General features: G+C 40.3%; 1 protein-coding gene and 1 pseudogene across 2 annotated transcripts; both read left to right on the top strand.

Moving 5' to 3' along the window:
• Positions 1 to 11899: 11899 nt before the first annotated feature.
• LOC150038975 (acyl-CoA:lysophosphatidylglycerol acyltransferase 1-like) lies at positions 11900 to 70314 on the top strand. 2 transcript variants are annotated; one of them, XM_090328159.1, is made up of 9 exons: positions 11900 to 12100; positions 12621 to 12666; positions 12919 to 13183; positions 42444 to 42562; positions 49278 to 49373; positions 51437 to 51710; positions 56240 to 56366; positions 66247 to 66353; positions 69964 to 70314. In XM_090328159.1, the coding sequence occupies exons 1-9, from the start codon at positions 11970 to 11972 to the stop codon at positions 70113 to 70115; spliced, it is 1317 nt and encodes a 438-aa protein (XP_090184285.1). In that variant the 5' UTR covers positions 11900 to 11969; the 3' UTR covers positions 70116 to 70314. The 2 variants fall into 2 exon arrangements, with proteins under 2 accessions (XP_090184285.1, XP_090184284.1); XM_090328158.1 differs by lacking the exons at positions 11900 to 12100; positions 12621 to 12666 and having other exon boundaries at positions 12925 to 13183.
• On the top strand, positions 23195 to 24264 carry LOC150038976 (large ribosomal subunit protein eL43 pseudogene; annotated as a pseudogene).
• Positions 70315 to 72089: the final 1775 nt, after the last annotated feature.

The raw sequence follows: 72089 nt of genomic DNA, 5'->3' as shown, positions 1-72089 counted from the left end.
GTGGTGTTGGGGATTGAACTCAGGGCCTCATACTTGCCAAATAGTCACTGGATCACACGCCTAGTCCTTCCTTTTGTGTTTTGTGATTAGGACCTTGAGCTCTTTCCAGGGTAGATCTCAAACCACGATCCTTCTACAGGCACCTACCAGCCATATTTATTTTGTGATTACAGATGTGAACTACCATGCTTAACAGCTTTTAACTTTTTGACTGAATTGATTGTCTTCAAGGAATGGAAGCAGGATTTATTGCTATCTTAAAAGGTGGAAAAGCCATGTTTGGTGATACTTCTCATTCCAGCACTTGGGAAGTGAAAACTAAGAGAACACTGAATTTAAAGACAGGCTGAGCTTCATAGCAAGATCTTTTGTCAAAAGAAAGGAAACTTTCCTGGTCCTACTCCTGTCACATATTCAGTTGACTCCCAAAGCATCTAAATTTATGTAGTTCAAAAAAATCTTAAGACAAGCTAGGTGCGGTAGCTCACGCCTGTAATCCTAGCTACTCAGGAGGCTGAGATCTGAGGATCGAGGTTCAAAGCCATCTCCTGGCACCAAAGACCAAGAGACTTTTATCTCTAATTAATTACTAGAAAAGGGGAAGTTGGGCTGTAGCTCAAGGAGTAAGGAGGTAGCCTTGAGCTGAAGTGCTCAGGGACAGCACCCAGAGTTCAAGTCTCATGACCCCCACACATACAAACAAAACAAAACAAAACAACAACAACAAACAACCTTTGTGGTTTTAGAAGGCTGAGATCTGAGGATCGCAGTTCAAATCCAGCCCAGGCAATAAAGTCCATGAGACACTTATCTCCAGTTAACCACCAGAAAACCAGAAGTGGTGCTGTGGCTCAAGGGGTAGAACCTTAAGCTGAAGAGCTCAGGGACTGGGCCCAGGCCCAGAGTTCAAGTCCCATGACTGACAAAACAACAACAATAACAACAAAACAAAACAAAAAAACCAACAAAACACCTTTGTGTTGACCAGTCAAGTCCCATAGAGCTTGTGTCTTGCTACCCCTTCAGGACCTTTCTATCAGTCTCCACAAGAGCTCAGCACTCTAGAAGCGCTGGCTCTATCCTCATTTCAAGAACACATTATGATATTGTTCACCACAAAATCTGTGCCCTTCATTTACCCTTTGAACCATAAGAGGTTCCATTTCCACAATGCAAACCACAGTGGAATCTATAGGTAGCAGAATAATTTTCATGGAAAAAAAATAGACCTTCAGGAGTCAAGGATAAAACAGAGGAGCTAGAATAGAAAGTCAAAATTATGGGAAAAAAACCCATCCAGAACCTGCTAGAGAAGTCCAGGAATTAGCAGACTCAGCTAAGAAATCAAATGTATGTATAATTGGGATCAACGAGGGGAAAGAATTTAATAGTAAAGGTATTGAAAACCTATTCAGTAAAATAATAACTGAGAACTCCCCCAAGCTTAAGAGAGTAAATCTCACCTGCCTCGCAGAAGCATTTCACTTGAGTGAATATACTTTCTGCTCCCTTCTTTATAGGTATCTTGGGGTCATCACCCATTTCATAGCTTAATCCTATCTCACTATGGGAAGTCCCTTTAATGCAAGTGCTCAGAACATTCTGTTCCTTTCTTTCAGGACACTTAGTATTGTTTGTCATTACATAATTTTTTAAGTAGTTTTTATATCCAACTACCCTATCGGGCCACTCTATATGCTTCTCCTCCCCTCCCCTCGCCTCCCCCCTCTTCTTTCTTACTTCATGTCCAGGTTGCTTTATAAAGGTAGAGAAAAGAGTTGGGGTCCTGATAACCCCTTTGGGGGCACACCTTCATTGACTGGAAGATCTACTAGATACCATCTTCTAAATCTTCTAAATATTCCACTATCTTCCAGTAGTGCCACAGACTGGGGACCGCAAGCTTTCAACTCATAGACCTTTGGGAGATACTTCTCCAAACCACAACAGTACTTGAATTCCATATTTATTATTTTGAATTAGAGTTGCCTGTGCATGACAGGACACTCCAAAGTACAGTACAAGAATGGTGGCTAAGGCTGGGAGTTTGGCCTAGTGATAGAGTGCTTGCCTAGCATGCACGAAGACCCGGGTTCGATTCCTTGGTACCATATACTTAGAAAAAGCCAGAAGTGGTGCTGAGGCTCAAGTGGTAGAGCTCTAGCCTTGAGAAAAACCAAGGACAGGGCTCAGGCCCTGAGCTCAAGCCCAGGACTGGTAAAAAAAAAAAAAAAAAAAGAATGGTGGCTAAGAAAGTTGCATATCATTCATAATCTCTCTCATGTCAAAGATCAGAAGAAAGCAGTCTGGAGTTAGGTGGCTTGAGTATCAGGGGTTAGACATCTATTGTTGCTACTTTACTTGAGACTTTCACCTTCAGGTCTAAAATGCCTAATTGAGCTCTAATAACCTTTCCTAGTTTGTTAATAAGAAGGAAAGATGTAACAAAGAATGACTCCTATCCTTTAACTTCAGAGAGGTCACAGCTGCTACTTCCATTTATATCCCATTGGCAAGAACATTGTCACATGATCACATCTCACTGCAAAGGAAGCTGGGAAATGTAATCTATGTTTTTGTCAGCTATGGCTCAGCATTAAAAATAAATCTTGGTGAGACAAAGGACAAAGGGTGAACCAATGTAACAGCAATACTCGCAAGATAATGAACTCTAGAAATGAACTTCAGAAATGAACCCTACAGCTTGGGGCATGGTGGGGGAGGGAAAATGGGAGAAAAATGTGGGAGGGGTAACAATGTTCAATAAGAAATGTACTCACACTAAATCCACCAGCACAACAATGTTCATTGCAGCACTATTTACCATAGCAAAGATATGGAACCAACTCAGATGTCCCTCAGTTGATGAGTGGATCAACAAGATGTGGAATTCTATGCTGCTGTCAGAAAGAATGACATCGCCCCATTTGTTAGGAAATGGAAAGACTTAGAAAAGATCATATTAAGTGAAGTAAGCCAGACTCAAAGGAACTCAGGCTCAATGGTTTCCCTCATTTGTCATAATCAGTAGAAACCTTGGGCTCTCCTAGCAGAGATTTGCAATAGAGCAAAACCTTGATACAAAAGGCCATATAGTAGGACGCTAAATGAAAGGATCTCTAGGATATAGAAACATAAGCCATATAATGAATGATTGTTGTCCTTAATGTACTATGTTATCACTCATCTCTTTTGCTGTCCCTTAGTTATCTCATATTGTTACAGTATCTCACTCTGTTACCTGATATATTGGATATATTTGTATTTGGTTATTTGAAATTGGATAGGGAACGGGGGAAAACAAGATGAGGGGTGGAGGTGGGGGTGGGGGGAGGGAAATAGGGACCAAGACATGTGAAAAGGTATCAATGTATGGGAATTAATGCACCATCTATCTGGCAAATATCATGTTACCTTTCTATTAATTACAATAAAAAATATATGAAAAAAAGAAATGTACTCACTACCTTACATATGTAGCTGTAACCCCTCTGTACATCACCCTGACAATAAAATTAAATTTTAAAAATTCTCCATAAAAATAATAAATCTTAGAAGCTAAACACAAAGAATGAAAACTGGGAAAAATTATCCCTACCTGCTAAACTCATGCACAGAAAGTTCTACTGCTGGCTTTCTAAATGATTTATGATTTACTTTCCCACTGCACAGCTATAGCTGTTTTTTCTTTTTTAATCATTGGTTCACTTTAAACCTTTGCCAAAATGAGGCCTTTTACCTCTTTGTCTCTAAGACTAATCAAGCCCTTTTTCATTTTTACTTTTTTGTATTCTCTCTTCCCAGGAAGGTTCCTGTCAGCTTACATAAATCCTACATACATTTGTTAGCCAGCACCGCCTACACCTCCCCAAAGGCTCAGTCTCTTGCCCCCTTTTGGGACTCCAATTGTAAGTACCAAATGCCCAAATAGCATAAGGTCATTTCATAATATTCTGAAAGTATATATAGCTAGGCACTGGTAGCTCACACCTGTAATCCTAGCTACACAAGGAGCTGAGATCTAAGGATCAGGATTCAAAGCCATCTTGGATAGGAAAGTCCATGAAACTCTTATCTCCAGTTAATCACAGAAAAAGCTGTGGAGCTGTGACTCCAGTGGTAGAGTACTAGCCTTGAGCAAAAAGAGTTCAGGGACAGCATATAGGCCCCGAGTTCAAGCCCTAGGACCAGCAAATATATATTTGCTTTTTTTCCTCCAAAAAGATGGGAGAAGCAAAGTCTAAGTACGTAGCAAACATCTAACAGTTAATAATATGTAAAAATAGCTCTATTTGTCTACTACTTATCTAGATCTCTGATTTGTTTAGGAGATTTTGTCAGTCCAAGTTAGTTTACATGATGATACACTTCAGTCTTTCTCCTATGAAAGCATACTCATCTTACAAATACCAACAGACTGTATGTTAAAAGCCCTCATGAAAACAAGGCTTGTTCTTTTATTCATTTGTAATCCTGGTTTGTTTCTAATTTCTGAATTGATGTGTTAGTGTTTGCTGTGTTGTGCTTCTCAAAACTGATATGTACTGGCATCACTGAGGACATCTTAATAAAATTCAGGTGGTCTGGAGTTGTGCATAAAATTCTGCATTTCCCCCAAAATTCCAGGTGACACCATGGTAACATTAGATAACAAGGCTATGAAATCATTCGATTACCTGCTTCATTACAAGAAGATTCTTTCTAAAGCCAAAGATCTCTGGGGCCACCCCAGACTTGCTGAATCTGGGACCTCCTTCAGAGGTCAAGCTTTTTCAGAAATCCACATAAATACCAAGGTTGAGGTTCAAAAGAACTCCAGATGGTTCCTATGATAAGGCACATGGAAGAATTATTAAAATAGAATTAAGGAGCTTTCTGAAGAAAGTTATCAGTGCAGCCTAAGGTGGAGTAACTGTAACTACCAACACTTGATTCAAGAACTGAATGTATACAATAATTTCACTTGAAATCTTCTAAGCTTTGAAATCCCTTACTTGCAGATGCAACAGTTCAACATCACTCTTTTGCCCATACATTCATTCCTAGTACTTAAAGTAGGAGCTGTTCTACGATCCCACAGCTTCACCTGAAGGCTTCTCATCGAGGCTGTTTGGTTTCCAACAACTGATTTCAAAAAATTTAGATTTTAATTTCAGAAAATGCTTTGAAGCAAACTTTGAGAAAAAAATAATTGTAAAGTATGTTTCATGAAGTATTTCTTAAAGGCATTTCTAGAGTTAAGAATTTTTTTTCACATCCTTCTACTTACCAATAATTACCTACCTATTGGTGTGTGTATGTGTGTGTGTGTGTGGTGGGGGGAGTTGTTAGCATCCAATAAGATTGTGTATGTGCAAAGAAGCTTTGTAGTCTACAAAGTGCTGAAAAAATGCAAAGTGGCATTTCAGTAAACAGTTTAAGTACCCAATATGACTGATTTACTTCAAGCACATAGCTACAGTAAGAACAGAATAAAAACAACAAAAAAGCTTTGCTTACACCTATTATGATGTAAGCTGATGAGAACCACAGAAAGAGTCAAGCTACTACAGTGCAGAAAGCTTGGATAAGAGGAGGAAATATAACCCAGGTTAAGGACAGGTAATATGCTTTAAAGGAAACATTAAACACCACTATCAGCTTCTTGGCTTTCGATTGATCAGATTATCAGAGAGGAGATATAAGAAAGCAAAAGATAAGGGTACTTGGAGAACAGGGTGTATAGGAAAGTTGGACCTCTATAACCTGGCTAAGAGAGTGCTCTGGGGCCCAGAAATCAATTGACTATAGAGGGTCAACAACAATCTGCCAGTGCTGAGGAATTTCCTAGAACTGAGGTCCAAAGGACCTCAGCCACCTGAGTAGTAGGTTTATATTCCTGAGCCACCAGCCCTGGGCTAGAGGGATTCTCTGATGTCTCAGCTGAACCATGAGGGATGAATTTGATTAACTAGACACAGAAAGGAAAAGTATGAGCTTGTAAGTACAAAGTTAATACATTCTTTCCCTAGTGTGGCCAGGACAATGAGAGACAGAGCCAGGAGTCAGGGGAGAAGAAAGGAGAAAGCGACGAGAGAAGAAACCAGAGAAAGTAATATCCTCTAGAAACTTCCTTTCACTCAGTGAACTGTTTTTTCTGCCAGCGGCTTCGTAGAGAGCCACGGCAGCGTGTATCAGGAATGGAGCTGTGGAGCTAGAAAACTGGGACTGAGTAGTCTCACTTCATCAAGGCCAAAATTGCTTAATCACCCGATTTGTAAAATGTAATAACGGGATCCTAACAAAGTTGTTATGAAGATTAAAAGAGTGAATACACATAAAGTACTGAGAAAGTGCCCTGGAATGTTCAGTGGTCAGTGCCAATGATTCTTACTATTTTAGCCTAACAGAAAGAACTGTTATTCATCAGTTTTGTTTATTTGGGCAGTTCTTTGTCATGGCCTATGTCATGTAATAACATGTCTTTCTTTCAGTTCTTATGTTAGGAAAACAAAAATTTAAATCAGAACCTTTTTTATTCAGGGGCATACTTTGTGATTTTTATAGATTCTATAATTTTAGTCTTGAGAGGGAGCAATAGCTGGGTGCCAGTTTACACCGGATCCTAGCTACACAAGAGGCTGAGATCTGAGGATTGAGATTCAAAGTCAACTTGGGAGGAAAAGTCTGTAAATTTTTTTTTTTTTTTGGTGGGTCTTGGGAATTAAACTCAGCCTGGGCGCTGACCCTGAGCTCTTCACCTCAAGGCTACTGCCCTGCTCTTGAGCCAAGCTCCACTTCCCGTTTTTTAGAGGTTAACTGGGAGATAATACTCTCAGGTCCTTTTGTGCCCGGGCTGGCTTCGAACCTTGATCCTCAGATCTCAGCCTCCTGAATAGCTAGGATTACAAGCATGAGTTAAAAAAAAAAGCCAGAGATAGAGCTGTGCTCAAGCAGTAGAATGCCAGTTTGAGTAAAAAAGCTCAGAAAGCTGGGCACTGGTAGTTCACACCTATAATCCTAGAGACTCAGGAGGCTGAGATCTGAGGAGGGTGGTCTAAAGTCAGGCTGGGCGAAAAAGTCCTTGTGAGACTCTTATATTCAATTAACCACTCAAAAATAAGAAGTGGAGCTGTGGCTCAAAGTGGTAGAATGTTAACCTTGAGCACAAAAGCTCAGGATCAGTGAATGCCCAGACCTTGATTTTAAACCTTATAACCAGCACCAAAAAAAAGGGGGTGTGGTGGTGACAAAGGACATTGGGCATTATCTGAACAGGACAGAGGTATGAAAAAGACAGGCTTGTTTCCTTCACAGTATTGTGAAGGATCAATCCTGTCCATAAAGATTACTGATATCTTATCTAAAAGATTATAGATACCTTATCTAAAAGATTTTAAGGTAACAAGTCCATTATATATATAAAATAATTTCTGTTGGTGATAGAGAAGAAAATGATCTATCTATCTAACTATCAATGGATCTATCTGTTTTGCTTTGAGGATAAAGTTGACACAAATCAGAATGCCTGTTTATTTGGGGTTGCTTATGTGATGTGGTTGGGACCGGCAGGTTGGCTTTCCCCCTAGAGAAACAGTTCAATGGAATGTCAGTGCTTTCAGTGCCCAAACAAGCACAAGTAGGTAAAATACTATTGTAATTGCCACTAGGAAAAAGAGAGGGCCCAGGGAGGCTTCTTCTGCCCAAGGGAGCCCTTTCCTGATTCTAATCTAATCTGCTGTGTATGTGTGGACCAGATGGGTCCTTTCCAGGTATTGTGGTTAGATTGTTTACAAATGTTTGGTGACTCCAGGAAATGTGAGAAGTCCTAGTTTTCTTTCAAAGGATCATCAAAGATGTGGGCTTTGGAAACAAACAGTAAGACCTGTGGTCTATTCCTTTTTGTTTCCCCATTAGGGATGTTCAAGAAGGTTATAAAGTTTTGGACTTTAAGTTTATATTTTGAAAGGATGGCTTTAAGGTACTAGGATTGCAGACTAGAAGCATGTAGTCATTGAAAAAGGTCCTTGCTTTCTACAGGTCTGTTCACCTGACTATCCAAATCCCCGTTTCAGTCATTCACAGCATTCCCCATCCACCTGCAAGCAGTACAGTCGGAATAAAACACAGACAAATCTTAGCAGACTAAGTGATTAAGGGGTTATCATGGTAAGAGGGAAAAAAGAAACTTTTAAGTAAGAGGAAAGTGTTTTATGTAAGTTGAAAAAGGAAACACTCTGTAGCTAAAATAAACTTTAAAATACATGAACGGGACACAGTGCAAAAGCCTTGTGCTTTTAAGCAAGAGACTCTGAGATCAAACCTAGCATGTCTCATTTAGGCAACTGACTAATTAAACTGTCTACCTAGTACTGTGAGGTGTGCTTATGCTTTGCTAATAAATCATTCTTTACTGTTTAAAAACCAAGTATAAGAAATAAATAAGCATCATCTGAAATACTTCCTTGAAGAAATAGCCCACAAATAATTTCTCTTGCATTATATAATAGATGCTAAATTGTCTTAAGCTAAATCCACTGCTGTGGTTAGAAAGTTAAGAAAACCAACTCCTCTCTACATCTTTGGCATGAAACTAAGGCATATCTGCACCAGGAATATAATATGTTATATTATTTGCTGAGTTCTCAGAAAAATCTAACAGTGGACTGGGATTTATCAGCAGTGAGACCCTGGGTTCAGCTCCTAGCAAGTGCCTTTCATCCAAAAAGAACAAAAAGTCCAACAAGGTTGTGGCTAGTCAGTTGAACATGTGAAATGGTGATGATCAGAGCTTTCACGATGCCTGAACAGGGTGAATAAGGAGCAAGGGAAAAGTCAGGAATCTGCAGAGTAAAACTAGAAAGATAATTTTGTAGTTGAATTGTGCCACCTCAATTCCTACATTGGAGCCCTACCCCCTACCTGTTTGGAATGAGATATTTGGTCCTTTATACAAATCATTAAGTAAAAATGCAGTCTCAAACATGGTCCCTGATCCAATCGGATCGGTGTCCTTATGAGAGAAAAAGCTGGAGAGAGCAAGCAGACAAGTGCATACACAGTAAGATGACCCAGTAAGAAGACTGGCAATTCTAAGCCAGGGCAACATACCTTGCCCACACCTTAATCTTTGATTTTGGCCTCCAGAACTGTGAGGAAACTGGTTTCTGCTGTTCAAGTACCTAGTCTGGGGCATTTTGTTTAACAACCCTGGCAGATTAATACAAAGGAGACAGATATGATCAAATGATTTAAAAAATTATAAAAGGTTGTGATTATCTTAGTATACAAGTAGATTGAGGTTTTTTTGTTTGTTTTTCAAATTATGGCCAGGTGTAATGGCTCGCGCCTGTAATCCTAGCTATTCAGGAGACTGAGATCTGAGGATCAAGGTTCAAAGCCAGCCTGAGCACTAAAGTCTGTGAGACTTTTATCCTTAAGTAACCATTAGAAAATGGGAAGTGGTCCTGTTCCTCAAGGGGTAGGGCAGAAGTTTTGAGCTGAAGAGCTCGGGGACAATGCCCAAGCCCAGAGGTCAAGCCCCATAACAACAACAAAAAAGGGCAAATTATGTACACTTTCTACATCAGAATCACCTAGGATACCTTTTTAAAAAGCAAGTTCCCAAGCACGCTGGAGAGAATCTGGCTGTCTGTTGGGATAGATACCCAAGTGATGTGTTTTGTATTCTCAGGCCTGAGGAATATTGCTAAAGGTATTGCTTACTCTTTGGCTCTTTTCTGTGTTTGGATACTGGGTGTTAATTCAAATGTTTGGTGGATCTGGTGCTCTGGCAGATGCTTTGCCATGCAAGAACCAATAATGATTCCCTTAGCAGGTTATTTCTCTCCAGGTATCAGCAGGTGTTTATCCAGCATGTGAGAAAGCTGATGGGCTGGAACACATGGAGTCCTCAGGGGGATTTACTTTCATTTCTGGGAAGAAATATGTGCCTCACTTATCTTACTTAAGAATATAACGAACATAGTTTAAACAATAATCTTCTGCACAAATCTGATTTCTCTAATTTGGTTTATTTAAAGGTCCTAAAACCTCGGCACATACATAAAGTATGAGTATAAGAAATAGAATGGGCATACATAACAACTATGGTTATGAATCAGTCTGGTTTCTTTGGACAGTTCTTTGTCATGGCCTATGCCTTCCATTTTGGTGTGTGGGGTAATGATGCTGGATTGAACCCAGGACATTGCACATTCTAGGCAAGAGCTCCACCAATGATCTACATTCCTGTCCAATGCCTTCTTATGGCCTATGCAGTTAGAATAGTAAAATACAGTTATAAAAGGCTATTAGGAAATGGAAAGGAATCTAGCATGTGTCACAAAGGCTCTATGCTTTCATTTATTTCTTCACCACTAACAGAAAATATTCTTTCACATGCATAAGACAAAGTTTCTTCCCTTCACCTGTGGACCAAAGAGGAACTCAAGAGAGAGGGAGAGAAAAGGGAGAGAGAGAAGGGAGACAGGGAATAGTTTCTGTTTGGAGAATCTCGGTGATGAAATTTTTCTTTTGTTGTTTTGAGACAGGGTGTCACAACGCATCCAGGGCTGGCCTGGAACTCCTTAAGCAACCAGACTGGCCTTGAACTCTAATTTCTCCTGCTTCATTCTCTTGAGTACTGAGATTGTAGTGCTATGCCCTCAGTCTGGGCTTGAACATTTTCAGAGTAGACAGAAGAGAAGGCACTTATTCAAATATGACCGTTCCTAGTTGCAAGTAAAAACTGTGCTATTTACATATGTGATTAAGGGGCATAAGGTTTTATACATATCTTTTGTTGTTTTGTTTTTGGAAACACAAGTTTAGGCTTTTCTTTTTCTATTTTCCCATTGATAGTTAGCTTTTAAGCCATAACGCAGCTACACTAACTCTGGGGGTGACCCGGCCTGTCTGAATTCCCAGGACTACGGTTTTGTTTTTGTATTTTTCTCAGCACTTATTCAGTGTCGGGCAATCGACTTGGTGTTTCAGTCTCAACCACATTTCAGTTTCTCTGTGTACCCCACTGAGTTCCCACTGTATTCCTGCGGGCAGGGGTTGGGGGCGGCTGGGAAACTGGAATTGTCATTTATGTTCCAGGTGTTTTCCAGAACAAGCATTCTGGCATTTAGGAAGAACGGATTTAAAACTCTAGCCTTCGTACCCCGGGGAGGCGGGGGAGCTGTGCCCTGGGCACGACTGGCTTTCACTGGGAAGGGAAAAGGGACATTAGGTCTTCGGGAAGAAAGCGACCAAGTTTGGGGCGCGGAAGGGGTCCTAACAATGAAAGGCGGCCGCGTGAGCCGCCGAGGGCTCCGGGCTGGGGCGGTGGAACCCCTCGAGGGGCGAGAGGGGCACCCCCAGACCTTTCCGGCCCGCGCTCCGCCGGGCTCTGGGCGCCGCGAGGTCCCGGCCTAGCGGGCCCCGTGGCTCCGGGGGGCCCGACCCGCCAATCGGCGGGGACGGCCGCGCCTTCTGTAGGGGGCGCTCTGGGGGCGCAGTCCCGACTCCCGCCGCTTCCTCCCGCCGCCCCTCCCCGCCAGCGCCCGGGAACGAACGCAGCCCAGCCCGGGGGACCGAGCCTCGGAGCCGCCGGGGCCGGGCGGACCGCGGCCGCCGTCTCCTTCCGCCGGCCATGCATTCTTCCGGCTCCTCAGATTCCCGCGGCGCGGGCTGGGCCCCAGCCAGCCCGAGGTAACCCGGGGAGCGGCGGGGCGCAGGCCCCGGGGAGGGGGCGGGGAAGGGGTGTCGCCCGGCACGGGACGAGGGCGCGGTAGGCCCCGGGGAGGAGGCGGGAGTGCGGGGCAGCCGCCCTCCTCCTCCTCTCCCCCCTCCTCCGCCTCCTCGGGGCCCGCCCCGGTGACAGGTCCGGCCTCTCAGTCCTCGCCGTCCCTCTGTCCGCAGGCAGCCGCGAGGGGAGTAGGGCGCCCGCGCGCGCCCGCTCGCGCCGCGCGCCTCGGGCCGTCTCGGCCGCCGCCGCGTCCATGACCGCGACTCCTTGGCCGGGGACACCCGCCGCCGCCGCCGCTGCCGCCGTCGCCGCCGCCCCGCCCCGCGCCCCGAGCCGCCGGCCCCGGGTCCCGCTCGCCCCCGCGCCCGCTGAGGTGAGCCTGGAGCGCGGGCCGCGCCCGCCCGCCGCCGCCGACCCGGTCCTCAGCCTCATCCGCCCAAACCGCTGCGTCCCCCCCCCCCCGCACGGCCGGCGTCCCGCTCCCCGGCTGCCTCCGCATCCCTCGGTTCCCGGCTCCCCGGGCGGTCCCGCCGGGCGTCTTCCCCTCGCCCCGCGCCCCGGGGCTTCGACCCCCGCCCCCCCTGCTCCCTTCCCCCTCCTCCCGCTTTTCGCCCCCTCGGCCGGCTCTCCTCCTCCACCTTCCCCTGCTCCATCCTAGGCCCCTTTCCGGTTATAATTGAGGGAGAGAAAAAGATAAAGGGGAAAGGAAACAAAAATCGGCCCCGTCTCCCCGCTACCCACCCCGCTCCCGGCTGCCAGTGAGGCACTGGCGGATGCCGGAGAGCCTGGAAAAGCATGAAGCCATGTGCGGGAGCCGGGGCCAGGGTCCCCGGGCTCGTCACTCGGGGCTCGCCCGGGGCGTCTGGAGCCGGAGGCTCTGCGGCTTCCTCCGAAAAGCCCCGAGGGACCGCCGCGGTGAGACGCGGTGCGGCGGAGGCCGCCGGCGGGGCGTGGGGATGGAGTCCTCCCTCGTCCGAGCGACCGCCCGCGTCCCCGCCGACAGCTCCCTTGACCTTGCGCGGCCGCTCCCCCCCTCCCCGCTCTCTGCCCCTCTGGAATTGCCCGGACACTGGCACCCAAGAAGCCCCAGACCCTCGCGGGGGTTCCCCCGCGAGTGTGTGCGCGTGTGCGACTCTTCCTAGATGCGTGCCATCCATGTTCCTTTTTAAAATGAATTTTCTTTTCACCCCCACCCCCACCAGAAAGACAGGATGGACTCCCACGTGAGAATGGCCGTGACTCTGGACGAAGTTCCCTGGCTGGGCTGGATGTGGGTGAAAGCCCTGATGAGATTTGCCTTCATGGTCGCCAACAACCTGGTGGCTATCCCATCCTACATCTGCTATGTGATTATTCTGCAGCCCCTTCGGGTGCTGGACAGCAAGCGGTTCTGGCATATAGAGGGAATCATGTATAAATGGCTTTTAGGAATGGTGGCCTCCTGGGGATGGCATGCTGGATACACAGGTAAGAGCAGAAAGTGCTTTCGTGGAATGCATATGGGAAAAAAAGAACAAGACCGCGATGTTATGTTTAAAGTCCAGAGCCATGGCTGACGATACCTTATGCTTTGAGTTCAAGGTGCTTTTATGCGTTCAGTATTGAACAAGTAAATAGAAGACAGTGCCTGTGCTCTCTGGTTTCTCAATGAGGAAACATGATGTTCTCAGAAGTGTAATTTCATAATTAAGTATTGATAAGTTCCTCGAATTTTTTATGTGATTGACATTCATTTATTAAAACTGGTCTGTAAAAGCTCCCAGAAGGAGTGAGATATATAGCATTTATAGAGATATAAGATGGTCCATAAACGTTGGACTGCTAGTCCATAAACACTGGGAATTGAGAAAGGCATCTGGGCTCTGCTTGTGCTAACACATTGTAATAAGTGCTTTAAAAAAATCGAATGTAATATTGTACCGTGTTGACATTTTAAGCCAAACCAGAAAAAAAAAAGGATCTTTTCTGTTAGGCATGCTTCCTTTGTGCTCTAGCATCTATATTTTATCCCACTTGAGAGTATTAAATTATAAAAATTATCTGTGTTAAGACAACTTATTTCTTGAAATCTTTATGGAGATTTCTGTTTAAATTGCATTTTAGGGAGCAGGAGTAGAACTGTTCTGAAGTGGATTTTTTTTATAAAACTAAATGAGAAGTAGATTTGTCAACCTCTGTAAATCCTCTCTGAGAGCTTCTGCTTTCACCTTGGCAATACCATTCCCTTTATTGTATTTACTTGATATTTTTCTCTAACAATTAGGATAATGAAGAAAGGTGTGAGTTATGCAGCACCTGTCAGACCTGAAGGTTTTACCCACAGGAATGTATAACTGATAGGCAGATTGCTTAGTGACCATAGTCTGCAGTTCATAGCGTGGAAAAGTGAGGAGGGTCAGGCTTCATGCAGTTCTCCAATTTAAATCCTGCCTTCCTCTTTCTTGCCCAAGCTGCAATTGCTGATTTTGTCCATACCCAGGAGAAAAGGACTGACAGCACACAGCTTTTATTCTGGCAGGCTCTTGCTATGTCAGAATTTTCTCAGATGCTTCACATGAAGCTTTCTCCCCTTTCCCTCTCCTTTTCAGCTGTGTTGTGGACTCTGCAAGCACTGAAGCCTTTAGGATACATTGCTTTCTTATTGTCTTGAGATTCTAATGCTCTTGGAAATAGTAGGTGATTTCTAGACCTTTTTAGGACTTTATGGTACCAGTAGCAGTGATAGAAGAGGGAGTGGGGGGAAAAGGAAAGTTCTAGTCTATGCTGTGCTGCTGAATTCTTACCTGACTCATGCTGCTGTCTTAAGAGTGGCTTTGCTTGATATAGTTTGTCAGATATGCTATGCAAAATGTGATGGCCCTCTTCTTTATACAACTTTCTTAAATTTGCTTCTTCCATTTGAAGTCAGTCTTTTTATTTATTTATTTATTTTACCAGTGCTAGGCTTGAGCTCAGGGCCTGAGCACTGTCTTTGGACTTTCTCAAGGCTAGAGCTCTACCACTTGAGCCGCAGCACCACTTCTGGCTTTTTCTATGTATGTGGTACCCAGGAATTGAACCCTGGTTTTGGAGCATGCAAGGCAAGCACTCTACCACTAGGCCAAACTCCCAGCCCCTTGAAGTCAGTCTTTTTAGAAACTGATTCTAAGTGTTTATTCTTTTTACATGATGCATTTACTGGTGTTTAAGTTTATGTGTATGATATATCTATATATGAGTCAGTGTTTATATATATGATATATTTATGTATTATTGATAGAACAAATTAATTTGTAATTGACTTTGAGATTATGAAGAATGCAGTGCTGCTGGTTGAAGTTAGTTACCTTTTGCCCCAGCACAGCTGCAATGTCTTTTTAAGCGTATTTCCATGGGGTGTCTTTTCCTTTGCTAACCACAGAATGGCGACTTTACCCTGCCCCCCCCCCACTTGCTGGGGAAGTGCTCTTGGTATAATCTATATATTTGAGTCTCTCTGAAGCTTCTACAGTTCTTCAGGCTACTGTATTTTGACAATTAGATCAGTTTCTTATTCAAATATAGAGTACTTTAATGCATATATGATAAGTGGTTTTCTAATAAGCAGAATAGTTGATGCTAGAGAGTCTGGTCATCATCTAATCAAAAAGAGACCAAAAGAATGGAGGGATGAAATTTGTTGGAAAGTCATAACCAGGTGTAAAGAAGCCAGCCTACTCAAGAGTCGATAAACAAGTATACCCATAAGAAGTATGTCGGTGGTTACAAGCAGCCTTTCTTTGACCTATGTGCTTAATTTCTTCCTTTAGTTTGTGGAAGGTGGTGCATTTAATTTTTGTTCTTGTTGTTGCTAAGGCTTTTCTTTCCCTAACCCCAGTTTTCACAGATGGAAAATTAAACATTCCAAAGGAATTCTGCACAGCAGAATTAGTATGTCCATGTTTTAGAATAAAAATTTTATTGAGGAACCACTTATGAGAAGCCTTAAAATAGCAGTTAAGAAACTGAAAATTGAACATTTGTTTAGAATATCAAACTTTATATTGTGCCATTTCAAAATGTATAAGACTTAGCTGTGCTGATATAGACTTAGGGTGATTATCTAATCTCCATTGATTGCCCTGTATGATAGCTACTAATTGAATGCGATTATTTAAACTTAAATGAATTGAAATATAAAACTGAAATTCAGTGACACCAGCTACATTTAAAATGCTCAGAACTTGGAGGTGTACTGTTGGCCACTTAGTGGACAGTGCAGATACGGAACAATTGTATCATCACTTGTATCACCCCACTTGACGGAGCTAATAAGCAGTAATTAGGACTTTTCCCCTTAGGTCATTATATTTTATCTTTAAAAAGAACATTTGTCTCTAGTTCTAAACAGAGTTCTGGACCAGAGGTGCAACTTAGTGGTAAAGCATTTGTCTGGCATGCCTAGGTTTGGTCCCAGCATTGCAAATAACTCCTTTTGATATACAGGAAGATTTATTAAAGTTCTGCAGAATCGCTCCTTAATTTGAGACACACATTACAAAAACATTATGAGGAATGTAGAGGTCAGCAAGCCCAAGAAGTTAAATGAACTTTCTTGTATTTAGTTTGCATTCACAAGAGCTTGAGACTCAAAGATGAAAAAGGGATTTTCCTGGTCTTTCTGTCTTTGCTTAACTAATAATGAACTTCTGCATGTTTTATTTGGATCAGAGGTTAACCAGTACATCCCTCCCACCAGTTTAAGTGAAGGTTGGGGAATTTCAGAGATTTTGCACAAAATGTACTTATTTAAAATTGTTTGAGAATTTTTCATTTGTTTTAATAAACTCATTGTCCTTTAAGCACATTTGATTAAAATCTGTAAATAAAACAGTTTAAAGATTATCATTGTAAGTAGAAGCTGCAAGATGTCTGTATTGAATTGAATCTTTTGGGTCAGAGTCTGTCTGGTAGGGAATTGAGGGGTGCCTGGGGAATTGCTGTCAAGCTGGTTTTGCTTAGCAAATGCTCTTTCACTTAGATTGGGTATTTGCTTGGGGTGGCTTTAGGGTAAGCTGATGCAGATTAGTCTTAGCTTCCTCCCACTCCCCTGCTGTGGTGGCTGTATGTTTGTCTTCTTGTTTTATTTGATTTTGTGGATTATTTTAGTAGTGCTCTACTTTTTTTCTGTGGCATAGAAATTTGTTATGTACAAAAAAAATTACTGCTTAGGAATTATACTTTATCTTGAACTCCTAGAGAAAGTTTGAAAGGTGCACCTTTTAGAGAAGTTTTTTCTTTTTTCTTTTTTTTGCCAGTCCTGGGCTTGAGCTCAGGGCCTGAGCACTGTCCTTGGACTTTCTCAAGGCTAGAGGTCTACCACTTGAGCCTCAACACCACTTCCGGCTTTTTTCTATGTATGTGGTACCGAGGAATTGAACCCGGGTCTTCATGCATGCTAGGCAAGCACTTTAACCACTAGGCCAAACTCCCGGCCCTAGAGAAGTTTTTTCTGTCTTGGAGCCACAAAACTAGCTTAGTATGTCAAGATGGAGATATATATATATATATATATATTTTTTTTTTTTTTTAAGGGAAATTGAATAGAATTTAAAAAAACACCAGAAACATCTATATCTGAACTAAGTGATGTTTCAGGTAGTATTTTTTATTATGAGTGCACTGAAAGGCACTGTTGTAGTGGAGCTAATGAGACTCTGAGAGTCAGTGGTATTGATCTAGCTTTAACTGTAATATTTCTGCTCACCAGTGGGGATGAGAGGCCTACCTGCTCCATGTCTGCTGGATCTTTTTATGGTCCTAGAACATAATTTGTTGTCTGATGCTCAGAGTGTTCAGTAGGTGTCTCCTTTTTGTTGTTGTTGTCACTTGTTATATATTTTTATTTTGATTTATTTTTGCAATGTTAGGGGTTGAATTCAGAGTCACACACATGCCATGCAGTTACTACAGAACTGTATCTTTAGCTCAAGTGTCTTTCTTTTATTTTAATTTTTGAGACAGAATCTTGCTATGTAGTCCAGGCTGGCATTACATGTGCAATCCACATGCCTTAGTGCCTGAGTGCTAGTATTACATACATGTGCCATTAAGCCTAGCTCCAAACATCTCTTCCTTGCATAATCTCTTTCTTTCCTGATCCTACCTGAGAGTCCCTTGGCTACCTGCCTTCCTAAAAGGTCTAATATTAAGGTGGTTGCAGTCCATAAAATATAAACCTAATCCAGATACTATAAAGTGGATATTTGTTAATGTTACACAGCTTTTATTGAGCTTCTGTTATGTATAGGAACAGGTGTCCTGAAAGTGCTGTCAGACATCACAAAACCTAATCACCAACTTTAAGGAACTCAGTCGTAATGGTGGAGAGGCAATATGATGCTGTCATAGAGATGTAGTGTAGAGTTTAAAAGAAGGGGCATCATTACCAGATCACTACTGATCAAGCGTCTGTTCTACTACTGTAGTAGGTGGTAGGAAGGGAATAGGAAACATAAAGAGAGACTTCAGATTCCTGGGTTCCTCACTCCCATTAGGGCAGCATTTCTCTGTAGGCATCTTGTCTAATTCTGTTATCAGAATTAGAGTAGATTTTGTTGTTGGTAGTAGGGCTTGGAACTCAGGGCCTAGGCACTGTCCCTGAGCTCTCATTGCTCAAGGCTAGTGCTCTACCACTTCTAGCCACAGCTCCACTTCTGGTTTTCTGGTGGCTAATTAGAGAGAAGAATCTCATGGCTTTCCTGCCGGGCCGGCTTTGAACCATGATCCTCAGATTTCAGCCTCCTAAATAGCTAGGATTACTGGTGGGAGCCGTTGTTCCTTGGCTGAGAGTAGATTTTTTTTTTTTCCTCTAACAGATTTATTTATTGTATATAGAAAATTCTATAGACAAGGTGACTTAGACCAAATTTTTCCCCTCTTGCTTACCCAATCAAAGTAGATCAACTTGCTATTACATAAATACTCATTTTGGTTAGTTCTGTCATAGCCATTTCCTCCTGCTGAAAACCCCTTGTTCCTCACTTTCTTTGGACACAAAGAAACATGCTTCAAAATGTGATCCTTTCTTAGCCAGATGCCAATGGCTCATGCCTGTACTTATTCCTGACTACTCAGGAGGCCAAGATTTGAGGACTGTAGTCTGAAAACAACCAGGACGGGAAAGTCCATGAGATTTGTTATTTCCGATTAACTACTCCCAAGAAGCTAGAAGTGGAGCTGTGGATCAAGTGGTAGAGCCTTGAGCATGAAAAATTCTTACATCTTGAGAGTTTAGGGTAAAAGCAACTTATATAAATAGAAAAGTCCCAAATGTATATTAAGTGAATGATCTAACCACTGGAACTTCAATAGTTTTACAAGTTTTATAAGTTTTTATTAGCACTGACAGGTTGAATCCATATGATAGGTTTCTAGAAAACGGACATGAGATGTCAGGAGGCCATTTTGTGCACTGCCACTGTTATGCTGTCATGTTTCTGAATCATAATATTCCCATTATCTGACTCTAGACATACCACAGGAATATCAGTGGGGTCAGAGGTTAGCTTAGCTGCTTGCTGGGCAAGAACAGATATCACTCCGGCATGTTCATCCGACAGAGTACCCCGGCAGCCAAGATTAGGTCCTTGTGAATCTGTGCACAAGACTCCAAGAACGGACAGATTCTTCATTCCTATTATAATGAATCAAACCATGTTTTTTTCCTGGTGAGAGAAAAGTACCGAGGGCCCTAAAATGCAATACCAAAGATTTTTCGAGAGTAGATTTTTTTTTAAAGATTTGGGTAATGTGCCAGTTTGAAGTGTTATTTTTGTGGCAATAATATTAGTTTACATATACTGAAATTTAAGCTAAGTAGTATTCTAAGTGTCATTTCACTTTGCCACTTTTATTTTTATATTTAATGCTCACAACCATTATCATCTGGCTACCATTATTATCCCCTTTTCTTTTGTTATTGATGTTGAAAATGAAACAGGTTTTACAGTTACTTTCCCTTAAGCATTAACTGAATTGATGTTGCCACAAGTTTATTTTTATATTTAAAGAGCCAATATTGATCTTTCAATAATATTCCTAGGCTGTTCCTTAATTTTTACTAACTCTATTTGCCCCTTTGCTTTAGAAGTATGAAATTTCTTTCTGAAGCTAAAAGTCATATCTAAAAGCAACATCACATATATGGACTTCTGCAGGGGGCTATCAAAATAACACTTCAATGGAAATATTTGTGGTATACTGGAAGTTTCATAGTCCTACTTTGTGTTTTTAATCAACTATGTTAACTATGTTGTTCTATGTTGTTAATTATGTAGTTCCCTTTTGTTTGATATTTAAGAAGCTTATTTTATGTAATATTCTTAATTATCTATTGATAGTAACTCTTCATTGATCAAAGATTAAATTATTTTTTGTGCCAGTACTGAGGCTTGAACTCAGGACCTGGGTGCTATTCCTTGTCTTTTTTGCTCAAAGCTGGTGTTCTACCACTTGAGCCCTAGTTCCACTTCCAATCTTTTGCTGGTTAATTGGAGATAAGAGTCTCATGGGCTTTTCTGGTGGTTAATTAGAGAGAAGACAGGTCTTATGGATATGTCTGCTCAGGCTGGCTTTGAAGTGGGATTCTCAAATCTCAGCCTCCTGAGTAGCTAGGATAAAGTCAAGCTTAGAGATAATTTTTACATTTTTAGAACTTCTTATTAATTTATATTTGAAGGACTAAACAGATTATGAAATGCTTGGTTCATCCTTTCCTAAGTATCTTGCAGTATTACACAAATGTCTTCTGGCATTAAATGTTTTTGTGGAGATGTGGAAAGCCAGCTGGATATTTTCCCAACATTAGTCATTTGATCTTTATAGCCTATGTACCCAAAGGATTCTCTGCCTCTGTTATCTAGAGATTTTACTGGGATATGTTCGTGTTGGCTTTTTAGCTCAAATTTTTGTGGAATACTGTGTTCTTTTAAAGTATAGATTTAAGTTTGGTTTTATTTCGGAATAGTTTTGTTTACTTCATCTTATTTATTCATCTTACATGAACATCACTTAATGTCTCATTGTTTTGTTTTTCTCTTTTGGAGACTCTAGTTGTATGTATGTCCTTTGTATGTTTTTCTATGTCAGTTATTTTCTTTCCCTATAATTCTTTTAAATACTTTTTCATTTCTGTCTTTTATGTTCTTTCTGTGTCTTGTGAAATGTCTTCTCTTTGTTCTTCTTTCAGTTTCTTTGTTTCTATAATAGTTTATTTATTTATTTTATTTTTTTCTTCAGTCCTGGGCCTTGAACTCAGGGCCTGGGCACTGTCTTTGGGCTTTCTCAAGGCTAGAGTTCTACCGCTTGAGCCACAGCCCCATTTCTGGCTTTTTTCTATGCACGTGGTACCGAGGAATCAATCCCGGATCTTCGTGCATGCTAGGCAAGCACCTTACCATTAGGCCAAACTCCCGGTCCTTCTGTAATAGTTTTATATATTCTTCTAGATACTTGTTTAGTGCTGGTAGTTTTTGCTTCCCTTGTTCCTCTTACCTAGATATTCTTCTTTGAGTTTGTATATTTCTGCTTTATGGTCTTGCTCATAGGGATGGTGTGGCTTCGTTGTTTCTTTTACTTTTTTTTTTTTTTTTTTTGCCAGTCCTGGGCTTGAGCTCAAGGCCTGAGCACTGTCCTTGGTCTTTCTCAAGGCTAGAACTCTACCACTTGAGCCTCAGCATCACTTCTGGCTTTTTCTATATATATGGTACCAAGGAATCGAACCTGGGTCTTCATGCATGCTAGGCAAGCACTTTAACCACTAGGCCAAACTCCAAGCCCCTGTTTCTTTTACTTTTGTGCACAAATATTCAATCATTGGGCATGGTAGTGTATACCTAAATGAGTGACCTCAGAAAAAATTAACTAGATGGTAAAATTGGTCTTCATCCTGTAATAATCCACAGTACAGTAGATTGATAAAAGAAATATTTGTACAGGAAGGACTGAAGAATAAGAACTTATGCTGTACTTTCTGATAGTGATATAGACATAACTGTCTCTGGAAAGCAACAAGGAAATAGAAGAGAAAACACAGAGCTCTTCTTTCCTTCAACAAACCCAGGGAAACCTCCAAAGTACCTGAGAACAGGGCTGGAATCCAAGAAGGTTGGCAGAGGCCATACTGCAATGATGCAGAGATGGTGACATACCAGTGTTATGTGTTGAGCTGACAAGGCTCAGCTGCGGCAGATCTCTGCATCAGGTGCAGTGAACTTCCTTAAGGAAAGGGGTTTAGCTAGCATGCTCCAGTCACATCTGCAAAAGGCAACTAGATCTCACTTGAAGAGGAATAAGACTTGTGACAATAAAAACACATTCAGGCACCATGTGTGAAAAAGACTATCTATCTCAGCTGGGTGCCAGTGGTTCATGCCTGTAATCCTAATTAGCCTTGAGCTGAAGAGCTCAGGGACAGGGCCCAGGCCCAGAGTTCAAGCCCCAAGACCACCACCACCACCAAAAACAACAAAATACAGTAGTGTAAAATCTAGATCATTGGAAATTATTGTTTCATATTTTAAAACAGGAAGAACAAAGCAGACCTGTTTGATTTCTGCTTACATTAAACTATAGGTAACTAAAAAATAATATAAGAAAAAATTACATACAATGTTATACTTTTCCCCTGTGGTGTGGTAAAAGATTTGGTCAAATCTTGCTTCCAGAACACTTTGTCAAACTTTAAAACATTTGTTAAGCATTAAGAAATCATATAAATTTACTGGGTACGGTAGTGGGTGGTGCAAGACCGAACCTGGAGTCAGAGATTGGGGATAGTAAGTTTAGAGAAAAAAAGCTAGAGAGACTCCATCTCAATCAGTGGTGGGGCAGCTGTTATACCAGTGTTGGGAAGCTGGGCTCAGTGGCACACACCTGTCATTTCTAGCAACACAGGGAAGGACAAGTTAGGAAGGTTGTAGTCAAGGTCAGTCTGGGCATAAGGGAAATGGAACTGTGGCTCAAAGTGGTGTAGCATTAACTTTGAGCAAGGATAGTGCCCAGGCCCTGGGTTCAAGCCCTGATATCCACAAAACAGAAAAGAATCATCAATCTACAACATGTCCTTTGCATTGTATAATTAATATGCACTAGTAAAAATGAAAAATATACCAGGCACTGGTAGCTCATGCCTGTAACCATTGGTAGTCTAGAGGCTGAGATCTGAGGATCACAGTTGAAAGCCAGTCTGGACTGGAAAGTCTATGAGACTCTTACCTTATGGATACCAATTAACTACTAAAAGTGGGAAGTAGAACAGTGGCTCAGAGCAGTAGAGCTTTGAGCACAAAAACTCGGACAAGGTGGGAATTTGGCCTAGTGGTAGAGTGCTTGCCTAGCTTGTTCGATTCCTCAGTACCACATACATAGAAAAAAAGCCAGAAATGGTGCTATGGCTCAAGTGGTAGAGTTCTAGCTGTGAGAAAGCCCAAGGACTCAGGACTCAGGTCCTGAGTTTAAGGCCCAGGACTAGCAAAAACAAAAACAAACAAAACAAAACAAAAAACCTCAGGGACAGCAATCAGGCACTGAGTTCAAGCCCTTGGACCAACATTAAAAAAAAATAGAAGAAAAGAGGATCATTTTTTGTTATATATTGTGACAATAGTAAGGCTGGTTCATCACTCAGTAATCCTAATTTAAAACTATTTCCGTCTCTCTGGGCCTGGATCTGAGTTGTGGCAATATGGCCAAATGCACCAAGAAGGTTGGCATCAGCGGTAAATATGGCGCCCGCTATGGTGCCTTACTCTGGAAGATGGTTAAAAAAAAAAAGTTGATGGCCGGGAGTTTGGCCTAGTGGTTAAAGTGCTTTTCTAGCATACAGGAAGACCTGGGTTCGATTCCTTGGTACCACATACATAGAAAAAAAAGCCGGAAGTGGTGCTGAGGCTGAAGTGGTAGAGCTCTAGCCTTGAGAAAGTCCAAGAACAGTGCTCAGGCCCTGAGCTCAAGCCCAGGACTGGCAAAAGAAAAAAATCAATTAAAAAAAAAAAGTTGAAATCATCCAGCATGCTAAGTATACCTGCTCCTTCTGTGGTAAGACCAAGATGAAGGGGTGAGCTGTGGGCATCTGTCACTGTGGTTCCTGCATGAAAACAGTGGCTGGTGGAGCCTGGACCTAAAACACTGCCTCTGCTATCACAGTCAAGTCTGCTCTTAGAAGACTGAAGGAACTAAACGACCAGTAGAAGCTCTACCATCTGAGATATCCCTAGCCTACAATAAATGGATTAATTTATAAAAATAAATAAAACCATTTTGGTTTGAAACTCTTAGAAGAGTCTTTTTTAAATCAATACATGTAATTTGGGTAAATTATTTCTTCCTATTTTATACTGAGAAAACATTTCACAAGTGGTTGTTTTATAAATATTGTTTTCAAAAGTTAAGACATCAGTTATAGAAGTGTGGAGTTTATGATTGATCCCTTAAATGTTTATTGACTGTTTACTACCAGTTAGGAAAGGTTTGTTGTTGTTGTTATTTTGGTGGTTCTATGATTTGAATTTGGGATCTTTGGTTTGCTAGACTCTCCCACAGCCCTGCAAAGTTATTGATTTATAAAATCACGGGCTAGAGACCGTGATTTAGAATAGCATGGGAACAGTCTAAAAAATTACAGCTTTGGGTAGTTTTATAAAAGGGAAGATCTTCAGGACTTGCTGAGGGATTGAGCATGTGGGAGTGGGGATTTTTTTTTTTTTTTTGGTCAAGGGCCATTTAGATGTTTATAATATCTTTTGTGAGCCAGATAAAGTTATTAATACAGGCAGATAGATGATCATGAGCAGCTGATGAAGGGTACCTGTTTACAGCTGGACATTCTCTGCACTGCAAGTAACAGGGGTGCCCTTGAAGTTTCAAATAGGAGCTTCTGGGTAGATTGGGAAGCAACAAAAGGGAAGACTAACATTTAGCATAGGGTAGGTGAGAATTGTCCATTTGGAGTTATGAAATAGAAATGGATATACAGGCTGGGAGTTTGGCCTAGTGGTAGTGTGCTTGCCTAGCATGCACGAAGACCCAGGTTCGATTCCTCGGTACCACATACATAGAAAAAAGCCGGAAATGGTGTTGAGGCTCAAGGGATAGAGCTCTAGCCTTGAGAAAGTCCAAGGACAGTGCTCAGGCCCTGAGGTCAAGCCCAGGACTGGAAAAACAAAAAAACAAAAAACAAAAAAAAAAACCAAGAAATGGATATACATTTTGAAACTCAAAATGGGAGCTGAGCTAGAAAGAGAAGTGGGCATTTCAAGGCTTTTAAATCTGACCAGGTGGGTGAAATGACCTAAGGAAGACTTTAATTTTGGATATTGAGTGGCCCAAGTACTGCTAGCCCACGGTACAGACCTAAGAGGATCAGCTAGAGCGGCAGTGGAAGGAATTTTTGCTGTTAGAGTGCAGCAAGAAATCAACAGCCTTTCAAGACGAGTGCAGGGCAGCAGGGCGGGGTTGCAGAATACTCTTGAGAGCTTTGGGTTTATAAGATAAGAGCTAATATATCTTTTAATACTTTTGGCAAGAGCAGCCTCATTGAGGTGGCAGAACTAGAAAGTAGATTGACGTAGGTTGGAGATTAGGGATGAATGGAAGAGAAAATGGAGACAAGATGTTTGGCTTGAAGGAGTAGAGGGTGGGAGTTGCAGAAGGATACAGAGCTAGGGGAAGGCCCTTTAAAATTTTTTATTTTTGCCTGATGCCAGTGGCTCATACCTGTAATCCTAGCTATTCAGGAGGCTGTGATTTGAGGATGAGGGTTCAAAGCCAGTTCAAGCAGGAAAGTCTGTGAGCCCTTTATATCCAATTAAGCACAGAAAAAGTCAGACATGGTGCTATAGCTCATATAGTCCTAATTGAGCAAAAAGGAATTTAGGGATAGTGCCTAGGCCCAGAGTTCAAGGCCCAGGCCCAGCCCAAAATTTATATTATTATTATTATTATTATTATTATTATTATTATTATTATTATTTTGCCTGGTCCTGGGGCTTGAACTCAGGCCCTGAGCACTATTCTTGGGTTTTTCTCAATGCTAGAGTTCTACCACTTGAGCCACAGCACCACTTCCAGTTTTTTCTATGTATGTACGGAGGAATCAACCTGAGTCTTCATGCATGCTAGGCAAGCACTCTACTACTAGGCTAAACTCCCAGCCTCAGAATTTTCTTTCCTCTTTCTTTTTTGCCAGTCCTGGGTCTTGAATTCAGAGCCGTGTGTGTGTGTGTGTGTGTGTGTGTGTGTGTGTGTGTGTGTGTGTGTGTGTGTGTGTGTGTGTGTGTGTGTGTGTGTGTGTGTGTGTGTGTGTGTGTGTGTGTGTGTGTGTGTGTGTGTGTGTCTCGGTTGTGGGACTTGAATTCTGTGGCTAGGTGTTGTCCCTGAGCTCTTCAGCTCAAGGCTAGGGCTCTACCACTTGAGCCACAGTGCCACTTCTGGTTTTCTGGTGGAGATAGGAGTCTCACAGACTTTTTGTGCCCCAACTGGTTTTGAACTATGATCCTCAGATCTCAATCTCCAGAGTAGTTAGTATTACAGGTATGAGCCACCAGTGCCTGGCTCTGGGTTCTGTCTTTGGACACATTTTGCTCAAGGCTAGTGCTTTGCCACTTGAGCCACAGTGCCACTTCTGGACTTTTCTGTCTATGTGTACAGAGGAATCAAACCCAGGGCTTCATGCATGCTAGGCTAGCACTTTCACACTAGGTTATGCTTCCAAAACAGTGATTTTTAAAGAGGGAAAAATCTGTAACCTGCTGCAACAGGCATCATTTACTTACACAGCTAATATATTTAGAAAACTAGGCTTGTTGGGATTGAACAAGAAAATGTCTATCAGCATTCAATACATGGAAAGTACTTAAGTATTGGCTCTGGTGGTAGAGACAAGCAGAGAGGTTCAAAGCCTCCATAAACTATTCTAGGGGCAGGGAGTGTGGCCCAGTCATAGAGTGCTTGCCTAGCATGCATGAATATTGGATTTGATTCCTCAGTACCACATACACAAAAAGCCATAAGCCCAAGGACAGTGCTCAGGCCCTGAGTCTAAGCCCCAGGATTGGCAAAAAAACAAAACAAAACAGACCAAAACCCACAACTTGTCTATTTCCAAACAGTTTAGTAGTAAAACTGCTTTCCTGTAGTTCTTCGGCATCCCCTCTCCCCTTCCCTGTCTCCCCTCTCCTTTTGCCCTTTTCTTAACCCCCTTCTTTTTGTGCTAGTATTGACTGGGCTTGAATTCAGTGTCTGGGTGCTGTTCTTGACCTTTTTCACTCAAGGCCAGAGTTTTATTACTTGAGCCATAGCTCTACTTCTGGCTTTTTTTGCTATAGCTAGTTGTAGATAAAAGTCTCCTAGACTTTTTTGGCCTGCTAGCATCAAACTAGCATGTTCAAATCTTAGCCTCCTGGGTAGTTAAGATTACATGTGTGAGCCATTGGTGCTTGGCCTGAATTTTCTTATTTGCTTTTTTCCTTGCCTTAAAGTTTCTTGTTCCATTTCTTTTAAAGTTTGAATTTGCCTTTCTTAACCCCACAGTAATAACCCCTTTCCACTGTTCCAGTTGCCACCGTCTTCTTTCTTAACCTCTATGGTATCTCTTCAGTAACTGTGGTTTCTAACTACCAGGCTGGGATTTTCCTCAGTGCTTAGTTATTCCCCAAGACCAGAAATATGCATATACATATTAAGAACTATCTGTGGGTAATAAGTTCTTATTTGTGCAAATATTTTCCTAATATATATAACTTTTTGCTAGGAAATCTTCTAAAAGCATTGTAAACAGGTAGTTGATTTTTGTTACAGTTGCTTTTATGTTATTTTCACTCAGTGGTAGAACTACTGTGTAGAGGTCTGCCTTATTTCTTGGCCTTGTAAAGAATGCTCATACTTGAAAGATTATTCATCATTGCACTAAAAATACTCAACATTTTGCATTCTGCTTCATGTTCTTCACCATTTTACCTTTGCTGTACCAGTCTCTTTAAGCAAAAATTGCTTGGACAAAGGTTATGATTCTTCTACTTCACTTCAGAGATTAGCCCTTGGGTTATATCCTGTTCACTTCCTGTTTTGTAAGTCCCCTCCAGCTAAAAGTTTTACAGCTGAACATTTGCAGTCAATCTGATGAACAAACTGACTACACTCCAGTTGAATGTATTCCTAAGAGAAAATTTCATGCTTCTTATTGATAGCTCTGAATCACTTGTAATATTCAATGTACATATGTGAAAATAGAACGAGGTAACTTGGAATAGGTGGGATTGGGAGAGATGGAGGAGAAAGAATGCATGACAGTGGATTAAGATGCATTGTATTCATAAACTGATGAATTGAAACCACTTTGTACAATGATGTAAAGATAATTTAAAAATTAAAAATAAATAAGCAAACGGTCTTGAGAAGAGTTCACTTCAAGTTCACTATATGAGTAATGGTTAGGTAACTTGCTCAGTGAGCTTGAAAGAGCCTACAACAGACCTACCTGGTCTTTGAATGAAGCTCTTTGCTCTGTTGTTTTGTTTTTGTTTTTTTGCCAGTCCTGGGCTTGAGCTCAAGGCCTGAGCTCTGTCCTTGGACTTTCTCAAGGCTAGAGCTCTACCACTTGAGCCTCAGCACCATTTCTGGCTTTTTTTCTATGTATGTGGTACAGAGGAATTGAACCCAGGTCTTTGTGCATGCTAGGCAAGCACTCCTGGCCAAAGCTCTTTACTCTGAAGCCCAATCTGCCACAAGAACATAGCACATTTGACTTTTAGTTGTGTGGTTAGTACTCACATTAAATGGGGGAATCTTTGCTTTGGTTTCAGTTGTTAGCAAGTCCTCAATCATTGTCAGAGTTATGGTGCTTAGTTGAGAGTGTTACCTTACATGAGTATCATATCTGATCCTTAGCTTTATAAATAAGACTAATTCCTAGTCCTGGCTTATGTATCTTTGCAGGTATTGTAGACATTGAGACAATGAATGAATGCTTTTCCAAGTAAGAAAACTTCACTAATAGGTAGTTCAGTTCCTCATTCACTCATTTCCTTAAGACTTCCTTTTTTCTTTCTAGATTTCAAATTTAGGGAATGTAGCCAAGCCTCAAACCAGAAGCTACATTAACCCCAACTGTGAATTTCTTTGCTTAAGAAATTAGTGGGTATTTGGCTAATGCGAACACTCATATTCTGCTTTCTGCTTGTTAACTTTATGGGCTTCCTCAATTTTATCCCACATTTTTATTAAAAAAAAATACTTTTGGGCTGGGCGTTTGGCTTAGTGGTAGAGTGCTTGCCTAGCATGCACGAAGACCCGGGTTTGATTCCTCGGTACCACATACATAGAAAAAAAAAACCCGGAAGTGGTGCTGAGGCTCAAGTGGTAGAGCTCTATCCTTGAGAAAGTCCAAGGACAGTGTTCGGGCCCTGAGCTCAAGTACAAGACTGGCCAAAAAAAAACTACTTCCATAGGGCCAGGAGTTTGGCCTAGAGGATTAGTGCATGCCTAGCATGCACGAAGACCCAGGTTCGATTCCATTGTACCACATACATAGAAAAAGCCAGAAGTGGTGCTGAGGCTCAAGTGGTAGAGCTCTAGCCTTGAGAAAGTCCAAGGACAGTGCTCAGGCCCTCAGCTCAAGCCCAGGACTGGCACACACACAAAAAAATACTTCCATGTGGCAAGCTAATTTTATCCCTCATACTCAGAGCCTTCATTTCTTCCTTTATTGTATCAGTTTTGCTCATCTGTTGGTTTTCTGTTTTTAAAATAATGTCAAGCGTTCTGGTCTCTAATAAGCTCGCTTTCCAAACCTGCCTCTTCAGCCATATCTCTGGAAACTCTTCTGGCTGCACTGTAGAATATTCCCTCTTTGTTTAGATTCCTTTCCTTTCCCTTGCCTCAGGAACCTTCCTCCATGATTAATTTACTCTTTCTTTAACTTCCATAAAAATTCTTGGATATCAATTTATAATTATGGGTTGCTTAGTGATAGAGATACTTTGAGAACTTTATCATTAGACAATTTTGTCCTCTATAAACATCATAGAATGTATTTACATGAACTTAAATTACACATCCAGGTTATATAATATAGCCACTTGTGTGTATGCAGCTCTTCATTGCTTAAGACATCCTTATGGGACTCAGACTCTTAAAGAATTGAGGATACTCCAGTGCAAGGCATGAATGTGAGACTGGTCCTGGCTAGTAGCTGTCCTCCTTGTGTGGAACCTGTATTTCTTTTTAAATAAGTTGTCACTTGGCATGGTGACTTAAAACTTTTATATTCTATTATATGACTTTCAAAAGTAATCCTACAAGCCAAACTTAAATTTACAGATGAGCTTTATTTTCTGTTTATCCTCCAGGTCTCTGCCCAGGAGTAGTATCCATGGCTTTGGTATCTCTTCCCTTCATGTTTCAGCTCAAAAGAATTTCTGTTCCTTCCTCCTGTGGTGCATGTTATTTTATGTCTCCCCAGTTTGTCTTATACTTCCAATGAAGGAGCAATAAAGGACTCCTTAAGAACAGGGGTCATATTTTAAAAGCTAGCTTATGTTGTATATGGAAGGAAACGTCTTTAAAAACTAAAATCACACAAGTCAATGAGATGTTGGCATGATGCTGGGCACATGAGAACTGCAGGTGACAGGGTGCAGCAGATTCATGATTCCAGTCTCATGCCTACTGCAGGGCATACATCTGTTGAGTGAAAAGGCAGCCACAATTGCATATATGAATCAAAATAATTATGTGTCTTTTTCTTTCTGCCCACTCTTTTCCTCATCCACTTGATCTTTTATTTCTGTTTGCTAAGCTCTTAGAGTTGACTTTCGTACATTAATAACTTCATGGTAGAATTCCAGTATACTTTTATATCTCCCACAATGATGGAACCCAATGTCTCTGTGCAGAGAATAAACCTAGTTGAATGAATGAATGCAGAATCCAGTGCTTTGGGGATAGTGAGCAGGAGGCAGTGCAAATTAATTATACTTGCCATCTGTGCGAATTTTTTTTTAAATTACTCAATCAAGCAAGGAGCAGCCATGGAGTTATGTTGGTTGTATTTGTTGAAAATACCTGTAAAGATTTTGGATGGAAATATATTTAAATTCTTTTCTAGTTCTAAATTTCTTTAAGATCCAAGGCCTTATTGTTGCCTATTTGGAAATAACCATGATAGCATAAAAGGAATAGTTATATAATGTACTTATTTTCTGGCAATTGACTGTAATTATTTATCATTAGAAGAACTTAGCATTTTTTAATTGTTTTCTAGAGTGTCATTTTAAGAATCTAAAGTAGTTGCTGCTTAATTTCATTACCCAGTTTTCCCAACAGGATAAGATTACATGATCTTTGATTTACATTGTAATCCCTGGTCAATTTACAGGTAAATGAAGAGGAGCTTTTTTTTTTAAAGGGTTGAGAAAACCTATTAATATAGCTTATTACTGGTTGCTAATGATATTAATGATGTTTAATGATATTAAACATCCTTTCAGATTTCATAGTTGAATATATGAATATATATCTTTGTAATATTGATTCTTAGTCCATGAACATTATTTAGATTCTTGATTTCTTACTTTCGTGTTTGATAGTTTTTAATATATAGATTCTAGGTGCTTTAGATTTAGGGTTACATATTTTATTTTGGGAGGTTTGAAAAAGATTTCAGAGTCCTGTTGTTCATTTCTAGAATAAAGAAGTGATAGATATTTTGGTATTGATCTTGTAACCTGCCGCTTTGTAATTTTACTCATAAGGATCTCTTTTTATAGATAAACTGGATATTCTAAATAGGCGATCATGTCAACTATGAGAGGTTTTTGTTTTTTTGTGCAATCCTGGGGCTTGAACTCAGAGCCTGGGTACTATCCCTGAGCTTCTTTTGCTTAAGACTAGAGCTCTTCTACTTGAGCCAGAGCTTCATTTCTGGCCTTTTTTTTTTTCTTCGTGGTGTGAGGAGGTAGTAGTTTATTGGAGACAAGACTCAAGGACTTTCTTGCCCAGGCTGGCTTCCAATTGTGATCATCAGATCTCAGCCTCCTGTGTAGTTAGGATTATGGTCATGAGCCACTGGTGCCCAACTTGTGAAGATTAAAAATATATTTTTAAACTTCAAGTGGTTCTACAAAGAGCTACAGTTTAACAAGCCCATTTATGTGTTTCAGTGCTTCTTGATTAGTCACCCCTGCCATCACTCACCCCATCTTAACTGCCCTTTCCCTCCAGACTCATTTCACATTTCCCACTTCCTAAATCATATATTAAATATTGATTTTGTTGAATATTCTGCTTTTGTTTGTCCCATTCTCTTTTTCATTCATCCATTCCTCTTCTCCTGAGCTTCCCCCATTCAAACTTACTTGAGCTTTCTGATACTCATCTTGTTAAACTGTTTATTGTTTAAAAAGAAGATTAACTTTGTGGATTTCCATTCCTGCATAAGGAGACTGTGCATCACTCTCCGTTGAGTTTTATACCTCCCTTTACAGCCAGTTTCTTTTTATTACATCATTAATCTGGTTAGGATCTCTGGCACAATGTTAAGGAAAAATGGTGACCTGGCTGATCCTTGCTTTGATTTCAGCCTAAGAGAGAAACACCACTAAACTGTTCACACTCCCAAGATAGTAACCTCAGTCCATTTATGAGGGCAAAGTCCTTATGGCTTAATCACTTCTCATTAGGCCTCATTTCTCAGCTTTATTGCATTAGGGAAGGAGATTTCAATACATGAGCTTTGGAGGATACATTTGAAGAGTAGCACATGTTGTATGTAAGAGATTGAACCTAGATGTTTCTGTTATTCCTTGGATCTCTCTTTTTCTCTCTCTCCCTCTCCCTTTCTCTCTTCTGTAACTCCTATCCTTTGAATGGACTTTGTTTAGATCTTTTCTCTCCTTGTTTTCATCTTGACTTTTGACCTACTGTAAGTTATTCCCAACTTATCTCTCCATCTTCTATTGAGGCTTACTGCTGTTTTCTGTCATATTTCCAACAGGTTCCTTTTCATTTTAAAAGCACATTGTTCATATCTCTTAGATATTATCTCATCTTACACTTCAGTATAGGTTTTTTTTTTTTTGGTGTGATATGGAACCTAAAGTTGTTTTTTGTTTGTTTGTTTGTTTGTTTTGGCCAGTCGTGGGTCTTGAACTCAGGGCCTGAGCACTGTCCTTGGACTTTTCTCAAGGCTAGTGCTCTACCACTTGAGCCACAGCACCACCTCCAGCTTTCCTGGGTCTTTGTGCATGCTGGACAAGCATTCTACCACTAGGCCAAACTTCTGGCCAAACCTAAAGTTTTAATCATGCTAGGATCTGTACCACTGAGCCAGATCTCCAGTCCCATGATGTGAGTATTAATGTGGTTCAAGTTTTCATTTTCATGTGATATCACTGTTTCCCCCAGGTTTTTCATTTTTCTGTTTGCTTTGATCTCTTTCACATGAAGAGTCTTTTTTTTTTCCCCTTGAGCAATCTAGTAGTATATGATATAAGGAAGGTAAAGCCACTCTCTTGTGAATAGACCTATGAAATCATCCAACAAAACAAAAGTATTAGTCCAGGAGCAGGGTACCAGTGGCTCATGCTTGTGATCCTAGCTACTCAGAAGGCTGATATTTGAGAATGGGGTTCAAAGCCAGCCTAGTCAAGAAAGTTCTCAAGACACTTAGCTCCAATTAATCACCAGAAAAACTGGCTCAAGTGGTAGAGTGCAAGCTTTGAGCAAAATAACCCAGAGACAGCTCTCAAGCCCTGAGTTCAAACCCCCAAAATCACACACACACACACACACACACACACACACATACACACACACTTAGTCTAGGGCCATGATATCTACCTGTTATTTCAGATAGGCAGCTTTAGATAGGAGGATCATGGTATGATCAAGCAAAAATGTGAGACTCTATCCAGAAAAACAACTGAAAGCAAAAAGGACTAGAAGTGTGGCTCAAGTAATTAACATAAGATCCCGAGTTCAAGTATGGACTCTGCCCCAAACAACAGATTGGCATTAGAAAGGCATACATATTTTTCATTTTGTTTTAATATAGTTATGTGGGATTAGGGACTTCATAGGAAAAAACCTAAAATTTACAAAGAAATATTTAGATTTAAACTCTTACATACGATTTTATCAAACAGCAATAAATTATGAAGAAGCAACTAGACAATGAAAGAGTATATGGGGGGAAAATAAGGGTCATTTTGGTTAAGTTTATTTGTACATCTCCATGTTGTCATCTCCTTGTTGACAACTGACTTCCAGTAGTGAGAATGTTCTCTTCTTCATACCTGGAGGCCATCTTCTAATGGAGAATTTATACTTTGCTTCGAGGCAGATAAGGGGAATGCTGCCCTCTCTCACCTGCTATTGCTCAACTTCCTTCAAAAATACTTTAGAAGGGATCCCTTTCAACTACCTCCTCATCCTTTTAGGTTTTTTTTCTTTTAATTTTGTTTGTAGGAGTAAAAAACTAAAAAGTTCATTGATAGACATGCAAGTGGCTGAGGCTTGTTGACAGAGAGGATTTTTGTTTCCAGTAAGATTCCTGTTCATTATTTACTTCACTCAGGCTTATATTGACCTAATTCATCTTGAAGCTAGAAGTTTCAGAATACAAATGACAGGGGAAGAATTTTCTTTCTTGCCCCATTTGCCCCTAACCTTACCTAAGTTCATTGCACTCTGAGTATAACCTAGACAATGAAAAGCCATAATTGTTAAGCTTTTGGAGATTCATTCATGGATGTATTATCCATGTTGGCATATCTAACTTTACATGATACAAGAGGCATATGCTTTTCAGATACAGCAATTGTAAAAGTGACTTTACTATTATATAACCTCTAGGATAATACTAGGTTATATTTCATTCATATTTACAACATCAATGGATAGCATTAATGCTTTTAGTAATGTTTCATAAATGAGAAGACTAAAGCACAGACAGAATGGTAAAAATAGTTTATGACATAAGCAGGTAGGCACAATACTTTATTAACTGTTACTTGTGGGGGATAGTTCTGGGATTTGAGTTCAGGGCCTTGGATGTGCTAGGCAAGTGCTATATTACTTGATCTATGTCTCCAGCACTTCTTGCTTTTAGATTATTTTTCATATGGGGTCTCACATGTTGTCTGAAAGGCCTCACACCATGAGCCGCCTACATATGGCCTTCCATGTAGCTGGAATGAGTTTGGTCCTCTTTAGCCTTGAACTATGATCTTCCTGATCCTCCCAAGTAGCTGAGAGTACAGGAATGAGCCACTATGCTAAAAGATAACTTATTGTTTATAAATTAAATATATAATATTAATAATGATATTATATGATTAATACAATTTTTTTTTTATTGTGAGGCTTGAATTGAAGGCCTGGGTGCTCCCCCTGAGCCTCTTTGTGCTCAAGGCTAGTGCTCTACTCCTTGAGTCACAGCACAGCTTCTGGCCTTTTCTGTGTATATGGTACCAAGGAATCAAACCCAGGGTGGGCAAAAAAGTTCTTGTGAGACTATCTCCAGTTGAGACCTCAAAAACTGGAACTTGGCTAGGAGTTTGGCCTAGAGGTAGAGTGCTTGCCTAGTATACAAGAAGACCTAGGTTCGATTCCTCAGTACCATATACATAGAAAAAAGCCGAAAGTGGTGTTATGGCTCAAGTGGTAGAGCCCAAGGACTGGCAAAAAAAAAAAAAAAAAAAGTAGAACTGGGTTAAAAGCGTGCCCAGCCTGGCTTTGAACAGCGACCCTCAGATCTCAGCCTCCGTGAGTAGCCACTAGTGCCCAGCTAATCAATAGTTTTTTTAAAACATTTTTGATGAGTTACCATTTTTTTCTTTCTGAAACGTGAACTGTCGTGATCAATTGTAATCTATAACTGTTGATTATGTGGGAGGGTATATGAAAAAGAAAGAGAATTTAACAAGAAATTTTCATACTACATTACAACCAAAAGACTTTTCTTTCGGCTGTTATTCTGTTACCCTTCAGTCCCTTTGGAAATAGTAGACCTGACCCAATTCTCTTTTAGAATGAATTCCCAGAACAGTATGTTGTATTTTTGTTCTTCTAATCAAGTACAGTGTAAGAATTGGCTTGTAGCCATTGCTTCTATTTTTAAACATAACAATATTCCTATCAATTCATTAAGATATTAGCTTTACTATATTTACTGATCCTGAGAGGAACATAGCTACTTTATATATAAACTGTTCTTTCTTTACCATGGTTTTTATTTTTTGTTAGTCATTTAATTTCCCAACAGTGATCCTTGAACTATATATTCTAAAAGAAAAATTGCATCTACTAGAAATTTAATGTTGAATAATAATGCTATCTGTTTGTGAAGCTGAGATGGGAGGATTGAAGTTTGAGACCACCCAGGTCAAGAATTTGCAAGAACCCATCTCACCCAATGTAAAGTCGGAAGCCATAGTGTAGGCCTGTTATCCCAACTACATTGGAAATGTAAATAGGATGTATAAGCATGGCTGTTGGGAGCTGGGAGTGTGCTCTAGGTCTTGTGTTCAAACCTCAGTTTTCTTTCTCTCTCCTACCCCAAATACTTTGGTATTCAGTGTATTTATGTTGATGTGCAACCAGTCTCCTAAAGTTTTAATTTCTGAAGACTAAAACTTGTTGGCCTTCCATGTGTGTGGTTCTACACTATGGACTCAACCAACTGCAGATTGACCATACTTGAAAAAAAATTGCCCCTGAAAGAAACTTGCACAGGCTTTTTTCTTGTCATTAATTTGCTAGCTAGCTAGCGTTTACATTGTACTAGGTACCAGGCTAAGTAATCTAGAGATGATTTAAAGTATTCTGGAGAATACACATATAGGTAACTACCATGTCTCTTTACAAGGCCTGGAGCATCCACAGATTTGGGTATGTTCAGGGGCTCCTAGAACCAGATCACTGCAAATAAGGAAGGGTAGCTAGTCACTGCACACCACCATCCCCTCCCTCAGACCTTAGCAGCCATCGTTCTGTTTTCTGCTTTATTGATTTTGAACTAGTCTCCGTTTTTGTTGTTTTCATAAAGATGTAAATGCTCTGGCATATAGTGTTGCCAGTCTTACATACATGTCATTTTGCAGATGAATGAGTGTATCTGTAGGATGAATCCCTAGAAGGGAAATGGCTGGGTAAAATGGTTTGTGAACTACTTTTGAAATGTAGTGACAAATTGACTTTTAAAAAAGTACCAATTTGGGGGCCGAGAGTTTGGCCTAGTGGTTAAAGTGCTTGCCTAGCATGCATGAAGACCCGGGTTTGATTCCTCGGTACCACATACATAGAAAAAAAGCCGGAAGTGGTGCTGAGGCTCAAGTGGTAGAGCTCTAGCCTTGAGAAAGTCCAAGGACAGTGCTCAGGCCCTGAGCCCAAGCCCAGGACTGGCAAAAAAAAAAAAAAAAAGTACCAATTTGGGCTGGGAGTTTGGCCTAGTGGTAGAGTGCTTGCCTAGCATGCATGAAGACCCGAGTTCGATTCCTTGGTACCGCATATGTAGAAAAAAGCTGGAATTGGTGCCGAGGCTCAAGTGGTAGAGCTCTGGCCTTGAGAAAGTCCAAGGACAGTGCTCAGGCCCTGAGCTCAAGCCCAGGACTGGCAAAAAAAAAAAAAAAGAGAGTACCAATTTCAGCTACTTAAGCCCAGGGACTGGCAAAAAATGATAGAGCAATAGAAAGAAATAACCTGTATTATTATAATTTTTCGTTGCTGTATAATATTCCAATGTCCACTGTTACTTTTTTATTTAAAGAATTTATTCAGATTGATTTTTACATCATATTTTATTATATTTATTTATTTATTTATTTATTTATTTGCCAGTCCTGGGCTTGAGCTCAGGGCTTGAGCACTGTCCTTGGACTTTCTCAAGGCTAGAGCTCTACCACTTGAGCCTCAACACCACTTCCGGCTTTTTTCTATGTATGTGGTACCAAGGAATCGAACCTGGGTCTTCGTGCATGCTAGGCAAGCACTTTAACCACTAGGCCAAACTCCCGGCCCTACATCATATTTTAAATGACGTGTTTAACAAACAAGTATTCAAGAAGGGAATCTCTACATACAATCACTGGCTCTTAGATTTTAGAACATAATTAAAATTAGGCTGAGGGTTTATATGTCATAGATACATATTAATCTATGTAATAAAACATTATGTCTATAGAGTCATAAAAAAAGTACCAATTTCAACATCCCCCAGCAATGTATCGGTTGTTTAAATTTGCTTCAGTGAAGCGAGCTTGTCAACTGAACTGAATTGGAAAGTTGCAAAGGAATGGTTCTGACAAAGCTATGCTGCTGAAGTTTGCAAGAAGCTAAGCTCTCCAGGTTTTACCACTGTTCCTAAGGATTGTATTGTATTCTACTTTTTTGGGGCCGTGGTGGGGGCGGGGGTTTATTACTGGGACTTGAATTCAGGCCTTGGGCACTGTTGCTTATTCCACTTGAGGCTAGAATTCTGCCACTGGAACCCCAGCTCTTCGCCTGGCTTTTTGCTGATTAATTGGAGTTAAGAGTCTCACAGACTTTCTTGCTCAGGCTGGCTTTGAACCAAGATCCTCAGATCCTAGTCTCCTGAGATCTTGGGATTAGAGGTATGAGCCACCAGCACCTGGCTTTCATTAATTTTTTTTTTTTCCCATCCTGGGTTTGAGCTCAGGGCCTGAGCACTGGCCTTGGACTTTCTCAAGGCTCTAGACCACTTGAGCCTCAGCGCCACTTCTGGCTTTCGGATCTTTGTGCATGCTAGGCAAGCACTCTACCGCTAGGCCAAACTCCTGGCCCTATTTTTTTTTTTCATTTAAATATTTTTCATAGATACCACAAACTATTACAGCATCTGACAGAATGATGGTATTTACCTCACTTTGTGTGTAGGTACCACACTTAGCACACTGATACATTTTTAGTTCTGCTGAAAATTTTTTCACAGATGACTAAGATCATTAAAGGGGATAGACACCTTGCTTAATTGAGTTTCAACAGATAGAAATAGGGCCCTTCTCTTAAACCAACTCTTAGGAGCAACTCCACCATGTTATGAGAAGATCCAGTGGTGATAGTAAGAGGGAAATGGGGAAGAGGATGTTGAGGACTGTGAAGCAGGGACTCTAGGCCTCCTGATCCCTGGGTATCCAGCACTGTCAACACATCATGCTTATCCTCTTCCTGATACCAGAGTGAGATGAGGCTAAAGTGTAAGTGACTATAATGTATAGTGAACTTCTGGTGATTCACATTAGGCAGCTGAAGAACCCTTTTGAAAACTGAGGTCCAATTTTATTTTTAAAAATAACTTTACGGGCCGGGAGTTTGGCCTAGTGGTAGAGTGCTTGCCTAGCATGCACAAATACCCAGGTTCAATTCCTCGGTACCACATACATAGAAAAAAGCCAGAAGTGGTGCTGAGGCTCAAGGGGTAGAGCTCTAGCCTTGAGAAAGTCCAAGGACAGTGCTCAGGCCCTGAGCCCAAGCCCAAGACTGGCAAAAAAAAATAAAAATAAAAATAAAAAAAATAAATTTACTATATAAAATGAGTCAGAGAATATACATATAGTTTTGTGCAATACTTTTATCTATAGATTTTAGATAAATTTATTCCCTCCATGCATTGAATAACAAATATTATTCCTTCTTTAAAAAGATGGAATACTCGGGCCCGAGTTTGGCCTAGTGGTAGAATGTTTGCCTAGCAAAGACCCAGATTCGATTCCTCGGTACCACATACATAGGGAAAAAAGCCGGAAGTGGTGCTGAGGCTCAAGTGGTAAAGCTCTAGCCTTGAGAAAGTCCAAGGACAGTGCTCAGGGCCTGAGCTCAAGCCCAAGTCTGGCACCAAAAAAAAAAAAAAGATGGAATACTCTGTGTATAGATTGTCTTATGATTTGTCTGTATAGGAATAGTGGTCCAGAGATACAGTGAAAAGACAAAACTCGGCTGGAAATTTGGCCTAGTGGTTAAAGTGCTTGCCTAGCATGCACGAAGACCCGGGTTCGATTCCTCGGTACCACATACATAGAAAAAAGCCGGAAGTGGTGCTGAGGCTCAAGCGGTAGAGCTCTAGCCTTGAGAAAGTCCAAGGACAGTGCTCAAGCCCTGAGCTCAAGCCCAGGACTGGCAAAAAAAAAAAAGAAAAAAAGACAAAACTCAAGCCTAAAGGATGGGATTTATCTCAGTAATAAAGTTTGCCCATGGGCCCGGGAGTTTGGCCTAGCGGTTAAAGTGCTTGCCTAGCATGCACAAAGACCCGGGTTCGATTCCTCGGTATCCCACTTACACAACCAATCCGGAAGTGGCAGAGACGAGACTGCAACAAGCGACAGAGAGCGAAAGCAAGCAAGCGGAGCCCAACCGAGTGGTGGCCGGAGTGAGCAGGGCCGGAGCATGCGGGAGCGAGCCGAGCCAGAGCCAGCGAGGCCGGAGCGAGCGAGGCCAGAGCCAGCGAGGCCGGAGCGAGCGGGGCCGGAGCGAGCGGGGCCAGAAAGAGAAGGGGGCCAAAAAAAAAAAATAAATAAATAAAGTTTGCCTTGCATGTGAAAGGCCTTGAGTTTGATTCCCAAAACCATGTTAAAAAAAAAAAGCAAGTTTCTCCTACTATGCTCTCAACACTGACCACTGACTGGTTTTGTGTATACTGGCTGTGGCTTGAACTCAAGGCGGCCTGCTGCTCTCACTTGGCTTTTTCCACTCAAGACTGTACCACTCCGGGGCCGGGAGTTTGGCCTAGTGGTTAAAGTGCTTGCCTAGCATGCATGAAGACCCGGGTTCGATTCCTCGGTACCACATACACAGAAAAAAAGTTGGAAGTGGTGCTGAGGCTCAAGTGGTAGAGCTCTAGCCTTGAGAAAGTCCAAGGACAGTGCTCAGGCCCTGAGCTCAAGCCCAGGACTGGCAAAAAAAAAAAAAAAAAAGACTGTACCACTTGAGGCACAGCTCCATTTCTAGCTTTTACTGATTAACTGGAGATAAGAGTCTAGTAGACTTTGCTTCCAAGGCTGGGTTTGAACCTTGATCACCAGATATCAGCCTCCTGAGTAGCTAGGATAACAAATATGAGCCACCAATGTTGTACTAACACTGATTACTTGTAATGCCAGATGTGTAGGGGAGGTCCTCCGCCCCCGCCACCTTGCACTAATCAAGAAGTCACTTCAACAGTGGACACCAGTTGGGCATCCTCTAATCTAAGTCAGTTTAGACATCATCAACCTGAACATGGTATCAGATTTCATAGGTTGGGGATTAATCGTCAGAGCTCCCCTTCCCCCATACACTATCTTTAGGTGTCAGTCACCAGCCCCAAGTTGTTTATCTGTGTCTTTGGTATATCTTCTATAATAAACTGGCAAATTCTTCCCTGGGTTCCGTAAGCTACTTGGGCAGATTAACTGAACCTGAGCAAAGGGTTGTGGGAACACACATTTTATAGCTACTTGGAAAGGTACAAAGGGAGGATCATAGAGCTTCTATGCCTTCTCTGGGGTGCTACTCTCCAAGAACCCCTAGATAATCAGCTCCTTGAACCCCATCCTTGGGGATTTTATGGAAACTTAATTGCATATCAAATAATAAATACTAACATGTGTGGAGATACCCGCAAGACCTGTCTGCTCAGCATTCCTTCCTTACTACATTCCTTCTTAGAGATATGGGTCTGAATTCTTTCTGAATGATATCATATCAGACAAGAAAGATCAGAGAAAGACAGGGAAGATTAGATGACCTATGACTACCACAAGAAAAAGAAATTCAAGTTTCTATGGTCTGCCTTGAGGAAGCAGTTAGGAGCTAAGAACCTTAAACAATAGCTATATATATTATAGCTCATAATATCACAGTTAGTAATATAGTATAGTTTGGGGGTTATTATACAGATATGCTCTATATCTTTTAATGGATTTATACTCTTCTTTTACATTATCATTTTGTTGTTTATTCTCATACAGGTAAACATTTAACTTGTAACAAATGTCCTACATACCTATCTATATTTTTCCTATTTGGGTAATCCTATTTGTAGTTTATAGAATAAGTTCCAGGAAAGAGAGTTTTTGCATTAAAAATATTGACCATTTTATATATATATATATTTTTGCCAGTCCTGGGCTTGAGCTCAGGGCCTGAGCACTGTCCTTGGACTTTCTCAAGGCTAGAGCTCTACCACTTGAGCCTCAGCACCACTTCCAGCTTTTTTGTATGTATGTTGTACCAAGGAATCAAACCCGGGTCTTCGTGCATGCTAGGCAAGCACTTTAACCACTAGGCCAAACTCCCGGCCCAACCATTTTATATTTTAGTAGATATTTGGGTCTCTATAAAATGATCTGTCAATATCCTGATTGTGTATGCATGTGTGCCTGTGCACGTGTGCATGTGCTGAACCTGAGGTTTGAACTTAGGGTTTGGTCACTATAACTGAGCTGCTTTTGCTGAAGGTTAGCACTCTACCACTTGAGCCATAGCTCCATTTCCAGATTTTTCTGTGGTTAGTAAGATAAGAGTCTTCCTGTCTAGGCTGGCTTCTAGCTGTGATCCTCAGATCTCAGCCTTCTAAGTAGCTAGGATTATAGGCATGAGCCACTGGCAACCTGTTCATGGTATAGAAGGTGTCCTCATTAATGTATGCCATTTTTTCCTAATAGTGGGTTTCCAATTATATAAAAACTTTAACACTTTGAAATGTTTTAATTTACAGTGATGGAATGGGGAGAAGATATTAAAGAAATTTCAAAAGATGAAGCAGTGATGTTGGTGAACCATCAGGCAACAGGAGATGTATGCACACTGATGATGTGCCTACAGGACAAGGGACTGGTAAGCCATCCTGAAGGCAGCATGCCACTATTGTTTGACACATAGACTTATACTTTGTATGTATAGTTTTCCCAGAACTATAGAAAATCTTGGTAAGAAAAAAAATAAGTAACTTGAAGTAACTTCAGAATAATGACTGAGGAACTTAAAAAGGTAAACAAATGGGATAGTGTGAATTACATCTCAATAAAACTACTTAAAAATAGTAAATCAGGGCTGGGAGTTTGGCCTAGTGGTAGAGGGCTTGTCTGGCATGCACGAAGACCTGGGTTCGATGCCTTGTTACCACATACATAGAAAAAAGCCAGAAGTGGTGCTGTGGCTCAAGTGGTAGAGCTCTAGCCTTGAGAAAACCCAAGGACAGTGCTCAGGCCCTGATCCCAAGCCCAGGACTGGCCAAAAAAAAAAAAAAAAAAATAGTAAATGAAAATGAAGAAAAGTTAATGCAGTCTAAGTGCATAAGTGATAAGTAATCATTTTGAGAAATGCAACCAAAAATTTGCTTAAAATTTGCTTAAGGAAAGAGCGTAAAAGCAATGAGAATATTATGTTAGCATGGGATCTAGGCCAGGAGAAATTAAGTTCATTGTTATTTTGGGTTGCATTTACAAAGACAGAGACATTGGGCTAGTTTTATCTAGTTTTATTTCAAGTTTGTGTTTGAACTGTTGATTTTTACATTACTTATATTAATAACTAAAGTATATCTATAAGTATATTTTAATTTTTTTTTGCCAGTCCTAGGGCTTGAACTCAGGGTCTGAGCACTGTCCTTGGACTTTCTCAAGGCTAGAGCTGTACCACTTAAGCCATAACACAATTTCTGGCTTTTTCTATCTATATGGTACCGAGGAACCAAACCCAGATCTTCATGCATGCTAGGCACTCTTAGTGCTAGGTCAAACTCCTGGCCTATAAGTATATTTTAAAAATAAATTTGATCTTCATCATTAGAAAGAACTACTACCTAAGAAGTTAAAGAAGTTAAGTTTATAGAAACTAAATGAATGAATAGTGTTTAAAATCAGTGGAGTTAGTATTTGGCCTAATTGTAAGTAAACAAAACACTACATGTTAGTTAAGTGCTTAATGTTTATAGCCAATGACTATAAGAAGTATAGAGGCACTGTCCTTTCCTCAAGGAGACAGCAGTTCAATGAGAGGTGTAGCAACAGTGTCATGAGCAATTCTTAGTTGTAAAATGAAAGGACTTTAGCTGAGAGTGAGCTCACTGTTATGTGGTGAATACAGAAAACGTGGAGCTAGCACAACGGTGTTCATTGCAGCATTATTTACCATAGCAAAGATATGGAACCAACCCAGAAGCCCCTAGTTGATGAGTGGATCAACAAGATGTGGTATTTATACACAATGGAATTCTATGCTGCTGTCAGAAAGAATGACATCACCCCTTTTGTAAGGAAATGGAAAGGCTTGGAAAAAATCATATTAAGTGAAGTAAGCCAGACCCAAAGGACCCATACTCATGGAGCTGAGATCTGAGGATCAGTCTGGGCATGATCCATGAGATTCACCACCAGAAAACCAGAAGTGGTACTGTGGCTCAAGTGATAGAGCCATAGCCCTGAGCTGAACAGCTCAGGGACAACACCCCTGACTTTAAGCCTCATAACTGACAAAAAACAAACAAACAAAAAAAACAGTGATTACTCTGAGATCATCCAGTGTTCTTAAGTGGTTTTTGAGTCTCAAAGATTGACTAAAATGAGCAGCATAATATACCTAATTGTATTCTGTCTCCAGATAATAACTGTACTAACCAGAATGTTAGGTAAGCTGAAATTCATACGTCATGTTGACAAGGGGAAGGTTGGTTGGTTTGATTACATAAAAAGTTTCTAATTAATTTGTGGTTCATTTTCCTGTCCTAAGTAATTTTGTTTTTATTTTAAGGTTAGTTAATACTGATTTTTTTTTAATTAATTAATTAATTTATTTTTGTGCCAGTCTGGGCTTGAACTCAGGGCCAAGGCACTATTGTGATCTTTTTGCTCACAGCTAGTGTTCTATCACTTGAGCCACACCTCCACTTCCAGCTTTGTTGTTGTTATTGTTAGTTAACTTGAGATAAGAGATTCTCAGACTTTTGTACCTAGGCTGGCTTTTGTTTGTAATCCTCAGATTTTAGCGTCCTGAATAACTAGGATTACAGATATGAGCCACCAGCACCTGGCATTACCAATCGGTTTTGATAATGCTCTGAAATTACTAAGTAATTTTAAACCTAGGATTTTTCTTATTTCAGGAAATGGAAATTGAGAAATATAAGAGCAAAAGCGTTAAAATAATCTCTACTTCCTGCTTAGTAAGCATGGATATATATTAGGTTATATTTGTGTGTGGGAATGCTCATTTGCATTCATTCATTTCTCCATAACATAATTTATATCCGTTTACAGAAGGAAGGTTATTGCTAAATTGTGAATAGTCTTAAAGTATTCTACAGTATTTTGAATTCCAGAGACTTCAGGGACACCCACTCATGATTTCTAGTGGACACACGTGTTAGTACAACCACACTGTTGCTCAGAGCTGTCCTGGCAATTGCTGGATGTTTTGCATATCTTATTGCACACACTAACTGCCTTTTTTTTTCTTCTTTCTTGATAAACCATGGCACATTTCAAATGAAGTTATACATGGCTTATCTTGCATTTATTTTTGCACTGGTGTATTAAACATGTTTTCCATGTTAAATGTGAACTGAATATGTACTGCTGTTTCTAATGTGTCCCACCTTAAAGCTTTCATTTTATTACCTGAATATTTTCTGAGGAGAGAAAAAAGTAAAATAAGTATGTATACATTAAAAAATTAGTTTAAAGTTTATTGATTTACAACATTTTACCTAAAATAAATTATAGGAAATTTCAGAATATAGCTTTACTAACTCAATTTAAGTGACTCTTCATTTTGAAGAGATAAATCTACAATAAATGAAAGATTAAACATATGAAGCTAATTGCTTCCATGTTGATATTTTAAACCCAGAAGCCAATAAATTATAGCTATACTTCATATGGTCTGTGAAGTTAAAATGTTTCATAGGCTGAATTCATTTTTTATGTCTATATTTTTCAACAAACTCCACTTAATTTAAGTCTTGGTTAAGTCAAACAAAATAGCCATTATTGCAAAGCTAAACTAGAATGAAAAATCAGATCCTAGTGATTTGATACAGAGGGATCATCTAACTGATGATATATGGTAACTCAGTTCTTCACTGGGTACATATGTCTCTGTTTTATTTTATTTTTTTTACTTTTGGTAGTTTGAACTTGGGGCTTCCTGCTTACTCAGCCGGTGTTCTACCACTTTCACCATACCTCTAACCCAGGTCTTTACTGAGTATTTTGCTTTGAACCTTGATCCTCTAGCTCTCCTGAGAGCGAGGATTACAGGCATGAGCCCCTGGTCTCCAGCTTAAAAATCTTTAAGTGATTTAGCCAGGCATGGTGGCTCACACTTGTAATCCTAGCTACTTAGTAGGCTGAGATCTAAGGATCGCAATTCAAAGCCAGCCCGGACACTAAAGTCACTAAAGTCTGTGAGACTCTTTTTTTTTTTTTTTTAATTTTTTATTGTAATTAGTAAAAGGGTTACATGATATTTGCCAGATAGAAGGTGCATTAATTCACATACATTGATACCCTTTCACATGTCTTGGTACCCATTACCCCCCCCCGTGAGACTCTTATCTCCAATTAACCACTCTAAAACTGGAAGTAGCCCTGTGGCTCAATGAGTAGGGCAATAACCTTGAGCTGAAGAACTCAAGGACAACCCCCAGGACCAGAGTTCAAGTCCCATGACCAACCCAAAAAAATCTTCGAGTGATTTAATACAGTAAAGTTGATAGCATGGAAAAACTAAGGAACTAACTGTAATTTGTCACCTTTGAACTTTTTTTTTTTTTTTTTTTTTGCCAGTCCTGGGCTTGAGCACCACTTCCAGCTTTTTTCTATGTATGTGGTACTGAGGAATCAAACCCGGGTCTTCATGCTTGCTAAGCAAGCACTTTAACCATTAGGCCAAACTCCCGGCCCCACCTTTGAACTTTTATAATGCTTTGTAAGTACAGACATGAATACCAGTTACTTACAGTTTTTTTTTTTCTTTTTTTGTGGGTCATGGGGCTTGAACTTGGCCTAGGCGCTGTCCCTGAGCTCTTCAGCTCATGGCTACCATCCTACCTCTGGGCTTGGGCATGGTCCCTGAGCTCTTCAGTCCAAGGCTACCACCCTACCCTTGAGCCAAGCCCCACTTCCCATTTTCTAGGTTTTCTAGAGATTAATTGGAGATAAGAGTCCTAGGTCCTTTTGTGCCGGGGCTGGCTTTGAGCCTAGATCCTCAGATCTCAGCCTCCTGAGTAGCTAGGATTACAGGCATGAGCCACCTTGCCTGGCTTAGTTTTTTTTTTTCTAACATGCAAATTAACATAATTCTTTGGCTGGAGATGGTGTTTACATTTATAATTCCCAAGGGATGCCAAAGTAAAACTCATTGCATTTTACAATGAACTTATAGCTTTTACTTTAAGGCTTATAATAAGGATTTCCTTGTTATTTTCCTCAGCAGGAAATAACAATTAGTCACTTCATTGATTAGATCCTGTTTGTACTTTGAATTTTAAAATTTGCTTGATAGGAAGTCTTCTGGTCTTACAATGAGAATCTTGTCAGCAATGGATTGTGTTTAAGGCCTGAGACATTATAAATACACCAGCAAGCGTATGGATTTCCACACACAAATAACTATTCTTTTTTTTTTTTTGCCAGTCGTGGGCTAGGGCTCAGGGCCTGAGCACTGCCCTTGAACTTTCTCAAGGATAGAGCTCTACCACTTGAGCCTCAGCACCACTTCCGGCTTTTTACTATGTATGTGGTACAGAGGAATCAAACCCAGGTCTTTGTGCATGCTAGGCAAGCACTCTACCACTAGGCCAAACTCCTGGCCCAAATAACTATTCTTTATAGCGTAATAGAACATATGAATCATCCTATTAAATTATTTTATAATTTTTTAAAATTTTGAACAGTAACTTTTTATATCTTAGCCATTAAGGTACGTTCACATTTTTATAAAGTTTTAGTGCTTACTAATTAAGTGTATAAACTTTGTTAACATTAACCATTTATTTGTATTGATTCAATATGATTTCATAAACTTCATTTAGGTAAAACAGATTTGAAATCTTGTCTTTATTTATTTATTTATTTGCCAGTCCTGGGCTTGAGCTCAGGGCCTGAGCGCTGTCCTTGTACTTTCTCAAGGCTAGAGCTCTACCACTTGAGCCTCAGCACCCCTTCCGACTTTTTTTTGTATGTATGTGGTACCAAGGAATCAAACCCAGGTCTTCGTGCATGCTAGGCAAGCACTTTAACCACTAGGCCAAACTCCCGGCCCCTTAAGTCTATATTTAAGAAGCTAATTTGTGCTGGGAATTTCGATTTCTTGTTACCCCATACAAAAAAAAAAAGCCAGAAGTGGTGCTGTGGCTCAAGTGGTAGAGCTCTATCCCTGAGAAAGCCCTAGGACAGTGCTCAGGCCCAGAGTACAAGCCCCTGGACTGGCCAAAAAATAAAAAGTTAATTCATCTTGGCTTGTTATATAGTGATATGTGTGTTTATTAGATTTAACGTATTTAGTCATTGAGAATATATCTGAGCTGGGTGTGGTGGCTCACACCTGTACTCTTAGCTACTCAGGAGGCTGAGATCTGAGGATCCCTATTCAAAGCAATCCAGGCAGGAAAGTCCATGAGACTCTTGTTGTTTTTGCCATTCCTAGTCTTGAACCCAGGGCCTGAGCACTGTCATTGGGCTTTCTTCAAGGCTAGCGCTTGAAGCCACAGCACCACTTCTAGCTTTTTCTATGTATGTGGTATGGAGGAATTAAACCCAGGTCTTCGTGCATGCTAGGCAAGCACTCTACCAACTAGGCCAAACTCCCAGCTCCTAAAGCAAATGACGAAAGTCTTAAGTCACTTGTCTTTCCTTCTCTGTCTTTTTTCTTCCTGTCAGTCCTGGGGCTTGAACTCAGGGCACTGTCCGTAATCTTCTCTTTGCTCAAGGTTAGCACTGTTATCAGTTAGGCCTCAGTGCCACTTCCAACATTTTCTGTTTATGTGGTACTGGGGAATCGAACCCAGGGCTTCCTGCATGCTAGGCAAGCACTCTACCACTAAGCCACATTTCCCGTGAGACTATTATCTCCAATTAACCACCAGAAAACTGGAAGTGGTGCTGTGACTCTAGTGGTAGAGTATAGCCTTGAGCTAAACAGCTCATGGACAGTGCCCAGACCCAGAGTTCAAGCCCTATGACTGACAAAAAAAAAAAAAAAAAGTCTAAGAAGAATATATCTGAGTCAGGTACCAGTGGCTCACATTTATAATCCTAGCTACTCAGGAGGCTGAAATCTGAGGATCATGGTTTGAAGCCAGCCTACGCAGAAACGTCTATGAGACTCTTATCTCTAATAAACTACTCAGAAAAAGCTAATAGTACCACTGCGGCATAAGTGGTAAACAGCTAGCCTTGAGCAAAAAAAGCTCAGAGACAACATCCAGTCCCAGAATTCAAACCTCAGGACCAGCAAAAATAAAAAGAGAAAAATGTCTAGATAATTATATTTCAAACTTAAAGTTGACGCTCTTTGTCCAATAGTTAATTATCTCTTTTGAACATTTTAGGTTGTTGCACAAATGATGTGGCTGATGGATCACATTTTTAAGTATACAAACTTTGGAATTGTTTCGCTAATTCATGGGGACTTCTTTATAAGACAAGTAAGTGCTTAATATATTTTCCTTCAGTGATAGCTTGGTCAAACTGATTACTGATTTTGAAATGAGGCATAACAAGACAGCAGAGCCAGTTCTGGTGTCTTAGAGCTCTGCCTTTGAGTCTTTGTCTCTTAAACATTTATTTCAGCATGAATTTAAGAATACCTAAGTAATAAGACCCTTATAATGCCCTTGCCAAAAATCTGTGACATTCCTGCTCTTCATCTTTTTAGCTATATGAATTGGGCATGTTACTCAAAGAGTCAAAGTTTCATTTTTCACTTGGAAGTAACAGGTAGCAAATCCCCACAGATTTTGGGAATTAGATAAAGCACTCAGAAAGAATAGTGCTTGCAAACTACATCATCATCATTTTGTCAGGATAACCTTTTTTTTTTTTTTTTTTTGCCAGTCCTGGGCTTGAGCTCAGGGCCTAAGCACTGTCCTTGGACTTTCTCAAGGATAGAGCTCTACCACTTGAGCCTCTGCACCATTTCTGGCTTTTTTTCTATGTATGTGGTACTGAGCTATCGAACCTAGGTCTTTGTGCATGCTAGGCAAGCACTCTACCACTAGGCCAAACTCCCGGCCCCAACCATTGTTATTACATTATTATTATTTTTTTTTAGTTGCAAAGCTTTATCATATGATGTAGAAGATATATTAACTACTAGTAGGGAGCTCATTACATATAAAAATAAGTAATAATAATAGGAAATGTTTGGAAATTCATACTAGTGAAAGTATACCAGGTTTCTGTGAACCCAGAAAAAACATTGCAGAAGATCATATTTGGCATAAATTTTAAAGAGGGTAAGTGGATTTATGGATGAAAATAGATTAAGAAGGGTCCCAACAACCAGGCTCGGTGGCTCACACCTGTAATCTTAGTTACTCAGGAAGCTGAGATCTGAGGATCACAGTTCAAAGCCATTCTGGGCACTAAAGTCCATGAAACTCTTATCTCTAGCTAACCAGTAGAAAACTGGAAGTGGCACTGTGGCTCAAGGGGTAGGACAGTAGCCTTGAGCTGCAGAGCTCAGGGACAACACCCAGGCCCAGAGTTCAAGTCCTATGACCAACCAACAAAAAAAACAACAACAACAAAAACAAAACAAAAAAAGAAGGATCCCAAACATGAGAAATAGTTTAGGGTAAGAAAAAGCAGCAGCACTAGCAGGGCCTGGTGGCCCATGCCTGTAATCCTAGCTACTCAGGGGGCTGAGATCTGAGGATCAAGGTTCAAAGCCAGCCTGGGTACTCTTATCTCCAATTAACCACAAGAAAACTGGAATTGGTGCTTTGGCTCAAGGGTTAAGGCAGTAGCCTTGAGCTGAAGAGCTCAGGGACAATGCCCAGGCCCAGGGTTCAGCCCCACAACTAACAACAACAACAACAAAAGCATTAGAACTTAGCCTGCTAAGAGATTAGTTTAGATTATGATACTTCCTGGTTCCAAACTACAGATTTTGCATCTGAAACGTCTTACTTATGACAAGTCCATTTTTATTTGGCCTCTATCTCCCTCTGCAATGTCATATTCTCTCAGTAACTACTTTGTGCATGCCTTCAGCCACATTGGCTTTAGTGTACTGTTCTTTGAACATTCCAAGTCTGTTCCCACCGCTGGGCCTTCATCTCTTTTTTGTTCTTGTCATTTGGAATATTCTGCCTCTTATCTTCATATTTTCTCACAGTAGCAGAATCTTGCTCAATTGTCACCTCCTTGCAGCAGCTTGTCCCAACCCTCTTAACCCTCTTTTCTTCCCAATACATGTCACCAACTGAATTTACACCCTAGATTTACCCGCTATGCTTCTCAGATAGTAGGCATTCCATCACTATGTTGGTGAATGAGCAAATTGCTTTGCTTTCAGAAACAAAGATTGGTTGAATCACTAATAATGTCTCTCGTTTTACCACTGGAGTCACAAAGAGAAGGGTATGTGTGTGTTGTGTCACTGTTCTATCCTATTGTTGGATTTTAGAAGCCACTATTTCTACTTAATTTTTCAGCATTTCAGTTTCAGAGGTACCTGTCCTTACTATGTACATGTACCTTCTAGGGCAAATCTCATCGTGACCAGCAACTGCTTCTTCTCAGGAAGCACCTAGAAAATAAGTACAGGAGCAGAGATCGAAAGTGGATTGTTTTGTTCCCCGAAGGGGGCTTCCTCAGGAAGAGGCGAGAAACGAGTCAGGCATTTGCAAAGAAGAACAACTTGCCATTTCTTACACACGTCACTTTGCCAAGGTTTGGGGCCACACAAATTATTCTGAGTGCACTGGTAGCGCGACAGGAGAATGGAAGTCCAGCAGGAGGAGATGCCAAACAATTAGGTATGATGGCTTTTAGCATTTCAAACCTTATAGGAATTGTAGGTTATTCTGGAGTTCCAGAATGTGTAATTGGTTTTTAAAGATCATTTTTATCAAATAGAAGTAATACTCAGGAAGATGAAACAATTCGTCTGTGCTTACAATAATTTGTTCAACTAATACAGAAATGTTTATAGTCAAAGGTGTCTTACCTGCCCACATATCTTTCCTTAGGATAAATTTCACTGCAAATTAAACCTTCCTAGAAATATAAAGATATGTTATGAAATTCTTTGTGTGGCACAGTTGCCTAGAATTGAAATTGCTAAGTTAAAAGAAAAACAAAAATAAATTGTTGGAAAAAACTATCACAGTAATGGTACATTTTTTTTTAATAATTGTTTTTTCTTTTTGGCCTGGAGCTTGAACTGAGGGCCTGGGCACTGTCTTTGGACAGGTTGTGCTCAAGGCTAGTGCTCTGCCACTTTCCGCTTTTTCTGTGTATGTGGTACCAAGAAATCAAACCTGGAGCTTCATGCATGATAGTCAAGCACTCTACCACTAGGCTTTGCTCCCAGCCTCACTGGTCAATTTTTTTCTTTTAAAGCTTCCTGGTTTTGGGGCCGGGAGTTTGGCCTAGTGGCAGAGTACTTGCCTAGCATGCATGAAGAGCCGGGAAAAGCCAGAAGTGGTGCTGAGGCTCAAATGGTAGAGCTCTAGCCTTGAGAAAGCCTAAGGATAGTGCTTAGGCCCTGAGCTCAAACCCAGGACTGGCAAAAAAGAAAGAAAAAAAAACCTTCCTGGTGTTTGTTTGCTTTTAGTAAGGAATAAATTGAATGTAGTTTGACATTTTTTAAAGTGTTTTTAAAAATGGATTTGCTATTTCATTGCAAATTGAAATTTATCACAGCATTTGTTGTAATAGAAATGATGAGAGGGAGAATGGATAAGTAATTATTAAATACCTGTTCTATGGAATACAACATCACTACAATGATGATTTTGGAGAGTTTTTATTGGCTCAGCAAAATGCTTTTGCTGTATTGTTAGTAAGGTGGGAAACACACGACTCTTGTGAAGCTGTTAACAAAGGCTATACACTATATGGCAGTAAAAAAGATAGTAACAGTGTTGGCATTGATTGTTTCTGAGTTGTTGCATTATGGATGTTGCCCTTGTTTTTAGTACTTCTTGAGTTTCTTTTTTTTTAATTTTCTGGTACCAGGACTTGAATTCGAGGCCTTAAGCTGCTCGGCTTGCTTATTTGGCTGGTACTTTATCACTTGAGCCATGCTTTCGGTCTTGGGTTTGCTTTTTTTTTTTTTTTTGGTCGATTGTGGGCTTGAACTGTGGGCCTGGGCTCACCCACTTCCAGTTTTCTGGTGGATAATCGGAGATAAGAGTTTCACAGACTAGAGACCGGGCTGGCTTTGACCAAGATCCTCAGATATTAGCTTCCTGGGTAGGTAGTTAGGATTACAAGCATGAGCCACCAAGGCCCGACTGCTTTTGCTTGTTAATTGGTGGTATGTCTCCCTGACTCAGTTACCCAGGCTGAGATTCTCAACATCTGAGTCTTGAGAATAGGTAGATTTATATGAGTAATCCAGTAAGTAGCACCTTGTTGAGTTTCCCATTTTTAAAAGTAATTCCTTTTATGACAAAGAGTATGTAGGCAGCCATAAAAAGACAAAATTGTCTTGTGAAGGTTTGCAGAAGGTGTTTGTATCAATTGTGTGAATCTTCTAAGCAAGCTGAAAGCCACTACCACTATAGAAATCTAGGGGAAAATTACAAATTCAGAAGCTGAATAATAATTAGCAGGCCTTTTTCTCTAGTCACATTTATTATTTTAATATTCTTTGAATAAAATAAAGATTGAAAAATTGACTTTTGGAAATATCTTTTTAAAAGATGACAGAGTGTGTAAACATAATGCGCATTAGATTGCACTGAGTTTTTCTGTTCACTTGTTTTTTTTTTTTTTTCAAGAAACTGCTTGGCAGTCAACTATCTTTCATCATCCATTAAAAAGCCAAATTGAAAGAGTCTTTTAATAGAAAAGGAAAGTTCAGAATGGATGGAGAGACGCTGGCAGTTGCCAAGCCAAAGCTGAAAGCAAAGGTCTTTCAAGCAGAATTAATCCCACTAAGGCTAACTGTTGTCTTAATAGTCTGTTGGTCACTACCTTGACCTTGTGCTGTTCCAGGTCTCAAAGGAGGGGCAAATGTCATACCAATTGTTTAGAAATAAAGAAAGATGGTTCTCTTTTCGAGAAAGACACTTTCTCTTTATAACCCAAGCAAAGTGCTTTATTGTTTATGCTTCCTTAATTTTTTAAAATTGTAACTGTTTAGAAAAGGTCATAATTATTTCTGAAGTTTGACCTGTATTAGACTACTTTCTTCTTTCTATTTTGATAATCTGTATTCTGTTTTCCTTATTGTTCATATTTTCTAGTGTTTTTGTGTGTGTTCGTTTGCCAGTCTTGGGGCTTGAACTCAGGGCTTTTTTGGGGGTGCTGTCACTGAGCATCTTTTGCTCAAGGCTAGTACTCTACTGCTTGAGCCACAGTGCCATTTCTAACTTTTTCTGAGTAGTTTATTGGAGATTAGAGTCTCTCATATTTTTCAGCCTGAACTAGTGCTTTATCCCCTGTAAATACAAACCATAATTTTTCACTTCTTTTACTACGTGATGCATGTAACATACAGTTAAATCCTCTCTGGTTAATTTTAGATGCATTAGTATTTTTTGTGTGTTTAATGTATAGTTCATCACATATTAAATTGAACTATGAAGGTTTCCTTCATTACTTTATTATGAAAGTTTTCACATAAAACTTAAAAAATTTACAGTGACGGCCGGGAGTTTGGCCTCATGGTTAAAGTGCTTGCCTAGCATGCACAAAGACCTGGGTTCGATTCCTTGGAACCACATATATACAAAAAAGCCAGAAGTGGTGCTCAAGTGGTAGAGGTCTAGCCTTGAGAAAGTCCAAGGACAGTGCTCAGGCCCTGAGCTCAAGCCCAGGACTGGCAAAAAAAAAAAAAAAAAAAAAAAAAAAAAAATTTACAGTGACTATCTATGAGCTGCCCAACTAAATTCTTTTTCTTTTGTTGTTGGTGGTGGGACTTGAACTCTGGGGCTGGGAGCTGTCCCAGAGCTCTTCACTGATGGCTACCACCCTACCCCTTGAGCCACAGCACTACTTCCAGTTTTCTGGTGGTTAATTAGACATAAGAGTTTCATGGACATTTTAGTGCTCAAACTGCCTTTGAACTGCAATCCTCAGATCTCAGCCTCCTGAATAGCTAGGATTACAGGCATGAGCTACCATGCCCAGCTTTCCTAACTAAGTTCTATAAGAAATTGCTTTATTTGCTTCACATTTCTTTCTACTCTTCTCTCCATCCATCTTGTTGGGTTTTTTTCCTTAATGTATGTCAGAGATAATTAGTATCCTTTATCCAGAATATATAAAAATGTTTACACAGAATCTATTCCTTTAATGGTACAGATTATGATTTGTTTGTTTTCTTTTGAGATGAGACAGTCTTGCTATGTCTTCCAGGCTAACCTTGAACTCACAGTCTTCCCACATAGTGCTGGAATTACAGTCATGTGCCCCTCCTCCCCAGCAAGTTACTTTTAAATGAGTTTAATTAAGAGTTTTTTGTTTGTTTGCTTGCTTGTTTGTTTTTGCCAGTCCTGTGGCTTGAACTCATGACCTGGGCACTGTTCTTGGGCTTTATGAAGGTTAGGGCTCTACCACTTGAGCCACAGCACCACTTCTGGCTTTTTCTGTGTATGTGGTATTGAGTAATTGAACCCAGGGCTTTGTGCATGCTAGGCAAGCACTCTACCACTAGGCTATGCTCCTGCTCACTCCCCCCCTCCCTTTTTTTTTTTTTTTTTAACTTTTTAAAAGTTATTTTACTTCCTTTGGAATCTTGTTCTAAAATCTTTAAAGAACTTATGGCCAGATTTTAATGTATCAAAGTAAAAATAATGTTTCATTGGTTCTTGATGTTCATTTAGATTTAGGCTTGCAAATAAGAGATTTTTTTTAAATTTTCTGTTTGTTTTTTGTTTTGGTCAGTTCTGGGACTTGAACTCAGGGCCTGGGCACTATCCCTAAGCTTCTTTGTGCTCAAGGCTAACATTTTATCATTTGAGCTGCAGTGCCACTTACAGTTTTTGTTTTTGTTTTTTTGCCAGTCCTGGGCTTGAGCTCAGGGCCTGAGCACTGTCCTTGGGTTTTCTCAAGGCTAGAGCTCTACCACTTGAGCCACAACACCATTTCTGGCTTTTTTCTATGTATGTGGTACCGAGGAATTGAACCCGGGTCTTCATGCATGCTAGGCAAGCACTCTACCACTAGGCCAAACTCTCGGCCCCCACTTCCATTTTTTGAGTGGCTAATTGGAGATAAATGTCTCATGGAAACTTTTAACTTCGTGCTGTTCAAATAATATATACCATATCATCTGCCACACATAACATAAAATCTGATCCTACCTTAAATAATTTTTTTAATTTGTTCTCAGAGAGCAAATCAACAGGCCTCCAGTGGATAATAGATACAACCATAGCTTATCCCAAAGCTGAGCCTCTAGATATTCAAACCTGGATCCTTGGGTACAGGAAACCAACAGTCACACATGTACACTACAGGTAAGAATTCTTCATCAGTACTCAGTATATATCCAGCCATACTACCTCAGGACAGTATGAAGGTTTTAATTATTTTTGTTGTACTGGAGTTTGAACTTGGGATCTTGCGCTTGTTAGCTTGAATCACATTTCATGGTTCATGTTACAGGAATAAAAATTACTCTTATGCTGAATCTTTAATTTTAAACATTTGAAGTAGTTTTCACTCACTGAATAATACAGTTCTCTAAAAACGATCCTCTGCAAATATTTATTGAATATTCTTGCTAACATCTTGAGATTTTTTTAATGTACATTTTTGGAGAGAGTTTCCTGTAAATCTCTGAAGTTATTCATATTAAAGCATGATATGGATAAGGCTTGTATAGTCCATTTTGCTTTCATCTCCTTGTCACACACTTCAGCATAGTAACTAATTTAAAATGTGAGGAATTAGTCCCAAGGAAGATAACAGTAGCCATAAAGGATACTTCAAGACAAGAGGAAACTTGCTCAAATTGCATAGCCATTGTTAGCAAATGGCCAGCTTGTTTTCTTATGTGTTTTGTGTGTTTAATCAGCATTCTCTAAGTATAGAGTTGGAAGAATACTTATATATAAATATAAGTGTACAGTTGAAAAGACTTAGAACTTAAATTTTGTGACTTAAAAGTAAACACTAGTCAGGCATTGGTGGCTCACGCCTATAATTTTAGCTACCCAGAAGGTTGAGAGCTGAGCATTGCAGTTTGAAGCCAGCCCAGGTAAGAAGATTTTTCTCCAATTAATTACCAAAAAGCTAGAAGTAAAGCTATGGCTCAAATGGTAGAGAGCCAGCTTTGCACAAAATGTCTATGGGACAGATAGCACCTAGGTCTTGAGTTCAAGCCTGAGTACTAACAGCAAGAAAAAAAAAAGCAAATACTAAAGTTTGGACTTTTGATGTATGATAGATGGCTGTAAAATTACAGCTGATTCTACTGTTTGATTTAAACTTCCAAATTAGAGTGTAATTCTCTCCCTCCCCCCCCCCCTTTTTTTGTGGTATGCTCGGGGCTTCATGCTTGCTAGGCAGATACTCTACCACCTGAGCCACATCCTTGGCCCTTTTTGCTTTTGTTATTCTTTGAATAGGATCTTGCTTTTTACTTGGGCTGGCTTGGACTGCATTCTTCCTTATTTTGCTTCCCACCTAGATGAGATCAAAAATGTACACTACCACTCCTAGATTTTTATTGGTTAAGATAGGAGTCTCACAGCTTCTTTGCCTGGACTGATTTTGAACCATAATCTTCCCAAGCTTAGCCTCTGGAGTAGGTAGGATTATTGGCATGAGCCACTACACCAAGTTGTAAGAGTGTACTTCTTCGGACTGCTTTGAATCTATTCCATGAATGTTGTGTGTTTTTCTTAAGTTATTGAATATTACTATATATAAGGTGATACACTAGACCCTGGAAGAATTGCTCTAGGAATAGTTTTATTTCTTGTATATGAAACATACCTAACCTTAGATACTTAAGTTATAATTAGTAAAGTTCAATATTAATGTCCAAGCTAGGGTTACATGGTAACCGGATATGCTTACCATATAGGCAGATTACATTTGTATTGGATGTACATGATATTCCTAACAAACTGTACCCTGAGGAACTGAAACTAAGAAGAAAACACTCTAGTATACAGACATTCGGTTATAGTTAACCCTACTTTCCTTTTTTTTTTTTTTTGGGTGTGCATATGCCCTGTCCTGGGGCTTAAACTTGGGGCCTAGGTGCTGTCCCTGAGCTTTTTTTTGCTCAAGGCTAGTGCTCTACTACTAAAACCACAGCTCCACTTCTGAATTTCTTTTGGTGCTTAGTTGAAGATAAGAGTTTCATGGACTTTTTTGCCTGGGCTGTTAGGAAGTAGAAGGAATTTACTTGAAGATAATCAGAAAAAAAATAAATGATGAAGGATCTTAAAAACTGAAGAACTGACCTATTTTTAGAAAAATTAACAGGAATAAGGATAAGACTTTTAAATTCACTTGAAACAGAGGTTCTTTACCATTGGGCTCATAGATAGCTCTCAGAACCTTTTCACTGAATTGATTTGCAAACTTTTGTATATAATGTGGTATTTTTCACAAAGAAGGCTCATAGCATTCACTGTATTTTCAAAATTATTCATGTCCTAAAAATAAATAATTTATATCTTAGAGAACAAAACTATATTGTTGATAGAGAATGAGAACTGTTTGATTTGATATAGAATAATACTTCTAATGATTAAAAAGAAGCTTCACAGAAGTATGTTTCTTTATAAAAATGTTATTGATAGAATACAGATTTAAAAAAGAAAAAGCTTTGTTGTGTTTGGTTTGTGAAAATTAAATTAAGGTATGGAATAATACTCTGAAAATTTCATTAAAATTACACGTTATACCCAGCTATTTATATGCATACCCTAGGACTTATGGGACAGGTGAGGAAATATACTTTCCTTTTCTTTCAGGAATTTGTAAGACATTGTGACTGAGGCAAGAGGATTGAGTTCAAGGCCAGGAGGATCTAGAGTTCAAGGTCAGCCTGCTATAGTAGTGAGACCCTGTGTCAAAAAGCTAAAAAACAGGGAAGTGGTGCTGTGGCTCAGGGGATAGGGCGGTAGCCTTGAGCTGAAGAGCTCAGGGACAATACCCAGGTCCAGAGTTCAAGTCACACAACTGACAGAAAAAAAAAAAGAAAACCTAAAAAACAGGAGGGAGAGAGGGAGGTGTAAAGTTTTAAAAGGGGAATTAAGGTTTAACTATGGAAAACATTTGAGAAGAAATAACTTTCCCTTCCCCTCTCCCTTTTTATTTTAGTTAAACTGGAAGATAGTTTATTACTACTAAATAAGTAGTAGACACAGTACACTGCTGTTAAATAACCAGCAAATTAAACATGATTAGATTTTAGTTGTAGGCAAGAGTTCCCACTGGGGTAAAAGGAACTTTAATTTCTCTCCTTGAAATAAGGAGAGTGTCTGCACCATTCCAAATTGGGACAGTAGATTAGAGAAGATGATGCTTTTATTTTTTATAAATTTGAGAAAAAATGCAGTCTTAAGTGTAGTGGCATAGATAGATGACCAAAAGCAGAGGCATTGTTGTCATTTCTGATTTGATGGCAGAAATACTTTGGAGAGGGTATTTAATTAGGCACTTGAGGCAAGAATTTACTTTTCTACTTGGGGGTATTAATTCAGGGAAGAAATATCTAAATATATTTTAAGACAAATACGCTCACTGCCTAGATAGTGTATGTACATATTAACATTTTGACATATTTGCTCCAAGGTTTTAATTAATTGTAATGAGTCTATATATGAAGCCTCAAGTATATTTCTCTTTTATTGCCTAGAACCAACTGGATTATTTTTTTTTGCATTTTTTTATTGTAATTAGTAAAAGGGTTACATGATATTTGCCAGATAGAAAGTGCATTAATTCACATACATTGATCCCCTTTCACATGTCTTGGCCAACTGGATTATTTTGAAGTAAAACTTGAACATCATTTCATTTGTCATTGGGTATTATGTAAAATATTAAAACATAAAATATGGAAATTTTACTATTTGTAGAGGGGAAAACTCAAAATTATAAATAGTTTAGTTACTCCAAATGAATCTGTAATTTTAATGTAATTCTAGGATGGTTCTAGGAAACTTGACACAATAGTTATAAAATTCATTTGAGGGACTAAAGATAAATGAAAAGCTGCAGTAGATGTGTGTGTGTGTGTTGGTCCTGGCGCTTGAACTCAGCCTGGATACTGTCCCTGAGCATTTTTTGCTCAAGGCTACTGCTCTACCACTTGAGCCACAGTTCCACTTTCAGCTTTTTGGGTGCTTAATTGGTTCACTATACAATCCTTTGGGTTTTAAACTCAAAGGTCTGACCACTTCTTTTCATACTGTTTGTAGCTACCACCACTTCTAGCCTGTTCCAAGAAGACTGTATTTTGTCCTAATACCTCACCTAGTTTTAACTTTTGCTCCTCTAGCATCTATTTCCCACATAGTATCTAAAGTAATCCGTTTGCATTCTAAGTCAGCTTGTGTCAGTGTGTTAGGCTGGCAATCTTGCTGTGGCCTCTTCGTCTAAACTGGGAATCTTACAGTGCTGTGGAAGGCCCCTTTGCTTCCTTCTGACTTCATGCCCACTCCTACTTACCTCCCTTTGGTTGCACTGGTTTTCTTGCTGTTACTGAACACATTCCTACCTCAAGGGACTTGGTGCTTTCTGTTTCCTCTACAAAGAGCCTTCCTTTAGAAATCTGCAGGATTAATTCCCTCTTTCCCTCTTTTAAGTTGTTCTTGTCCCCTAAGCCCAATATGATCTTACAGTTCTTGTTCCTTTTCTTTCTTTCTTTTTTTTTTTCTTTTTTTTGTCAGTTGTGGGGCTTGAACTCCTGGCCTGGGCACTGTCCCTGAACTCTTCAGCTCAAGGCTAGTGCTCTACCATGTTGAGCCACAGCACCACTTCCAGAGATAAGAGTCTCAAGGTCTTTTGTGCCTGGGCTGGCTTTGAACCGAGATCCTCAGGTCTCAGCTTTCTGCGTAGCTAGGATTGTGCCCAGTATAACTTTTAAAAATTTATTATTATAAAAGTGATATACAGAGAGGCTACAGTTAAAGTCAGGTAAAGAGAAGGAAGCTTTAATTGATGAAGAGAGAAGGAAGAGTAATGGAAAAGAGAAGAAATGGTGGAAGATAAGCAAATACTTGTTTTTTTGTTTTTTTGGACAGTCATAGGGCTTGAACTCTGGGCCTGGAAGGTTGTCACTAAGCTTTTCAGCTCAAGGCTAATGCCTACCCCTTGAGCCACAGTGCCACTTCCAGTTTTCTGGTGGTTAATTGGAGATAAGAGTCACAGACTTTAGTGCCCAGGCTGGCTTTGAACCTCAATCCTCAGGTCTCAGCCTCCTGAGAAGCTAGGATTACAGGCATGTGCCACCATGCCCGGCTAGACACTTATCTTCCAGAGCAGGAATCAGTGAGCACATTTGCACTGTAATCATCTCGAAATAGTAACACTTGGGACAGGAGCATCACCTAGCATGCATAAAGTCTTAGGTTTAATTCCCTGGTACCACATACACAGAGAAAGCTGAAAGCAGCACTGTGGCTCAAGTGGTAGAGGGCCAGCCTTGAGAAAGCCCAAGTAATTCATGTTCATAAACTAGATGGAAGCAGCAAAAGATGCTGTTAGAAGTTAGTGGGACTCTATCTGAGATACAAGGATCTGGGAAGGAAGGAATAGGGAAGTTGCTTGTTCATTGTCTATCTTATAGTATACTTTGATTTTTTGAAAATAATATGCAGTGTTACTTAGTTTAAAATGCTTCTAATTGTTAATCTTAACTCATTTTTTTGGGCCAGTCCTAGGGCTTGAACTCAGTGCCTGAGCACTGTCCCTGGGCTTTCTCAAGGCTAGAGCTCTGCCACTTGAGCCACAGCACCACTTCTAGATTTTTCTTTTTTTTTTTGCCAGTCCTGGGCTTGAGCTCAGGGCCTGAGCACTGTCCTTGGACTTTCTCAAGGCTAGAGCTCTACCACTTGAGCCTCAGCACCACTTCCAGCTTTTTTCTATGTATGTGGTACCGAGGAATCGAACCCGGGTCCTCATGCATGCTAGGCAAGCACCTTAACCACAAGGCCAAACTCCCGGCCCACTTCTAGATTTTTCTATGTATGTGGTACCAAGGAATTGAACCTGAGTTTTCATGCATGCCATGGCTAGCATTGTACCACTAGGCCACACTCCAGCCCAACCTTTACTCCTTTAACCCAAATTCAAGTGACACTTTTTTCTATAACCTGAGCCACAAATGAACACAAACATTCCTTCATTTAAACTCACATGGTAATTCTTTAAACTCTTTATACAACACTCGCCATATTTGATGGCTTATTTCTTTCATCACTTTGCTCTCTTACTAACCTTTTTTTTTTTTCTTTTGCCAGTCTTGGGGCTTAAACTCAGGGCCTGAGCACTGTCCTTGGGCTTTCTGAAGGCTAGAGCTCTACCACTTGAGCCACAGCATCATTCCAGCTTTTTCTAGTGGTACATACTAGGCAAATATGTATGTGGTATGCAGTACATACTAGGCATGCTATAGGCATGCTAGGCGAGTACTCTATCACTAGGCCAAACTCCCAACACTCTTACTAACCTTTTGAAATCAGGAATTGATTATTTCAGCATCTCCATCCATGCTTGGTTCCTTACGTGTAGTTGACATGTTTGAATTGAGGGTTTAATTGGGTTTGTTGGCTCACATTTTGGTATCTTGATTATTTAAAAGTTCAGATATTCTAGGGCTGGGAGCATTGCTTAGTGGTAAAGTGCTCGCCTAGCATGCACGAAGCCTTGTGTTCAATTCCTCAGTATCACATACTCAGAAAAAGCCAGAAGTGGAGCTGTGGCCTGAGTGGTAGAGTGCTAGCCTTGAGCAAAATATGTCCAGAAACAGTGCCCAGGCCCTGAGTTCAAGTCCCAGGACTGGAGGAAAAAAAAAAACAAAAAACAAAAAAGTTTAGATATTCTGACTTAAATGTAGAGAGGAACATCTACTCATTGTTTTACATCTTTTTTGGAAGTGTAATTTTATCTAGTAATTTAAATCAAATTCTATGGATTTCCATGAAATACTCTGTCAAAAGCCCATTTTAGATTATTGGTAGTAAAAATGTTTGTTTCCCAAAGAGAAGGAGTTAGTTTTCTATTTGGATAGCTATTGGTCTTCTAAAGGTTTATTTCTGACATGTCTACATTTAATTATTTAACCACCCCCGCCCCCACCAAGGCCTCTTATTTGATTCCAAGATAACTGCCTGATATTCACTACATTTGATCCTTTGCTGAATTAGAGGATTGTTCATTTCAATGTTTTAATCCTATGGCACACAGTAATCAGTAATCGAAGTAGATTGCTCTTTTTTTTAAGTAAAGATTATAGAAAAGTTTATTAAAAGAGCAGTATCCCCTGGGTACTGATAGCTCATGTCTGTAATCTGAGCTACTCTTTTAAGACCATTTAAATTGGAAAAAAAGAAAAAGAAACAAATGATTAAATTTTCTGTGCCCAGAATTATGATGGTTAATAACTGAGGAAGTTAATTCTGGTAGCATCAGCCCATGCATCCATGTTCAAGATCTCATCCAGTGACTTGTGTGGTGTTTAAACCCCACTCACTCCTTTGAAAATTCCTGGATTTCCAGTTGCTATTGTTACCCTAATCTCTGACTTCTGATTTGTCAACCAATAAGACTTACACAAGGTTCTGTATAAGTTTTGTCCTCCCTATATGATTCTAACAGAGAATTATTCTCAGAGGAAAAGTTGTAAAACTTGAGGCAGGTTAGCCCTCATGTGCTGTCTTGCCTCCCATAGCTGCCTGCTCTTAGTGACTCTCAGTGCAGTTTGCAATATGCTTTTGTCTAGAATTTATAATTGTTATCTGTGAATGACTATGCTATTACAGAAAGCAGAACCCCTCTCTTACTTTAATAGATATTGAAAGTCACAGGAAGGACCAGGCATGGTTGCTCATGCTTAGCCATGTGGGAGGTAGAGATCAGAAGGCTTGCTATTTGAGGCCAGCCCAAGCAAAAAGTTAGCAAGACTTCACTGGAATTAGTAAACTAGATACTGTGGCGTGTACCTGTCATCCTAGCTGTGGAGGAGACTGTTGGTAGAATGATTGCAGTCTGAGGCCAGTTCTAGTAGAAAGAGAGCCTACCAAAAATATAAGGAAAGCAAATAAGGACTAAGAGCATGAGGCCCTGAGTTCAAGCCCCACTACTGCTAAAACATAAAAATAGGAAAGATTACAGAGAGCCACAGCTCAGCCTTGAACTTTATGAGATGAGAGAATAGGCTTTGCTCTTAAATATGCCTTTGCTCACTTCTCTGGCCTTTGCTTTTGGTAATGTTATATGGTACCAAATAATTACACATGCACAAGCCTCAGACTTAATTATAAGGTGCTTATCTTTGTGACTCATAATGTTTTTATTTAAGATGAATGTTGAAATGAAAACATGAGACAGCTATAATCTTAAAGAGAACAAAGAGGACTCACAGATGGATCCTCTTTGTAGCTTCAGATCCTCAGATTTCAGCCTCCTGAAAAGTTAGGATTTTAGGCATGAGCCACCAATACCCACCTTCTTTAAGATCTTCAATTATAGAATTCTATCATCTGTGAATAGGGATAATTTGACTTCTTCCAAGTGTGAAGCACTTGGAGACTACATTTGTGAAAGGACCTAGGCTGGTTAGATTTTTTTTTTTTTTGCCAGTCCTAGGGCATGAACTCAGAACTCAGGCACTGTCCTCCGACTTTCTCAAGGCTAGTGATCTGCCACTTGAGTCACAAACCCTACTTCTGACTTTTCTGGGGGAGTATGCTAGGCAGGCACTCTACCGCTAGGCCATACTCCCAACCCATGCAACTTGATTCTTATCTTCCATTATCAGGGAGTCAGAAATCATGTGCAACAGAAGAAACATAGTCGTAAATACCAAGATAACCCTTTAAAAAGAGGTGACAATCAATTCCCCGGGGAGGGAGAAATGGAAGGAGGAGCAGAACTGCCATTTCTCATATGCATTTTTGCAGGTCTTTAAAAATTGATTTTTTATGCCTTTAGTAAAGAAAAGATAGTGAAAACTTGCCACAAAGTTGGAAAACAAGAAAAGCTCATAGTAAGTAACACCAGCACTGCCCCCTTCCTTCTCACTTCATTGGTGTCATTAATGAACACAGTCATATTTCCTGTTGAATGAAGACATGATCCCAGAGTCTTTAGTCAGTAAAAGTTGTCTCTACTGGACATGGTGGTCATGTGTGTAATCACAGGCGATACAATTATTCCTAGTAATTATTCATAGAGCACAATTTAAAAATATGTCTTCAGCACCTAATAGAAAGTATGCTACTGAATGTTTTATATGAATGTATAAATGACTGTTGTGTCATCAACAACAACTTCAAAAGGTCAGGAGGCCCTGAGAAGCTGAAGAAGCAACCCTTTCAAAAGCTCAAGGTGGGCAGTAAGTTCATTCAGCTTTTTTTTTTTTTTTTTTTGGCCAGTCCTGGGGCTTGAACTCAGGGCCTGGGCATTGTCCTTGGATACTTTTTGCTCAGTACTAGTACTCTGCCACTTGAGCCATAGAGCCACTTCTGGCTTATTCTGTGTATGTGGTTCTGAGAAATCAAACCCAGGGTTTCGTGCATGCTAGGCAAGTATGCTACCACTAGGCCACACTCCCATCCCAGCCTTTTTTTTTTTTTTTTGTGGTCATGGGGCTCGAACTCTGGGCCTGGGCGTTGTCCTTGAGCTGTTCAGCTCAAGGCTAACACTCTACCACTTAAGCCACAAAGCCACTTTTGGTTTTTCTGTTGTTATTTGAAAATAAGAGTACCAGGAATTAGGCATGGTAGCTCATGCCTCCTAGCAACTTAGGAGGCTGAGATCTAAGGATCACAGTTCAAAGCCAGCCCAGAAACTAAAAAGTCTGTAAGACTCTTTATCTCCTATTAATCACCAGAAAACTGGAAGTGGTTCTGTGGCTCAAGGAGTAGGGCAGTAGCCTTGAGCTGAAGAGCTCAGGGACACTGTCCAGGCCCAGCGTTCAAGTCCCATGATCAACAGCAACAAAAAAAGAATACCATGCACTTTGTTCATGCCCAGGCTAGCTTTGAACTGTGATCCTCTGATCTCAGCCTCCCAAGTAACTAGGATTACAATTATAAGCCACCAGCACCTGACTCATTCAGCTTTTTATCATCAAAGCTAATGTATGGTTCTAAATGATTTTCACTTCTGAATTAAGGGTCATTTTACCCCTTTTTCCCCTCTTAATAGGATCTTTCCAATTAAAGATGTACCCCTGGAGACAGATGATCTTGCCAATTGGCTCTATCAACGGTTTATTGAAAAAGAGGACCTCTTATCACATTTTTATGAAACAGGTACCTAGTCTCTTCTATTTACACGAATTTGTAAAGTTTCTAGAAATTTCAAATGTGTGCTTTTGAAGAGAGAACCATTTTTTTTCAAAGTTCTGTTGATACCCTAAAGAAAACAGGGTATTTTTATAGTTAATAAAATAGTTAGAAATTATGAAAAAATAAGTTTATGTTAAATATATTCATTTTTATCAGCCTATGGGCAAGTACCATGTGACAAGTGTGATGTCACACAGTGGATCTAATTCAAGAGGGTACACAAGAAGGAACACGGGTTTCAAATGTTTGTAGTACTTCATACCCCCATTATGTGAGGTGGTTTATGAAGTAGTGATAACATCCATGTCTAATCACTATACTTGATTATTAGTATATTTGCAGTCATTTCTTAAAATTCTAGTAAAAAAAATTAGAGCCAGGTGCTGTGGCTCACACATGTAATCCTAGCTGCTCAGGAGGCTGAGATCTGAGGATCGCAGTTCAAAGCTAGCCCAGGCACTGAAGACTGAGAGACTTTTATCTCCAATTAACCACTAGAAAACTGAGAGTGGCATTGAGGCTCAATGAGTGGGGTGATAGCCTTGAACTGAAGAGCTCAGGGACAAGAGTCCAAGCTCCTCTACTGACGAAAAAAAATTTAGGCTAGGATTGTGGTCCAGTAGTAGACTTCTAACCTAGCATGCACGAATCCCTGGGTTCAATTCCTTGGTACCACATACACAGAAAAAGCCAGTGGCACTGTGGCTCAAGTGGCAGAGCACTAGCCTTGAGCAAAAAGTATCCAAAGCTCAGAGCCCAGGCCCTGAGTTCAAGTCCCAGGACTGGCGCCAAAAATGAAAATGTAAGGAAGAAAGATTTATCACATGGTTTCGGAGGTTTCAGTCCATTGCTTGGGCCAGTGGTCTGGGACCAGGCAGAAAATTACTTTAGTGGATGTGATGTGTAGTGTAGCAAAGCTGCTCACCTCATGGTGGCTGGAAAGCAAAAATGATGAGGGGGTCCAGGGTCCAAAAATTCATCCAAGGGCTCGCCCTGCCTCACTAGTAAACTCAGTTCTTTCATGACATCCCAGTTCCTAAAGGTTGCATCATCTTCCAGGAATGCCACAGGCTGGCATCTACTGTTTCCCGGCAATAATTCAGAGCCAAACCATGAATTCTGCTGCTGGCTCCATCTCATGGTCAGCATTTAGTTCACTCTTTAAGTCCCCAAAGTTTCAGAGTTTCAACATTACTTAAAAATCCAAACAAAGTCTTTCCTGAGACTCAAAGTGAATTCTTAGCTGTGAGCCCAGCTACAAAAATCTCAGTGTTGGGGCTGGGAGTTTGGCCTATTGGTAGAGTGCTTGACTAGCATGCCCGAAGGCCCGGTTCAATTCCTCAGTACCACATATATAGAAAAAAGCTGGAAGTGATGCTGAGGCTCAAGTGGTAGAGCTCTAGCCTTGAGAAAGTCCAAGGACAGTGCTCAGGCCCTGAGCTCAAGCCCAGGACTGGCAAAAAAAAAAAAAAAAAAAAAAAAAAAAAAAAATTAGTGTATGGTCACTTGATCTCTGAAGATCTAGGCAAAAGACACAAAGTAGAAAGAAGCTGCTTACCTCGTGGCATCTGGGAAGCAGAAAACTTTGTTTCCATGAAGAAATAGTTTATTTCTTAAATTTTCATGGATATAGGCTTTACTCCTTGGAAGGTAAATTATGTCGATTTGAAGCTCTGTTCTGTTCTGTCTTCTCAGTATTTCATGAGAACTGCAATAAGAAAAACATGAGAGGAGGAGGGAAGGGGGAAGAAGAAAGAAAGGAGTGATACTGGTTGAATGCCAGAGACTTCTCAAGTGCTTTGAGGGATTGCTAGGCTGTAGGCTTATTTTTCTAGTACCTAAATGGGATGAAAAAGGAAACAAAGGTGTCTTGGATCTCAGAATCCAGTCTTGACTGAAGGGCTGAGAAGGCATGAGATGATGAGATGTTGAATGTTGAGAGTCCAACATGGGGCCAGGAGTTTGGCCTGGGGATAGAGTGCTTGCCTAGCATGCACAAAGACCCCTGTTCAATCCCTTGGTACCACATACATAGAAAAAAGCCGGAAGTGGTGCTGAGGCTCAAGTGGTAAAGTCCAAGGACAGTGTTCAGGCCCTGAGCTCAAGCCCAGGACTGGCAGAGAGAGAGAGAGGGGGGGGGGGAGGGGGGGGGAGGGGGAGGGAGGGAGAGAGAGAGAGAGAGAGAGAGAGAGAGAGAGAGAGAGAGAGAGAGAGAGAGAGAGAGAGAGAGAGGAATCCAACATGGTCCCTCTCCTTTAATCCTCAGTCATTTGTCTTGTGATATCTGGCCTAAATTGTAGCAAGAATAATGAAATAATGGAAGTCCTTTTTTTTGTAGTGGGTCAGTCGTAGGCTTGAATTCTGGGCTTGGGTGCTGTCTCTGAGCTCTGCAGCTCAAGTCTGTCACTACCACTTGAGCCATAGTGCCACTTCCAGTTTTCTGATAGTTGGAGGTAAGAGTCTCATGGACTTTAGTGCCAGGCTGGCTTTCAACCAAGATCCTCAGATCTCAACCTCCTGAATAGCTAAGGTTACAGGCATGAGCCACTGGCACCCAGCAAGTCTCTTTTTAAGAAAGCTGTTTTCATATTAGACCTTGAGATCTTAAAGTGCACTCTGAATTGCTTGCAAGAAGCAAATCCCTTTGTGAATCAGCTTACCCTGGGGGATTATTAGCAAGGGCAGACTGAATGCCGAACAGTGGTAAAGATGACCTTCAGTAAGTTTGCTCTGAAATAATCTAGTTTTCCTTCCAGGAGAGAACTTAGAAATGTCTAATTACTTTGTATTCCCCTTTTTTATTATTGAGATATATTTCATAACCCATAATGCTTCTTGAAAATGTCAGTATTATATAAGCACCTTTTTTTTTTCAGCCCTGGGGCTTTATCTTAGGACCTGAGCAAGGCCTAATGCTCTACCACTTGAGCCACAGCACCACTTCTGTTTTTTTTTCTATGTATGTTGTACCAACGAGTCAAACCCAGGCCTTTGTGCATCCTAGGCAAGCACTCTTACCACTAGGCCAGTCTCCCAGCCACAAATATATACAAGTAGTTTTCAAGATCAGAAACCAACCTAACTTGTAAATAAAGGAATTAGTATAAATTTTGTTATTTCAGAAGTTGTTTGATGTCAGTTTTATAGATCTGTGGAACTCTGTCAGGATTCAGTAGATATAAGACAGGAAACCAGAATCCTGGCTCTCAGGCAGATTTTATTTCATTGGCAGACAGGTAGAAAACAAGGAGAAGGGCAGAGACAGAGACAAGAGCCCGTTACAGATTGGGGAAAAATGCCAAGAAAGAAATAAAGCTGGAGGGAAGAATGACAGGGCTCGGGGTGGGCATTTTTCTGGTGTGGGTTGGATGCCACTGATCCAGCCATTTACTGAGAAGGAGAGTAATAAAGTTAAGGGCCAAAATATAAGACAAGAATACACAGTTTAAACAAAAATCTCTCAAAAGCAATGAAAAAAATCACAGAAAAACACAATTGTAATTAAAATAATCTTCAACTTTTATTCCAGGATATCTGCTACCACAATAAAACCAGTTTCTATCATATCTTTTAGGAGCCTTTCCACCTCTCAAGGGCCATAAAGAAGCTGTTTCCAAGGAGATGACTCTCAGCAACATGTGGATCTTTCTCATACAGTCTTTTGCGTTTTTGTCAGGCTATATGTGGTACAACATCATTCAGTATTTTTACCATTGCCTATTTTAGAAATTGACTTTGTCAAGGTCCTCATGGAGTTCAGACTTCCATAAGTGTACATTATTTTACATGTGCAAATCAAAATACTATCAAAAAGCAAAGGCAATTCAATGGATGGATTAATGTTTATCCCCCTTTGGGATATTTTAAAACTTCACTAAAAATGAAGATCAGTAATATAATGACCTGCTAATAATATATTTTAAGAAATTTCCCTGTTTTAAAGCGAAACGCTCTACCATATATTTAAAGAAACATCATATTTGGAAAAGAAGAAATCATAAAAATCATCCTAGAAGACATCTGAAAGAAACTCTGTTGCCACCAGATACACCTGGTCATGTAGTTCAGGCTCTGAAATTGTGTGCACCCCTCCTAGCTAGTAAGCTCCATCAGAGCAGTGCTCCATGGCGCCCTTGTTTCACTCACCCACACTGTGGTTCTGGTAGTCTGAGAAGAGCAGCCGGGCACCTCCTGAAGATTGGTGTCCTGGCTGTGTGCAGTAACAGACTCCAGTCATCAACCTGGGAGGAAACCCAATGTTGGCTTTCTTGCGGGTGGGGCAGTGTCACTGAACACCTGGCATTGACTGTGCTCCTTCAGAGGCTAGCTCAGGCCAACACCGTGTTTACGTGTACTTGTGCTCTCCTTCCTGCTGTGACTGTGTCACCAATTTTCTTTCTGTGCAGAAGGCATATCACAAACTGATGGTTGTAGTTTACCGAATACGCTTTTACCAGATGCAGACATAGCCTGACCTTAGGCCTCTGTTTGCAGCAGGAAACTTTTTCACATCACGACATAGGAGCACTAAATGCCATTGGGGATAGTTGAAACAAAACATTCAAATGATCAGACTAGTTTAGTAGGAATATAAGAGCTTGAGCAAGACATTGATTGGCATAGAGTGGTGATAAGGTCTTGCGGGCGCCCCAGAGGTAGTGCAGATCGCAGTGTGTTTGTCATTACAACAAGCAGCTGGCCACTCAGGGCAGCCTAACCAGGGGCAGACTGGCACAAAAGGCTCTCAGTCTCTTCCAGTGACGATGGTAAAGCCAAGGTTCTATTAGTTCTAGAAAGCTTTTTCTTTTAACTTGTCATTGTGTTCATTTGATTTACCTCATAGGAGAACCAAACTTTATCAAAAGTTCAGGCCCTCCATCAGTGTTTAGGTAGAAGATTTTGTTTTCGTTTTTGGCTTAGGATTGTGAGACTATTAAGAACCAGGAATAAGTCAGTGGTAGTTTTCTGTGATGTAAGCACTATAGATCTCCACTAATCCCATAAATAATTCTGAGAAGTAGACTGTTGAACAAAAATAAAGGCTAATGTTCTGTTTCCAATAAACAAAAAAAATGTGGATTTTCCCCGTTATGTGGGAAAGCTAAAGCAACACCAAATAAAAGCTTACAGCAGCTTCATCTTTAAAATAACTCAGAGAATACATGAAAGAGAATGATTCATTAACTGAAAATACCTCATGAAATATTATGCCACTACTGTTAAAATGCAGACTATGTTGGGTGTGGTAACAGTTGCTATTAATGGGGTTTTTTGGAAGTTCATTGTGTGTTCTACAATGAGTGAATTTGTGGAAAGTCTCATTTAGAGGTATCAGTGATGATAGTAAGCCAAAGAGAAGCTGTACAATTTTTTTTTAAAACATATGCCAAACACTACTCAGTTGTAGGATGAATTGAAGTTGTTCATTTGAGGCATTAGCCATCTGTGGGAGAGGTTGCCCACTGTCAAGTATAGCATGTACAGTCCTAGCTAATAGACCATTTCCTCATTGCAAAGGAAACTACAGGGTAGAGTGGTCAGTTGTCTAATCCAAAAAATAATGCATCTGTGCATACATAATAGTGGCTTTGGGCCACCTTTGCCATCACTGTGCTCCAAAGGAACCATGATTTTATTAAATATACTGTATGCAGTAGACACATTCTCCTGTTAAGATGCTTTACATTTCCAACGCAGTGT

This window comes from Megascapheus bottae, unplaced genomic scaffold (genome assembly GCF_031878675.1).
Source record: "Megascapheus bottae isolate mThoBot1 unplaced genomic scaffold, mThoBot2.hap1 H_1, whole genome shotgun sequence".
In the NCBI taxonomy this organism is placed as follows: Eukaryota; Metazoa; Chordata; class Mammalia; order Rodentia; family Geomyidae; genus Megascapheus; species Megascapheus bottae.
The sequence above is the reverse complement of the archived record's forward strand: the minus strand, read 5'-3'. Positions and strand labels throughout refer to the sequence as shown.

Bases quoted from the DNA above. Each gene is read 5' to 3' on its own strand.
- LOC150038975 (XM_090328159.1), top strand. From the start codon at position 11,970: ATGACCGCGACTCCTTGGCCGGGGACACCCGCCGCCGCCGCCGCTGCC. The intron at 42,563-49,277 runs GTAAGCCATCCT...TGAACATTTTAG, and splicing joins GCCTACAGGACAAGGGACTG to GTTGTTGCACAAATGATGTG. The intron at 51,711-56,239 runs GTATGATGGCTT...ATTTGTTCTCAG, and splicing joins AGGAGATGCCAAACAATTAG to AGAGCAAATCAACAGGCCTC.